The following is a 71823-nucleotide window of genomic DNA, read 5'->3' on the forward strand; positions in this document are numbered from 1 at the left end:
TTTCAGTTTATCCTGCCTCAGGGCAAAAGACTGGAGTAAATTACCTTTCAAAGTCCCTTCTAGTCGTATGAGTCTCCAAAAGTAACCAGTAGCTTTTAAAGCAAAAGTGTTGTGTGCATCTATTTTAAGGTGACTGGAATTTCCAGCCCTTTTTAAATAGGAACTCTCTCTTGAGTCCATTGTTCAGCAGGAAAATTTCTTGTGTTTCACCTTAGCAAGAAGACTTAATTTCCTGTTTGATATTATAAACAGTACTGTATTCTCAAAGAATACCTTATTAGGGGGAAAAAAAAAGAACAAAACAACATAAACAAACAAACAAAAAATCCCACAGGACCATGTGGTGTGACAAAGTAAAAGGAAACTTCATAGTGTAACACTACCTTCACAGCATGTTATTTGTTCTTGCATCCTCCTACAATCTAAACCAAATTAGTCTCATGGAATAATTTAGGTACCTAGTATCTCAGTAGATGATCTAAAAACAAGTTCTCAGTGATGAGCTGCTGAGCCCCTGAGCATTAGCTGGGTTCACAGACTGGGCAATTCCTTGGTTGTCTATCCTGTGGCACAAAGTCCACTGTGATAACTAATGTTAATAACCTAATAGTTGAGGTATACCTTGAAACAGAGCAAATTAATTTCAAACTTACACAGCAATGAATATTCAATCACACAGTGGAACAGCTTCAACAGCAGTGATCAGGAAAGAAATGTCCTCAAATAGCCCAGACTCATGCTTCTGGGAGATTTGCATGCAGATTTCTGCTCTAGAGTGGAGAAATGGATTCCAGACAGGTTCCACCACATCCCATGCGAATGCTAACATCAACTGTACCAATTAGTATGGGGTTAGAATGAGAGAAGGAAGAAGAACATCTGACTTGCATTTCTGTATTTGATAGTGTGTCAAGACACCAAAAAGATAGGCATCATTGCATTCTAAGTCATGCCTTTAGATCCAAGAAGTCTGTTCTAGTAATTTTAGGTTTAAAAACACTGCTTTGCTTCATATTTCTCATGGACTCCACTATATGTACTAATGTTGTCTAAGTCTGCCCAGATTTGTTAAGTAGAAACTGATGACTGATCAGATCTTCAGGGGAAATGCTGCCTAGAAAAGAAAAATTGTTCTTGCTTTATAGTGATAAACTATTATCACTTTGATCCCAAAAGTTAACTTGAATCCAAGCAGAGGAGGATTTCACCTGAAATCCAATTTTGAACTACTTACGCACTTTCTTTTCTTTGCTGAAATTTTCTGGACCTGGCTGCTGTCCAAACATCATGTGTTGGTTTAATGTGACTGAAAATGTTTTCACATTTGGAAGAATAATTTCCTTTATTTAAGTAAGAAACGTATACATGACTGTCTTTCTTTGGGATAGGTCCACAACTGAGACAAGAAAGAAGGAAAACACTTTTTCTTTTGAAGAAATACTTTTGCATATTCCATGGATAGTTGGTTTGGACTTGGATGAGTTAAGGTGTTCTGGAGGATCTGTGCATTTTTACTGTGTTGAGTGTAGGAATTTCTTTGGAGGAGGGAGGAGAAAGCTGGTTCCTGAAAGACTGCCTCCAGCCCTTACACAGAATAGAGCTTTCATCTTGTGTCCAGCCCCCAAATTCCAGCTTATTGATTTACTCATCTGTTTTCATTTACAAATGTAAAGAGAGCCTAAAAAGTTGCTTTGATAAAGTCTTACAGTTGTAGTGGCAAAAAATGATGAGAGGACAAATAACCTTACGAATTCTCTATGCATCTTCTTGGCTCTCCCCTACATTGCATACTACCTGGGTCACCAGGTAAATTAACTCTGTCCTGAAGTCCATAGACTTTGGGCCCCAAGTACCTTGCAGTGGGGCCACAGCTGAGGAATCCTCAGAAGTCCCTGTTAGTGTACCTGTTCAACAAGCCACTTAACCTGGGCTCCCTAAAGGGTGCCTGAGAGTACCTGCCCAAGTAACCTATTGTTAAATTGAACTGAATAACCTTGTTACTACTTTGCTTATAGCATCTTTATGGGTTGATCTTTGGAATTTCCTTACACCAGCATGCCTGATATCTGGGAAAGGCTTTGGAGTGCTGTAGGGAGAGCCATCTCAGTAAAGGAGATGTGTGTCTTGCACAGCTAGTTGTTGACTTGCTGTTTGTGAAAGATAAATAGAGCTAACGAAAAGCATCTTACATGGAGTACTTTGCAAGCTCTGATGTCTCCCAGTACAGAATTACATACTTTTTAGCACATGTATTCATGCCAAGTTTTCTGATGGAAGCAACAGTCATAGATTTTGTAAGATTAAGAAAAACGTTGGAAGCAAGCTTCCTGAGGTGGTTATTCCCAGCAGTTCTGTAGTTAGAACAGAAGTCAAAACTGCATTTAATGTATAGTTATTTGAAATGATAGGCTAAATTACAAGCCTGGAAGAGAAAGAAAACAAAACCATTTACAATAGCATGTTGCATCAATTAAGAGTATTATTCATAAACCAGTTCCTCCATAAAGCCTCTGAGCTGTCACCACCCACCCCTTCTCCTCCCCCATCTTCACCAGCTGCTTTTTCACTCGATTATGATGATACAAATTCTGCCTTTCAGAGGGCCAAATTTCAGGAGAGCCATCCTGTCCTTCCCAGACTTTCTCAGCCACTACTAATGCTTACCTTTGACAGGTATCTTGGCAACTGCAAAAGTGACTGGCTAACTCTGAACTGGTGTTATTTTCTTTCTGTGAACATTTTTTAAGCCTTCACTGCAATGCACATTCATGTTGGTACAGGTAATGTTGCACGTACTTCAGTAAGAGTGCCAGTTCCAGCCTGAATGTTTTGTTATGATACAGTTTTTTCCATGTGGTATTAAACTTACAGCTAATGATGCCAAGTCATCAGCTGTGTTGCAGCAGAGTTTGGCATTGCAGTGTGGGACATTTGAGCCATAGAATCCTAGTGCTAGTTGAAAGGCATCAGGCTGTGCTCATCCTTAAATATGAGGATTGTATTTCAAAAGCTGTCACAGCATATTTTATGACACTGTAGGTGTCAGTTTAAGTCTTGTGGAGCATGCTTGGAGGGATTGGAGGTAAAACTGGAGTTGGAATTGGCTCAGCCTGATGGCAGGCTCAGCCTTACCAGGGCAAGGCTTCCTGCCCTTGCATTAGCCAGCCAGTCTCCTGCTTCCTTTGAGGGCAGGCTCAGTTATAAAACGTCCTTGCCCCAGGAGAATAATTAATCGCCCCAGCGAGTGAGCCAGCCTGATATCCAGGGAAGGCGGAGCTGGGAAGAAGTTCTTGCAGACATTGTCCTTGCCAAGCCAGGCCTGGAGCGTACAGGGTGGCTGGGAGGAAAGGGACAGGCGTGGGACTGCATGGATACAGACTGCCACCTGCTGAGCAGGGGCAGGGACAAACCCTCTGCACCACTTGGTGCCTGCCTTCTGCGAACAGTGAAGCAGGCTCTGACTGTTACCTCCCTTCTCCACCAAAACCAACCGCCACCACCCCCTCACCCAGGGTGGTTGTTTAAACAAGTTTAAAGGAATTTAAATCTGAAGAGGTTTGATTGAGAGGTGAAAAAAATACTGAGTTATGGAAAAGTGAAGGGTGACTGTCTGGCATAAAGCAGCCCAGTAGAAAAGGATGTGGGGGTGCTTGTGGATGGATGGCTAAACATGAGCCAGCAGTGTGCCCAGGTGACCAAGAAGGCCAACAGCATCCTGGCCTATATCAAAACCAGCATGTCCAGCAGGAGTAGAGAAGTGATTGTGCCCTGTACTTGGCTCTGGTGAGTCCACAGCTTGAGTACTGTGCTCAGTTCTGGGTGATAAGAAAGACACTGAGGTCCTGGAGCAAGTCCAGAGAAGAGCAATGAGGCTGGTGAAGGGGTTGGTGAGCATGGCATGCGAGGAGTGGCTGAGGGAGCTGGGGCTGTTGAGTTTGGACAAGAGAAGGCTGAGGGGAGGTCTTACTATTCTCTACAGCTACCTGAAAGGATGTTGTTGGGGGCCCAGTGTTGGTCTCTTTTCCCAAGTAACTAGTGACAGCATGACATGAAATGGGCTTAAGTTGTGCCAGGAGAGGTTTAGATTGGATATTAGGAAAAAAGTTCTTTAGTGGGGTGTTGGAACAGACTACCCAGGGAGGTGGTGGACTCACCATCCCTGGAGGAGTTCAAGAAGTGTGTAGATGTGGGGCTTCAGGATATAGTTTAGTGGTCATGGTGGTGGGGTTATGATTAAACTCTATAATCTTAAAGGTTTTTTCAAACCTTAATGATTTTATGACTCTATAGATTTAGATGTTGCCCTGGCCATTGAAGTACAGGAATGGGTGTTGTCGTCATGTTTTGGAGACAGGCCTTGAATCTTGACCCTTTGGGCTCAGCCCAGATCATGTCCCTCCTTCCCTGTGAAATGCTGTGACAACTGTGGTGCCCACCCAAGTGAGCAGGGGTGCCAGGGCAGAGCCAGCCTCAGCTGTGACAAAGGTTGGCACACCGGAGGCCTGACTATGCATCAGAGCAATTCAAGGAGTGTTGTAAAATGTCCCCTGCAGCTCCAGATATCCCAGAGATAGGTCTGGAGAGGGATCTTCATATAGTATGAAGGAAGGACTAGGAAAAGAGCAAGAAAGAGAGCATAAATCTTGGAAAAGGTATCATTCCCATTAGTGACTGTAGGATAAATATGCAGGAAATTAAACTAGATACCTTTGCCTCATCATTCCTCCTTCATATCCCAAGGACACACATGCAAATATATTTATCCCCTCCTGTGGACAGCCAGTCATACGGATGCCACTTCAGGAAGATATATGGGAGACAGGGTCTGTGACCTCTGTGAGCTGTACGCCTTTGGGACATGGAACACTGAGTGCTATTCCTCCAAGGACTGCATCTTTGGCTCTGTCCTGCCATTGCTTTCCCTCACTAAGTCCTCCCCTGTGTCCAGGATCCTCTTTTCAGCATCCCTATGATCACAGACATTTTTTTTGCTGATTCCCCACTAGGTTGCCTGCTGTGAAAATAGCACTTTGTCACAATTGCTAGCTTTTTTGGGGAGAGAGACCTCTATATAAAGCTATGGGAAAGGGTCTTCTAGCACTCTGTCTGCCTTCAAAGTCTTGCTTTCAGTTTGGAAAGGAACTTGAACGAAAAACCACCAAATAAACCCCCACAACCAAACTTATCCAGAAAACACTGACTATGTTAAATTTTGTGACTGTTCCCACATCCCTCGTAAATTTCAACCACAGCTCCATACTAGAGGCTAGTTACTCATCGTGGGCATTTCTCCTCTTGCCAGCAGTGGGATAGCAGGAATGTGAGCTTCCCTTTCAAGTCCAGCATCAAAGTATTTGCAAACAGTAAGAGAGGAATGTGAGTTTTGTAGTATCTTCCTTCAAAACAAGAAAACTGCTTAACTCCAAGGCTTTTCCCAATACAATAACATTCCTCTTGCAAATTTGTATTGGTTTTCCTTTCTCTCCTCCGTACTGGAAGTAAGCCTACAGCTCTCTCACACTGTAATATGCTTGTCATGTGATCTGTGCAGAAACATTTCAGACTCTTTGGACTCAGCACTTCATTTCTCAGCCATGTTTTTGCAAGTACTGGCAGCCTGCAGGGTAACTTTAAGAATAATTTCATTCATAGTGCAGCAACCCTGTATGCTGCATCTGTCTTGAGCCTCTTCTGCTTTCTTCTGGCCACACATTGTAACAGTGATCTTGTTTCTGCCTTCTCACAGGTGTTTGGTTTGCTTGTAGGGCAGCAGGATCTATTCTATAGTCTGCAGCATGGGTGTACACATCAAAACAACCCCTGGAATTTCTGAACAGACCCCTTGCTCGTGGGGTCACTTCTGGTTTGCAAGGGACTGAAGTGAGAACATCTTTCTGGCTTTTTATTTCCATGTTCTTGTTCTTTTATTGTTATTTTTAAATAGCAATTGGTCTGGTTTTGTTATTTAAATAACAAATGTGAGTGTTTTGCAAAGTTTTGGCTTCTGGAAGAGGGAGCTTCCGCTTTGTAAACTGCTTTTCAAAATGTGGCAAGTCATTCCCTGAGTGAGTTTCTATTTCAGTTTCTACTTGCATTTCTGATCCTTTGTTTCTATAACCATTACTGTTCCGGTTTTCAAAGTAATTTCTGTTGCTTTCATTTCTTTTTTCCCCTAGCTAGAGCTGAGGAAAGAGCCATTTTCTACTGCCTATGACACAGCCTTATCATTTGTGAGAAAGACACTAGCCATGGCAAAAGTGTAAAGTGCAGAGCAGACTGGAATCGTATTCCAATGAGCAGCTAAGGCAGTGGCAGTTGTCTTATCAGCATGAAACTGTGCGTGGACTTTCCTTCTGAGAATGAAAAGTGAGAGCAAAAGGTGAAATAGTGCTTCTACAGCCTGGTATGGTTTGCCTGTGCAGTCTTAGTTTGAAAATGAGATCAGAACCAGGAGGCAATGGAAATCTATATTACTGTGGGTTGGCAGAACTAAATTACTTAGGGTCCAAATACTTTAAGCTTGATCAGACAGCTCTGTGCTGCATTGCTGATTGCAATGTAGACACAAATACCCATCTTTGAAAACCAACTGCACAATATAATCAGTCTTCCTCTTTGATGCACAGTGTTCCAGTTAAGAAAAAAGAATAATGTTAACCACTACTGTTATTGGCAGTTTGGGTTCAGCTTTGCAGACATCTCCTAAGGAGAATATGACTCATTGCTCAGGGACTTTTCTTTTTTAACCATCTTCATTATACTGAGGTAGGGGAATTCCAGTGTGATAAAAGCAAAATTTCTCATCATAGTTGGCTGCCGCAAATTTATGAGGTTTGGTGTCTCCATTTTAAGATCTGCATAGTTCAGATCAGTTATAGTAACTGACCCAAAGAAGCCCTTAGAGGTGGACAACCTTAGTTTATGGTAGCTGGATGCTTCATTCTACTAGATACTGCCAGAAACCAAGAAAAGCCAAAGTTCAAATCAAGTACCTGCCAACATACCTTTAAGCTACCTTTATGCCTTCCTGGGTGGAATGTGGTACAAGGAACAGCCTGTCCACCAGAACTTGTGAGAGCATGGAGCTTTCCTTCATTTCTGTCTTGCCTGTACTTCTATGTAACTATAGCCTAGGAGAGATGGCACAACCTACACTGCTGTTTTGCTGCTTTTCTGAAAGGTGGACGCTTCATTCTCCTACAGATGGAGCCTGGCCAAAACAGGGCAATGAAAAATATTGCCATAGTATGTCAGATCTGTACACAGGTAGCACAGATGCACCTCATTTACACAATGCCTTTTCTCAATCATTCCATAGGTGCATGTCTGGTGCATGGCTATTAAGCTCTCCAGCTACAGCAGCTTGAGAGGTTTCCTTTGAAAAGCAGCGAAGTGTCAGGATTTTGGCAGTAGTAGTGGCAAGCTGACTGATTAGACACTGGAAAATACAGAAAGGTTAGAGGCAAGAGGCTCCAGAGCAGAGTGGTTTTTCTGAGTGTTCATCATTTATTTAGTGTTTGAGACCTTGGAAAGAGCTGTAGAACCTATACCAGGTCTGGGCCTTGCAAAAAAAACCCAGGTTCTCTGTCCTTCAGACCTCTGATGGGTCAAGTCCGTGAAAGGTTTAAAGTTTGTGAAGCTAATCCAAGTTTTGCCTCCCCTTTCACATTTCTGCTTAGTGTCCTGCAGAGACTTCTGTTTTCAAGGGCCACATATTATCCTCCTGTTACTTCTAGCAATGTGATCTTTTGGAGGAATGCCATGCAACTGTGGGCACCTGGCATTGCCTGTGGTTTGATTGCCAGTACCTGGCACCTTGCTGCCAGGTCTGTCCTGCCCTGTTCATACCCCTGGGGTTAGGTGGCAGCAATTAGGCTGCACACCCTGGCCAGCAGGTGGGAGCAAGTCCAGGCAGGTCTCCACATGTCTTGGCTGAACCTCCATAACTTCTGGAGATTCTCTCTACAGAACTGATGGCAGAGTCAAAGAAAAAAATGATCCTGCTTTTACTGCATATCGAGGAAAAATCAAGCCTTTCCCTCCAAGGTCAACCCTTCTGCTGAAATATGCTGCATGGTAAGAAAGAAAAACAAAAGTCATGTGCTATGTAGACTGCTTTTTAATGACAATGGTGTTTTCATTGTATCAGTTTCTGCATTAGAAAAGCCAATGTAGCACACATGTTTATGTAGACTTCATCGCTTCTGCAGGCTGCCCTCCAACTATCATGGTTCTGCTGTGCTGTTTCAGCTCCTGCTTCTTCTGAAGGGTTCTAGCACTAAAAAAGCTTGCAATCATTTCAGAGATCAAAGGAAATAATAATTTTTACTTAGTAGTGGGAGCTTTTCCATAGAAAACTTCCACATATGTACACATGTAAATACACACACATATAAAAAATTCTGCATACACACAGAGGTGCTTTTATACAAGGCAGAAATCTCATTTACAAAAGAATAGAACTTAATTACACAGAAACCTTTATTTAAAATTAGTCAGGTGGATATTACACAATTACTTTAGTCAAGTATTCTTCTTGATACACTTCCTAGACTCTGCACACCAGAATTTTCATTTTGAAAAAGCAATATCCCACAATTTTAATGTAAGCAAAGCATTACATTAAGCAATGCAGGAACATACACATTGAGAGTAAACATTTTCTTCAAAATGACTATTTCTTTCTTTTTGTAAATGAATCCTACAGCTGTACTCCTATATTTTACCTTTTAGTAAATAAGCCATAAAACTTCACTCAGTTCTTAACCAAAAAAAGCTAAAACATTTTTGAAGGCTATTGTTATAAAACACAATTATTCCTTGCTTACAGTATAACTTCCTTGAATCAGAACTGATAATGAAAACGGTGTTTGAAACCTTTATTTAGATTACTAGAAAAATATTAATTCAGTCAGAAATACTTTGCAAATGACTGTGCTATGTCTCTTCCAAACTACTAGAACAGGTTTTGCTTAGCTTAGCACTATCATTGCAGGAGTTTCTGTCTTCCTGAGTGCAGGTTTTGCTTTGCTTAATGTCATCATTATAAGACTGTCTTCTCTCCTGACAGCTAGAAACAGCTGCCTTCAGCTTTTGCTCAATCTTATCAGCTGCAGTACGCATTTTCAACTTTCTCAAGCTGCTTATTAGGGTTCCATAGGCTCCCTTTAACCCATGTCTTTGATACCAGGTTTGAAATAGCTTAATCTTCTGTTCATTACAATCATTACAATAATCCCGAATATGCTGATCTATGACAGATTCTGATACTTGGTGGTAACGAACAAATGTCTTGACATCTTGGAGCGTCATCTCCTCCACAATACCAGCAATATGGTTGCTCAGGTCAATATCTAGAAGCATAAAAAGAAATCAATGGTCTTGGCACTTCTATCTTACTGGTTTTTTACCATCTGCACTCAGAGTCATACTTTTCCTATTCAATACAGATTAACTTTCACATGTTCAAGACTCAGCATGTTTTATATGTGATTTTTTTACAATATATTGCAGGTCTGTTCCTACTAAATGCTAGGTAAGTCAAATGTTTAGGACTGTATCCACTTGAAACAGAATCTCAGTTCCCTCTGTAACTTATTCAGTCCTTCTCTACCATTAAAATGCCCTTGTACCTGTTTTGCTCAGAATAGTATTGGGAAAGGTCCTGGAAATAGGATAGGTATTCTGCTGTGATTTGGCCTTGGAGCGTATGTTGTTTTCCAACTGTGTGTTACTGGTGTAGATTTACCCTTGAACATAAATTAGGCTTGTGTTTCTGTGATCCCACTGCTGGGTGTAGGACTATACATTGTCATCATTATCTGTGATACTAGAAATCCAGATGCTGCCTCCTAGTGTCTGTACTGCACGCAGAACAGAAATCCACCCGTTGTCAATTAGTAATTGCTTCCTATGCAACAGAAATTCCTCCTGAGGCAAACCTTTAATGATACCAGTAAATGCCTTAATAAGCACAATATGAACTGGCATTTCTTTAATAAGTGTTCATGGTGTGCTACAATAACAGCTCTAGGCAGTGGCGAAGTCTGCACAAAAACATCCTTTTCTTAGCATAGGATTTACACTGCCTGTTTAGGTTTTTATCTTCTGCTGAACTTTAAGAAATTACTTGTCTCTTACCTGTGCTTATAAGGGGTATGTCCTCCTGAAAAAAAGAAGTAATGAGAGATTTTAGGGTGACAGGTTGGACTCTATGATCTTTGAGGTCTCTTCCAGCCTTCTTGATTCTATGATTCTATGATTAGTTGAAAAAAGTTTTGTAAAACAACCACCTTGTATAAGGAGGATAAATGCATTTCATGACAGTTGACTTCTGTAATTCTCATTTAGCTTTCTCCACGATTCCCCTGATTGGATGGACAGGCCTCTTTTGACTTGAGGGAGCTTGAGGCATCACCTTACTATGGCTATTGTTTAAAAGTGTGCATGAGGACAAGTGCTCTGTGGTCAGGGAAGGCCTGATGACTTACGAAGTTTTGATCTTCAACATTGTAACTTAGGAAGCATATCAACAAATCCTGAAGAAATAATGCAAGCTTTCCCTTACTTCTCCCAAAAGAGTCAGAGTGAAATTTACTTCATTACTGTCATAGATGAGAGGTATACACACACTTGGGAGTTCCAGTGGAATTTAAATGGAACAAAGTTCCCAGCATGAAGCTGAGGTTTTTGTTATCTATACTCACTTGTTTGAGGACTTCACCTATGTTCTCTTTGCTGGTACGACCCCTCTGTTTTCTCTTACCTGAAAAATATAGGACAGAGTATATTTCCTCCTCTGAACTCTGAGAATACAAAATTACATCTGACTAAGCAACGGAAGATCTTATTCAGAGTACAAAAGGAATAAGGAATGACTTACACAAGAATATTACTCCAGCTACTGCCAGTAGTGATAACACAATTATCAAAGCAGTGACCCACCATGCCACTCCTGTTTCTGTTGAAACATTGGAAACGTTACACCAAAGTTAAGTTAAGAAATGCAATACAGCAACACACTCTAAATTTTAAACAAGACTGCATCACAGAATCAATCATCCAGGTTGGAAAAGACCTCAGAGATCATCAAGTCCAACCTATCACCTAACAACCTATAACCTGACAACTAAACCATGATTCGAAGTGGCACATCCAATCTTTTTTTTTTTTTTTTTTTTTTAAACACCTTCAGGGACAGTGACTCCACCACCTCCCTGGGCAGCACATTCCCCTGGCCAATTACTCTTTCTTGGAAGAACTTCCTCCTCACCTCAAGCCTAAACTTCCCCTGGTGCAGCTTGAGGCTATGTCCTCTCCTTCTGCCACTGGTTGCCTGGGAGAAGAGACCAACCCTCACCTGTCTACAACCTCCTTTCAGGTAGTTGTAGAGATTATAAAAGCCTTTCTGTTACTTCACAATGGCAGAAGCTATGTCTTTGCTGAGGGCTTACCTATCATGAGTCACTTCTAAAAAGGAGTCATAGCTCCTACATCTGCACAGTGATGGGGGGGGATATAAATAGCAATCATGCTCTGCTGGTCAGCACAGGGGCCAGCAGATAAGCTGTCCTTAGCTCCCAGGAATCACTATGGGCCATTGTGTAGAACGCTACAATTTAAATAGCCTCTCAAAATACAGTGGATGCTGGACCATGCTAGGTCTTAAAAAATCATACAATCAACCAGGTTGGAAGAGATCTCCAAGATCATCCAGTCCAACCCATCACCCAGCCCTACCCAATCAACTAGACCATGGCACTAAGTGCCCCATCCAGTCTTTTCTTGAACATCTCCAGGGATGGCAACTCCCCCACCTCCCTGGACAGCCCATTCCAATGGAAAAATCGCTCTCTCTGTGAACAACTTCCTCCTAATATCCAGCCTATACCTCCCCTGTGTCCCCTCGTTCTGTTGCTGGTTGCCTGGGAGAAAAGACCAACCCACAATTGGCTACAACCTCCCTTCAGATAGTTGTAGACATAGTACCTTTCATTCTGCACACAGTGTCTGAAGTTGAAGTACATTGTTTTTCAATGGCACCACTTTCACATCTGCAGAAAACATCAACATAAATTGTTATGGGATCTGTTTTTCTCTCTATAAACTCTGTTAAGTAAGCAAATCAAAATCTTGTAACACTTTTTATCAGCTAAATATTTCATATACGAGTATGTTGGAGTTTGGAATTTAATAGTTATGGAAAAGTATGGGAGAGGAAACAAGCGCAGAAATATTTTCGACATGTAACAGCAGATCACACAAAGAACAGGAAAGCTCAGAAACTTCATTACATCTTTTTGAAAAGTATATACAGACTTGGTGGACATGCACAAGTTTTTCTACATGCCTTTAGAAAGGTTGCATGGATGCTCAGTTTACTGACTGAGCTAAGGCAGATCAACAATCTCAGTGCAAAGGAAGACTAGCATGTTTTCCTTCAGGTTATACATTACCTTATATATTGTCTGGAAAAGCATGTGTTAACTTTCAGTATTAACCATTTCATATTTAACAATGAAGGCACAAACTTACATGGTACATAGATCACAATGGCTACATGGTGCAGAAGAATTGCAAAAATGGTTCTCTGCACAGGCACATTCTGTGTTCCGTGCTTGGGTACAGTTCTTTGCCACCACGAAACCTACAACAAATACCTTAAAGTTTGTTAGTTTGAAAAAGTACACCTTAAACCTAGGCCTTTACTCACAAGCTCTTGTGCTCAACAAAGTGCTTTTAGCTCTAATACTGCTGGCACTGGTGAGGCTTAGCTGTGAGAACAGCATCGGGTTTATAAGGCACCCTGCTGGTGGGAAGATGGAGATGGCAAGGAGACCTCTGCTGGATAAGCTCAAAAAACTGATTACACAATAAACTACTCCTTAAAAGAGTAGTCACTCATTCAGCACTGCCAAATGTTGTTCTTTTTCCCATTCAGAAGTGTAAAGCTAAAAGGAAACTTGGAAGATCCCATAGCCCATCTCCCTGCTTGTTGTCTGTCAGGAGAGTAAAGAACCTGACTCTGACAACAAATTTTATCTCTTTGAGTACCTCATGAAGTGAGGAATTCCACTCTTCTCATCAAACATATTTCCTGTTTAAGCATCCAACCAAGTGAATTAATTTTCTCCTTTCCTTAGTGTATATGATGAAGCTATCTCCATGTATGAAAAAGTTATTTCTGCACTAAAAACTACACTAAGTATCTACTTACTATGAACGCTATTTTCATAGGCATGTATATAATATATATATATTATATAGGCATGTATATAAGTATATATATTATATTCATAGGCATGAATGTAAGTAAATTTTTTAGTTATCACATTCAGTTCCCTGCTGTAATGGGAGGCCATGTTATGTTTCAAAAGTTGATGAAGCTCTGCTGTGAAACCAATGCTGAAGCCATTCATGGAAATACCAAAAATGAATGATCCTAAGAAAGATGTTCATGGAACTTCAGTGGTAGCTCTTCTCCTGTCTAATGTTTTCTACTGACTTCTCCTCAACTACATTACTGGTCATGAGATAATGTGACTAGTCATGCCATCATCCTTTTTCCCCCCCTTCAGTTTAACTGATAGTTTCCTTTGTGGCACTGTAAAAAAAAAAATGTACTATATTGTTTTGCTGTACTCAACTTCATTACCAAGCCAAAGTGCTTCCTACAGTAGCTAATGACAGGACCATTTTCTAAGCATATGAAAGTGGTACAGAAAAGTTAAAGCACTGAAGATTAATATTCCAGCAGGTGATCTGAGCACAACCACACTGGGCTTCAGAGCTGCCTCTCTCCTCACTAAACTTGATTTTGGATATGAAGAATGTAGTACTATCATTCCTGAAGTCCAAGTACACTAGAACCACAGGAGACCTGGTGGAACTGTTACAAGCTCAGTCTAATGAAGGAAAAAAAGAATAAAACCCATTATGAGTATTTATTGAACAGGTACTGAATTTCTGGAACCCAGTGTCCCTTAGCATGCCCCTGCACAAAGGGCTCATAAACAGATACTAAAATGATTAGGTTAGGGATAGACTTTCTACCATTCCTTCCCACAACTGTGGATGCTGGTAGCCTTTGTAGGGAACAAGACCACAGAAAGCAGACAGGTTTGTTTGTGTTTTCTCTAAATAGCATTGCTTGCCTCCACTGCCAAGCACAGAATACTAGGGTAGGTGGACCACTGGTCTAACCCACTAGGGCATGCCTCATACTCTTGTAATTTGACCCTACACTGACAGAGCATCTTGAGCGTGTAAAAGGCGTTACTCCACCAGCTTCAGTAATTTTAAATATTATTAATTACATGAAACAGTATGAAAGACACCACTGGGAATTCTCCCATCTCTGCTTCTCACAACACCTCTCTTAAATAGAGGACAAAGAAGAGAGTGAGCTCTTCTTCCTTGACTCTAACCAGTTTGTATAGGGTCTGTTTTGCAAGGACTGCTTTGGCTGAGCATAAGGAGAAATGACTGACCAGGACAGCCTGTTCTTCTTCCTACATTGTTTGATGAAAGAGAATTGGAGAATAAATTTTTACTGTCATAAATTCCTTCATATGCTATCACTAAAACATTTTGATCTGCATGCTACCCACTATTCATGGACTGATGACACATTTTAGTCAAATCCTGTAACAAAATTAAGTAATTGCTGGAGTTGTTAGTTCTATAGACATACCGAATATGCTGTCACACAAAGAGCATCTCAAACACTTGTCCACATGATTGGCATGATCCATGTACTCCTTTCCATTTTTACAGGGAACACAGTGTTTGCTAACATCTTTTGGGCAGCTGGTATTTTTAACGAAACCTGTAAAGACAGAAACCCAAGAATTAAGATTTACAATACCTTTGGACAGAAGCCATCGTCTCTAAAACCTAGGTCAGACTTTCTTTTTAGTCTCTAATATTTTTTTTATTTACAAATGTCTGCAGAATCTTTGTTCTTTAGGTTTACATATGTGCTTATCAGGAAAGTAGCATATATATAAGATTTTGTAGGCAAAAGTCTGTGCTTGCATTTTTTTAACCTCTTTCTAAGATGTGCAATGTAATTCTTGGCTCTTTTGCGACAAGCACGCTATGTAAGAGCTACTACTGTCTGTAGTGAAAAGATATTGGCACACTGAGCACAAGAAATACTTTTGAGTGTTTGATGTTCTGTAACAGAAAGATGGAGATAAAATGAAGCAGTCCATCCATGAAACCAAAGCATGCTTCTTGGCTATCCTGCCAGAAAGCAACTGACCATGTTGTGATTTTCACTCTCAATGACTTTCCAACACAGTGTTATAATGATACTCACCAGGTGTACATTTCTTGCAACACTCAGCACCTAAATTGTATTCATCCTGGTTACACGCAACTTCTCTCTTGGCAATGATCCTCCTGATAGTTGATTTTTTGTATACTCTGGGTATGGGAGCTTCAGTGTTATTTTTACACTGTATTTCAGCAATTAAGATAACCACCTAGGAGAGAGGAACAGAACGTTATTAAAACAAAAACAAAACAACAAAACAAACCCACAAAAAATCTGCCAAGGGCTGTAGGTGTGTTTTACTGCTAACACAGAGTTACAAGTACTGTTCTGCTATTGCTAAACATTGATATTCATCCCTTTATTAAAGTTGTTCACCACTTCAGAAGAGCTAATGGACAGTGATTACACAGATTTAATGCTACCAACCCTGCCACTACAGGTACTGACCATTTGAACATTGATGCATCTGTGTTGTAACAGATGTCTTCATATGCCTAATTATAGTGCAAAGCAAAGGAAATCCCAGTATTTCTGGAAGACCTTTCTCTGCCCTAGATCACTGTGTCTTTCTTAGCCAGAATAATTAATATTCCATACAGAACTTCCTTAATTCTTTAATTCAAATGACATCTATCTTAATTTCTTGCCAGCCTACTGCAAATGGAATGGTGTTACTGTATCTTTGAAGGGGGAAAAAAAAAAAAAAAAGGAATGTAAGGAATGTTTTACACTCAGCCAAAAATACCTGATCATAGAATCATCATAGAATCAACAACGTTGGAAAAGACCTCAGAGATCATCAAGTCCAACCTATCACCCAGCACCTCATGACTAACTAAACCATCCTCATGACTAACTAAACCATGGCTTCAAGTGCCACATCCAATCCTTTTTTGAACACCGCCAGGGACGATGCCTCCCTGGGCAGCACATTCCAATGGCAGATCATTCTTTCTGTGAAGAACTTTCTCCTCACCTCCAGCCTAGACTTCTCCTGGCACAGCTTGAGACTGTGTCCTCTTGTTCTGGTGCTGGTTGCTGGTTTTCCAATTATTCTTCTGTTTAGTAGATGATGCCTATATATTCCTCAAAGAAGGAACCCTTACAAATTATTTTACACCCTGATCTTTTTTTTGAATGCACTGTTAGGTTAAATTGCATAGTGCTTTATTTATTTATTTTCCTGTTATTAGTCAGCAGTAGCTTTATTAGTTATCACTGTCCTGCCTCTTCTCATCGTAATAAAGCACTGAGGACCAGAAGCCAAACCATTCTTTTTTTCCTATTTTGGGAGGAAGGTGGGAAAAAGAGGATAGATCTGTTATAATTTGTATTCCTGTTGGCAATAATTTGTAGGGAACTCTGTATATACTTTACATGCATTAAGTATGAGATGTCTATAAAATGGAATTATGTAATGTTTGTTTGCTGGGTAGCTAGACTTCTTCCTAGAAATACTATGTAAGACAGCCTGAAGAAATTCTGCCTTTACTTAACCCAGTTTCTGATAATAATCTGGAGTGATCTGAACATTTTCATAATTTATTTTAATTGTTGTGTGTTGCTAACTATCTGTGTGGAGCTGTAACAGGAAAAAAAAAAAAAGACAGTTCTTATCTTTAAGAGTTTGAAGTCTTAACATCTCAGGTGAGCTCTACATCCATTGCTCTTGCTCTGATTTAAAAAAATACTGGTTTGCATCTTACAACACACTGGGGAATACACTGTGAACGATACTGAGGATGGGGATAATGATGCCTGGGAAGAAACGGAGAATGCTGTTGTCCTTGGCAAAACAAAACAACCAGCCAAGCTGTGAAGGAGAGGGATGGCAGAGTACCTTTTCTGGAAAGGAGATTAGGGGGGAATGAAGTATAATACAATGAAACTGCCAAATCTTCATATTGATGGTACACTGCATCCAGTCCTACCAATTACAGATTCACTTACATTTTAAATCAGTGTGCAAGACACCTTAACTACAATAATTTATTTTTAATTTTGTCTTGGATACTTTAAAGATGTTAATTCTGAATGATTGGTTATCTTTGAACGCTTTTGAATTGCAGCTTAATATAAATTTGACTGTATCTGTTATTGCTACCAAGGAGGTACATACATATTTAAAGAATTCTCTAATAATTTAAGAATTGGATATTTTTATTGTTATACCTTTTTTTTCCTTGCCAGAGGATGATGTTTAATGGCTGATTAAGTCAGTTTTCTGGTGTGAAATCATTTGGATTCTGACTTCAACTTTAGCCAAAAGCAGAAAACTCTTCAACTACCTTAAATATTAACTTACTGAAAAAATGGGTTTGACTCTCAAGTGAAGGAAGTGCTATCTGTTGCTAATTAATTGAAGTAATGGATATGACCACTGTCTGCTGACTTCTACAAGTAGCCACTTCTTTTGATCCTCTAGTCTATTCAGAGATAAGAAAATGAAAAGCATTTTCCTTCCTTAGCAGCCATCTGCTTTAAAATTTATATAATATTAGTTGCTAAATTGGAATTAAGAAGGCCTTTTTTTGTACCTGAAGGAAAAGCTTCAACTGCTAAAAAAGCAGTATAGCACTTAAGAAACTGTGGGTATCAATACTCAACCCATCACTTCCTCTTTTCGAGTGCTCTGACTCTTCCTTTGCTGCTGAAGTTTTGAGAGTGCTCTTCTCCAAATCTCAGTATAATGATATTAAAAGGTTAGAGTTAATATAAAGCTTAAACAGAAGCTGTCAAATGGATGTGCCAAATTATCATGATTTGTTTTCCTTTTGTCTTGGAGAACTGTCTTACTGAAAACTGGCATCTGGTTAAAAAATCATAACATCTGATTAAAAAAACAATTACTAAGATGTAGTCAGGGATATATATATATATATTCAACCTGGTTTGGCTTTATGTGAAGGAGGGTGAAGCCTTGCCACTTCTATCACTTGCTCCTCTGCCACATGTCAGACTGGGACAAGGGAGAAGATGGTCACAGGACAACACTGGGGGGACGTGCATTGCCCTGCTGAAACCAAACAGCACTGGCAAAGCATGGAGCAGACAAAAAAACCCAAAACATCCACAGTCATGCAAAAATGGGATCTAATGAAGGAGGGAAACATCTTTCTAAATGACTAGTATCAGTAAACCTTGGCAGCATATTTATTTATTTATTTTACAATGTGTGTGTTTAGTAAATGCCTGCAATTACAGTATGTGCACAGACACAGCTTTCCCTCGAGGAAACAAATCTCTTTGACTCCTGTTCAATGCTTTTATACAGACGAGCTATGCTGATATTGTGAGGGTGTATAGAAATACTACAGTTTTTGATGACAGCCCTTGCAGAGATGAACTTGCAGAGATGAACTTCCTGGTAAACTTACAAGAAGTGGGGATCTCTTCTCAGAACTTGATGTTTAAGCAGCACTGGACACCTACATGAGCTCTGCTTACAAAGACATCTTATGCTGCCTCCCCATACAAGGAACTATGAAAAAACCGTGGAGATTTTTCATACCAATGCTTTCATACCATACTTAAAACCAATTGCTATGTAAAGATTTTGGTGTCTTATAGTTAAAAAGAAGTCAATAGTCATTTAGCTTCTTACACATACCTTAAACTGCTTTCCTTGTTGTCACAGGGCAGTGAGTGCTAATAATGGAAAGGAAGCACTTTAGGGGCTTTTAGACAGCCAAGGGTGATAGGTACTTTTTAATGATGTGTACATTCAAACAGCTGTACGTTTTCAGCCTAAAATGACTCATGGATGCCCTCTTCTACTTTTGTCCTATTTAAAGTGAAGACTTAGATTGAACTAGGCAGTCAATGAGTGGAAAAAAAACTAAAATATATCAGGGATAGCTAATCTTAGCAGAATGGATCCAAATTATCACAAGAGCCCAAATTTTTTTTGTTTCTCTCCTTTTGCATTGCCCAGGCATTTAAGAGAGCTTCCTGCTGCCTCCCTCTCCTTCACTCCTACAGAGTCCTCCAAAATGCTTTCACCGACAGGCATCTGCTAAGGAGACTTATAAAACCTATTTTCCCCTCTGTGTTCCCAGGGCAGAGTGACATGAACTTTAGTTTCTTTGAAAATTTGTGTCATTTTGGGATTCTCAGGCCTCTAAATCTTCCTGTATCACAGTATTGATAATGCTGTGGTTTGGTTTGTTTGTTATTTTTTTTTCCACAAGGCCCAAGTGGATAGTTAACACCAAGATAACCATGAAAGTAGCATGTGGTATTCTAAAATCTTTTATGAGAAGAATTAAAACAATCCAGTTCCATTTTCTGAAGTCCATAGGAGTTGGTATTTCCCCACAACTAGAAGCATCCTGACCTTCTTAAATTTCAAGTGGGATGCACATGTTTGATGTCTGAGAGAGCTAGAAGCCTCATTTACTGTGCAGTGTCTTAAAACAGCCACTGTCCAAATTCAGTCCATTACTGTTTCACATCTTAAACCAACTCTCATGCAAATTACAGCAAGATGTTGGGGGGTGGGTGCATCATTTTGTTTGTGTTTTTTTTTTAGGCATACAGTACTAGTGAATGCCTCATAAGTACTATACAATTATGGAGAGTGGGAATGATATTAACAGCTCCCACCTCACTTTAATGTTGTAGCTAAGGTTGAGTAAGAGCTTGACAGCACAGAAATTTAGCAACTCTTCCCCATTTTCCTTTTGTAACACAATCTGGTTTTCCTGTCGGCACTTTGTTCAGTGAGTTGCTTCAAAGGTAAAAGCAGATCACTGAAAAGGTGAGCAGACAAATGTTTCCAGAATTGGGGCCCTTACCCTTTTCACTTGCATCTTGGGTCATCCCATGACTTTAGGACTCTTACATATACATTGAAATGCATGCAGTAGTTGTCTGGAGAAGAAAGGCCAGCACAGCAGCGTAGGAGTCCTTTTTAAAGGATGTATCTTTGAAATTTACAGAAAAGTGTCTGCTCTGTAGTCATATCAAATAATTACAAACTATTTAGATAGTACTTCATTCTGTAGAGATGGCCTATTCCTATACAGCATGTCTCTGAGCGGTATGTGGTCTTGTGGCTTGTTTTACAGGGTAAAGAGAGATCTTTTCTAACTATGTAGAACACTGCAGGTTTGCATGACTATCTGTGCAGCTGCTTCTACTTTAGTGCAACATAGAGTTCATTGCAAAACTGAGGACACATTCAACAAACTACTTTCATGTGCTGGTTTAATCAAGTTAGTATGTCAAATGGTCCTCAGGTTTAGTGATTTATAAGCACTGGAACAACATGCTAATAAAAAAACAACAACAATATAATTATAAAAAAAGAGTATGTGAGAGTGCTGCAGTCTTTATAAGTGGTACTGAAGTTTGGAAACAAGTGGAAAATAAGACGAGAAATTACATTTATTCTCTGGAAGAAGTGAGATAATGAAGTATTTCTTAATTTAAGTTTAATTTTTTTTTTTTTTAATATATTTTGGATAGTTCCAAGATCCTGAGTTAGACTGACATTTCTGCCAGCTGTTTGCCACAGCTGCCTAGGAATAAACTGATACACGGTTCTGTCAGCAGATGAAAAGCCTCCTTTGCTCTGGCACTTTGTGCAGGAGCACAGATATAATCCCCTGCATCAGTTAAAATATTTTCCTCCCTGTTATATAGTGAATCAAATCAGAATCTGAGAAACTTAACACTTGGTTTTAACCTGCCAAACCCCAAGAGCAAGCCACATTCACTAGCAACGTAACAGCACAGTAAAGATTTTGAACTGACTCAAGTCAGTTCTCTCTGAAACAGATGAGAATTGGGGTTGGGGAAGCAATGTATATTGCATCCACGCTTCCAGGCATGTCTTAGCCCTGCTGTGCAGCAGGGCTGGCTGCCACCTGCCTGAGCCCTGCTATCCCACCTCTGGGCTCTCTCAGCAGGGCTGCTGGGGTTCAGGCACATGCCTGTCCCTAGGTCTCCTACCCAGGAACTTGCTGCCACAACAGCCATTTGGCATAACGCACCGGTACCAGTGGGGATCCCTGTGCTGCCAACACTGCTGAGTTACCTTCCTTGTTGAGAGTTCTTCAAAATGAGTGTTTGCAAATGCAACTTTACTGTTGACAGACAGACACGTGACGTAACCTCTCAAGCTGCAGAGACTCATGCTCTGTGTTGGGATCATCAAGGCAAGAAAGGAAGGCCCTGCCCCATCACTTCCAGTAAATGCTGCACTTCATTCCAGTGGACTGAACCTGTTCCACTAGCTTTTCCTGCGGCACTGTCACTAGACGTTCAAACCTCCTCTGCCAAAAGTATTCCCAGATCACTTTGCTACGGATCCCGGAGGTGTGGTGCAAGTCAGCTTTCACTACCGTGGTCTTTGCCCGGGCAGCTCTCTACCACAGCTCCAACAGTACTCTCTGCATGAATGCTCAACCTGCCTTGCCAGCGTCCCAGGCCAGCTCTGGATGGTTGTGGGCTGAGGCCACCGCCAGCTGTCCCTGGGTACCCCGCAGCTAGGGCACACAAGCCAGTGTGGCTGACAGCCACCTGCATCCATTCCCCTTTTCTTTCTTTCCTTCTGCTTTTCCATAACGCGTCCTCCCCTTCACCAGGCACTCTAAGAAGTGACTGTAAAATCATAAAGTACCTGAACGTAAAGGTGTCGATTTTTATAAAGGAGTGAAAAACCAAAACTCGCCTAAATGAATTAGCCGAAATCTCGAAGGAGAAGTTAATTACGGCCGGAGGCGACCACAAGCTAAGCAGCGCCTCCCGACTGCCTGCCGCACCACCTCGCGTTCCCGCATGGCCGGGAATGGCCCCGCCGCCTGCACCACCCGGCTCCCGGGAGCCCGTCCCGCTCAGCACTTACGAGGAGCAAGGGAAGCAGTTCTCGGGCCATGCCGCCAGTATCCAGCGATATCCCGCACCTTCGCTAAGCCGGAAGCAGCGCAGCCCGGACGGCTCCTCCCATGTTAGTAAACACGGCCGGGGCCAGCCCCGCCCCGGCCCAGAGCCGCGGGGTTGCGAGGAGCCGGCGGTAGGTGGGTAGAGAGAGCTGCACCTTGCTCGCAGGTGCTCTGCGGCGTCGGGAACCAGCTCCGGGCAGGGGCTTCCACCCCGAACGACTCTGCAAGAATGGGACGGGCAGTCCCTGCTTCCTGCACTGACTCCCCCCTTCTACGGAACGGAGGCAAGGGGACGCCGACTCCTTTCGAGTGTCTTCAGCACCACACTCTCCATGGGGATCTTAATCGTTTGGGCTATATGGCGTCGGGTGTACCCACCTGGCAGTCAGCGAATATCAGGCATGGCCCTGAGACCATGAAGCAAACTGCCAACAGGCTTTGGGCTGGGCATGCGGCATTTGCTTTATGTCTTTTGACTGCTGAGTTGAGGAATCAGCTCCCAGGCAAGGGCAAATTGTCCAGATTAGCAATATTGGTAAGAACAGGCTTGAGGCAGGGAGTCCTGAATCTGTAGGAGTGGAGCAGCCCTTAAGAGTGGGCAATATTCAGTGCACCAGGAGATACTGCCCCTTGCCATCCTCTCAAAAGGATTGCTCAAGCCTGTGACTGCTGTTTTGTAGCTATTTCCAGTCGCTCCCTCAGTTTTTCCTACACACTTTCTGTGGTTTTGAACTGCTGCTATGTCTGGCCTCCTTCATAGCATTAGAAGTAACATGATGGTGTCAGGTACTGATATGTGTTTTGATTTTCAGGTTTTGACATGATGTTGTTGCCTTGGGAAGACCATGGTTGTAACTGAGCTGACATCTACACTTTAAACACCATTTTTCAGTGGTTTATGACTCAGATTTGCAGAAACCTTCGTATTTGCTGCTAGTCTGGCTTTTAGCTGCCATACAAATATGCTAGGTTCATATCATCATCACCAAAAAAAGAGCTGCTGTCTTAAATACCTCAGGCTTTTTAACCACTTCCGGCCAAAATGAAACATACTGTTGACACGTTTTTAGAGATGCTGCCTCTGGACTATCATTTAACAGTCAGTTCTCTGCTTCTTCATTGGAAGTACAAAGTATGAGGAGTGAGAGGCACCAGTCGTGGGTGCAGTGCCTGTGTTACACGTCTGCAGTTCCTACTGGCCAAACCCAAACCAAGGCTGCTAATTTTAGCGGAAATTTGCGTGTGGGTAGGTGTGGAGTAGGGACTGCAAGCAGTGTTGTCTGGATCTGGATGCCTGCTGCAGCAGAAAGCTCAGTAGAGTTGTTTGCAAATTCATCACTTTGGGGATTGTGGTTTGTCCTAAACCTAAAACCTAGCCATGACTGGGTCCTCAGCAGGCATCGCTTAGTGTTCAGTAACTCCTTGTTCTGCCTCTTGGCCTAATTCTCTGCTATCTTCTGCTGATGTAGCCTATTAGGTGTGTGCAGTTTACACTCCTCCCTGCCCCCCGCTGGAGGTGTGAAGAGTGCATGTATATACCTGTTTTGCGTAGGAGTATTTTTGTTTTGGTAGGGAGCTTTGAGAGACATTTGAGAAGGCACCTGGTTGTTATCTAAACAATGGTGTCTGCGTTTGACTTGGAGTCATACCTTATGTAGTTAAATAACTGTAGCTGTTCAGGTTTATATATATTTATATCACATGCCAAACAAGAGACAGCAATGTTTTTGGAGGATTTTTTTTGTTGCTTGACTATCCTGAGTTGGTATCAGCAAGCACTGTAATGCCAGGGTTTTCATCTTTGCACTGTTCCTTTGGGTTGCAGCAACTCTTTCAGGCTGGTGAAAGTGGCAGCCTTGACTATGTTCTTTACTTGCCCTTCATCTAAAGCTCAATTTGGGTGTCAGTTGAGTTCTGATCAGGACTACAAGGCGCAGCACTGTTTTTCCTGCCAGCAGATGGCCTTGCACATTTCCTAACATGCTAAGAGTGTCTAACTCTGGTGGGGTCAGACTCCAGGCACACTTAATAAACAGGAGTCTGACTTTTTTAGTTCCTTTGCAATTCCACCCTTAAAAATGTAAGATTTTGTAATTAAAGTGAAGCTTTTATTTATTTACTCTGCTGTTTTGGTTTTTGTGTTTTGGTTTGTTTGTGGGTTTGTTGGGGTTTGATTTGTTTTGTTTCACTTGTTCTGTGTCCACATATATGCACTGTTCATAGGAAGTTCTGTTCAAGATAGCTGCAAAAACACCTGAGGAGCAATTTTGGATACACATAATCACAGTGTTCTGGCTCTGAGAGTTGCTGAGTTGGAATCTGTATTCATGCTTTAGCTGGCGTCAAACCTTTTCTTCCCTCTCCAGAAGCCTGCTTACCCCCAGAGAAACTGACTCCATAAGGATATTATAACCTTATGAATTGCTAAGATTTTTGAGAAGGCTAACTTAACTAGTCTCTCCAGGTGAAGAAAAAAAAAATTGTCAAGGTGAAATAAAACATGATTAAGAGCCCAGAGGCTTGTATATTTTATTTGGCTCATCTCAAAATACTGAATCCATATTTGTATTCCATAGAGAAAATAACAGGGAAGGGGAAAGCATAAGATCTGACTTGCTTTCTACTACTTTTTTTCTTTGTTAAAGTTCTAAATTTTTTTTTTCATATAAATATATTTTAAATGGCTGGTTTAGATTTGTTTTGACATACTGGTAATGATTTAGGAGTTCTTTTGTACTAAGACTGGGCAATTAGATTAATGCAGTGTAACTTAACCAAAGCGGTTCCATCTCCTTTGACTTACAATACACTTTAGAAAAAAAATAGATGCACAAAAGACTTACACTGGGATACCTTATTATAACAGATATAGGAGCTGTTGATTTTGAATTATGAATTAAAAGAATTATGAACTCCTCACTACAACTGCTTTCCCATGAATTTTGTCTTGTATATGTTGACTTAATTTGTCTTTTAATAGATAAGTAAGTTTGCCTTGAAATGTGAATTAAGGAACACAAATATTCTATTTGGACAACTTGATTTGGCTTTGAAGGGAAGAAAATAGCAGAGAATACAGAATATATGTTTTGGAGATATTTTAACTGAAACATTTTATGTGATTCATGTTTTGTAAATAACCTGAAGTTTGAAGGGAAGAGTGGTAAAGTTCAAACACTCAATACTATCAGGCCGAAGTAGAGTAATTTTGTTTCACTTTCTGTCTACATTTTGGTTTATTTTACTTTTCTGTTGTTCCTCTCCCTTCTCTCAATGTAGGTTTCAAACAAAACCTAATTTTGACTTTTAGTTCAAGTGTTCAACTGAGTAACACATTATTTGTGCAGCTCTGTTGCATCTTGGTTCAAATCTATTCTGTGGCTCTTTTAACAAGTATCGGATAATGTTATTGGGAAATTATTACGGTGGTATCAGTCCTTAAGTCATCAGCTCTTACTGAGTACAGTTTTGTAGTTGAATGCTTTGGCTTTTGTTTTCCAAATCGTCTGTAATACATCAAAATAATGATCCTGCTCCACCAACCATCTGCACCCTTTGCCTTAGGTTTTGAGGACCAGAAATGGGCTGTAATCACAGTAAATAATGGCTATTTTATTGCAGTGTGATATGGCCAGGTTCTGACAACTTGAGGTTACCCTTCCCCTTTTCTAAGATACTACTTATAATCACCTCAGTCCTATAGCAAAAGATCTTGGATAAGTTACCTGTTAGCAAAATGCAGTATTGGCCCAAACACCCCATTCTGTGAGTGGAGAAGCTGTTGGGACCTCACAGAAGTGGGAAAGCAGTGCATGATTGGAAAAGTTTATGAACAGGCTGTGAGTTGTTTCATTTTGGTGTTTTGTTTTTGTTTTTTTTTTTTTTGTTTTTTTTTTTTTTAATAAGAGTGTTGCATGGTGTGACATCAAATCAAAATCAAATCAGGGGGTTCTGGCATGTAACACGTTCCTATTGGAACTAATAGTGATCTTGTACGCAGGCCCGTGGAGCCATAGATGCTACTGCTTTTGTAAAAGAATCTCACTAGTAACAAAACAGAGTGGAAACCTGACAAAAGAGAGTGGAATAAAACAGAGTGGAAATTGAAACTCATAGCAAATCACTTTGTCCCCTCTAACAATTTTCTGGAAGAGGTGCTAAAGGAGAATTGAGAATAGCTCCTGTCACTCTAAAAGAAAGCTGAAACAGATGTGTGTCCTTCCCCTTGTAATTCAACTTCTTGACACAACCCTGGATTTGTGATTTTGTTCAACAGACCCAGTTTGATGACGTCAATGCATTCTTCACAGCAGGGAAAAAAAAATAGTCATTTTTCAAACAAACCGAGCATTTCCTTAGACTGGAAAAGCAAGTTGGCTGGATGCCTGGTGGCTCCTACAGCCAATCACTATAACCTTACCATAAATGTAGATGTATTTCTATCTTAGGGCTGATCATTAACTTTATTTTAGCCATGGGACCATCCTGTCCCCGTCCTCTGTGTGTGCACTCTACCAGTGAGTTCTGAGATCCTGAATGCTGCATTATTTAGCAAATATTTTGCACGTGACACGGGCCCACTTAAAATATGACTTTTGGACTTGATATATTGTAAATGCATCTCTTTTAAATGTTTTGGTGAAATGTCTCTCCATGCAGAACTTGCAGCAGGCAACTTAACTTCAGAGGTTGGCTGGTGCACTTTTTTTCCTTTTTTTCTGACTATCTGCTTTTAGTTGGTTTTGTTTTGTATTTTTTTTTTTTTAAGATAGTATTAAACTTGGACTGTCAGATGTGTAACAGATGAACTGTAAAAGCTTTTGCAATAACATGCTAGGGAGGCTAGTGTTAGTATTCTCCAGAGGCGAGGAAGCGTTTGACCCTTTTTGCTTCAGGCACTGCCTGGACAGACCATGACTGATTTAGTCTGTGAGTAGTATTAGTTTCCTGCATTTGTCAGTTATATCCATGGCTGAATCCTCATCCTGAAGATGAGAGAGGAGAGTTCTGTAGAGAAATATCTGGATTTAGAAAGAAAATGTGAGTAAAAGGAAGTCTTTAGTTCTGCTTTTAGCCTTTGAGCTGAAGATGGCAGTAACAGGCAGACCAGATGGCTTTATTTTTGCTATTGAGTAAGTAGTACTCAGCCACTCTTCAAGGAGAAAAGTTTTTATGATAATTTTAAAGTTAACTAAGACAATTTTATTGAAGGTGGGGGTGAAGAGGAGAAGCTAAAGGAAATGTTTTAAAAGACCTTAGCATACTATAGTTGATCAGAATTTTTGAAACTGTGAGAAACATTATGTCTTTTGGGACTTAATTCCACCGGTTTGCTTTGCTCTGTCATGCTTCTCTTTCTAGGATACCATCCAACAAATGAGTCTGGCATGCTTAGATAAAGCTTTGCCTTCTGATTGAGACTACAAAGTCTCTTGGTGTTTTTGGGTATCACTTAAGCTTTGAAATACTTGTGGTGGGGGAAGGGCAGAGTGACAGTGATGTGAAAGGTTTTATTCCTCCCACTAGCATCTGAGATGCAGTTGGGCATCCTCTGCAACATCAAATGTTCTTCAGAGTGAGAACAGGATGCAGTGATCTCACTCTGTTTGTCTATAGAGCATTGCTGTGTGCTTTTAACCAGGGCTTTTGTTCCATGCAGGTGATCAAGAGCTAAATTCTGGCAGAGGGGGGCTGTTGTGGTAGGAGATGGTGGGGCTTTCACTTTCCTTGCCTTCTACTCACCCACTTCTACCACACATCTGCACAAACAGACAAAACCAAGCGGCCTGTGTAGCTCAAACAGCTACAGGAGTGAGTCATATCTTCTCTATTCAGCTACACAGCCTGCTGCAGAGTCAAGCTTGTATGAGCATGAAGGAAATAAGTATATAGTACAGAGTAATTTCTATTGGTATCAAAATGCTGTTGTTTTTTTTTCTGTAGGTGGCTCTCATCAGCAATTAAATGATGGGCTTAGAATGCTGTGTGTCTCCAGGGGTGGTCATAACAAGAAGGGATACACTGATCTTTGCTGCCTGGAGCAGTCTGTTAAGTTCCTAGATAAGATGCTAGTGATATTTTTCCACTGCATCATTTCTGAAATACTTCTTGGAAGCCAAGCATTTCAGAAGAAGCATGCTTTCCACACTGCACAGTGGCTGCCTCTCCTGCTGTCAGCCAACTCACACAGAAACGGGAAACTGCAGAGGGAGAACAGCATAATGTGTGTTTCTGGTTCCCTGGGGTAGGCAGGAAAGTCCTAGTGCCAGTGCAGGCCATGGCATTATCAGCCATTATCATGCATTTCTCCCAGCTCATGGAGTGCTCAGAAACCCTCTGTCTGGAGGTAGCCTGCTGAGACAAGCGCAATTTCTCAGTTTCATGTGAGAAGTGTGGAGGGAATCACATCCCTTTGCTGTAATAGTGTAAGGAAATTGTCTTACCTTCTTGAAAAAGAGGTTTCGGACCAGCTCTCATTAAATCGTTTCAGTGAGCTGTGGTTTTACTGGAAATCAGTGGGAGCTTTGATACTGCTTTTAAATGAGGCTAAGATTTCATTACACATGCATAAAGCAGATGTAAAGAGATGTTAGTATCTAGGGACTTCCCTCTCTCTGGGAGGCAGGGTTTGGTGCTAGCCACTTTTCCATCAGCCCCCTGGTCTGCCCTGTTATATGGCAGAGCCTGGAGCATCTCTGCTTGGTGCAGTGAAGGGCTGTTGCTAACAGAGCTTGTTCATTGCTCTCCCAGCTACTGTTCCGTTATTCCTGAATGACCTGGGAAAAACCTCACATGTTCTCTTTTCAGAGGGCCTACCTGGTCTGACAAAATCAAGCCTACAGATGAATAACTGTAAATCATTCAAGTAAAGGTAATAGAGAAGGCTTAGCCCTCATGAAAACAGCAGCTTGAATTGTGTGAGAAGACAAAAAAGGAAACAGAGGTTAGCCTTTTTTTCCAAGTGTGGCTGTAGCCTGCCTGCTCCAGCCCATTTTGCTGAGAAGGCCTGGCCATTTGCAGTGCAAGTGGCACTGAGATTTTGATACCATAAAATACTATAGGAACACGGTTTTATTTAAATACCATTCGGAAAGGAGGACATATTTATGCTGAAGACCTGCTAATTACATAATTTAATCCTTTTATTAAACAATGTGTTCATGCTGTGTAACACAGACTAATTATAGTGCAGATGAATGATTTGTATTATGCTGAAGAGGTCTGAACATTTGACCTTATAAATGAATTCTCAGAGACAGCTAAATACAATGCAGTAACAGGCTCTAATTAGGAAGCTGAAAGATTCGCATGCGGTTCCAGCATCCTGATGTGGAAACTATCCAGGCATTTTCAAGATCCTTGGGCAAAAGTGTTTTGCAGCAGTAAAAGGAGTGACTATGTCTATTCAAGCAGTTACTGGCAAGGAACTGAAAGAACGGGAAAGTAAGGAAGTGTGTACAGGACTGACAACATGGTAGAAACTGTAATTCTAAGAGATGTACAAAACCTTTTATTATATTTAGATCTCTTACTGACTGGCAAGAAGAACAGAACAGGAATCTGTAGGATTTAGCATTTTTTGCCTGTAGGTATGTAGGATATTTTTAAAGTCCTAAAAACTGCAGTGAAGCCAGGCAGATGTTAGCCTTCTGTGGAATGGAGAGCTTGTGTGCAGTGAGAGTTGTATCTGTACAGGCCCCTATGAGCACTCTATGTGTGTGTGCAATGTGGGACAGTCAGTATCTGTGATCTTATCCTGGTTAAGAAATGGATCAAAAAGCAGTTGAGGTTGGAGAAAACTTCAGCTGGGCTGTAGATAGGTTAGACCACAAGGACAGTGATACAAAAAATGGTCTTGAAATGGGCTGGAATGAGAAAAAGCTTTGCAGAATTTCCTGGTTTTCCTTATTTCTGAAGGATGGTTATGTTTGTTCCAGAAATGTATCAAAGTTTCTCTTGCAGTCATGAAAGTTAAAAACCAAAAAAGTGTCCTTTGATCTGATGTGGAATTTGAACAAACACTTAAAGGCAGGCGTGTAAAAGACATTTAGTGGAAGAGGGAAAACCCTGCATTTGACTAGAAAATGCTGATACACTTTCTGAAAACAAATCAAATTATTAAACAAGAATTAGCTTGCTATCAGTACTTTCCTATAGTTCTTAGGACTGTAAGAAAGAGGAAGAATAAACTACCTTATATAACTAAGATGCATCTGCAAGGCGAAGGTGAAAAACCTGCCTGCTTCAATCTTCTTGTGAGACCTGAGGATCATTTAGGGAGAGATTTATAAACCGAATATGCTAGAGCATGAGTAAAAGCTGTGTGCAAAGTTCTTTTCCACAGTAGATAGTGGGAGGGCTGTTCCAGGCCCAAGCAACAGCCAGGATGTGTGCAGAAAGCTGTGACAGAGGCACATTGATGCACACAGGGCAGAGAAGAGCACTGGTGGAGTCCCGTCCTTCCTGCAACCTGCAACGAGTTAGGCACCACTTTGCCAGCTGTGTTTGTCTGCATCTTGATTTCATCAACCAAAATGGCATTCAGCAAAAGTGCAGTGGATGGGGAGTTTTGTAAAGGTTGGAGATGCAGACTTTTCTCAAGGCTTCATATTACAAACAGGATTCTGCTGGGCAGGACTTTGTTTTATCCTAGGTCTGTAATGTAGATCGTGGCAAGTACTAAAAGAACACACAAGTCTATATGGGACTGTAGCATTGTTCAGATCACTGATAAAGGCATTAAGGTGCATAGACAGTGGTGGGTAGAGAAGGTCCCACAGACCACACCCACTCAGCAGTGACTGCCCTGCTCTGCTGTGCTGTGAGACTTAGCTAGCCAGTTCTCCTGCTAAGGTGCATTTGCATTCTGTGTTCACCTTATTTTTAACCATTTGACGTTTCAAAAATTAAAACAATTTAGAAAACTTTTGCAACTACATTTGTAAAATTTATCAAAAACAGTTTGGCAAGAAGTATTTTAATAAAGCCTTATTTGTTAGCATGTATTATATGATTTTTATTTTTCATTATTTGGATTCTATATTGGCTGCTTTCATAGATTGCTTTAGAGTGGTGTGTTCATCTGGCAAGTTTGTAATTAGCTACTTCTTGCCATTATGTGCTTGAATTTTTTTGTTAAACTGCCTTTCTGTTTCAGGAAAACCCCTTAGGCATTTTTAAGGACTAATGAAACACTTTGGCTTGTTCTCTGGAACACCTGGCTGGATGCAGGCTATCCAGACCCGCTGTGCTGTGCATGCCCAATTTTACTGCTGGCTCTTTTAGCACCCTTCTGCAATGGAGGTTTTGCAGTCCTTTGAATTGACATCTGACCTTTTTCCTGGTACAGAAAATGCATGTGTACTAAATGCATTTGCATTAGCCAGGTGATTGTGACAATTTCTTATAAGTGTGTATCTTTCCATATAATGGCATGCCAATTCCCAAAGCATGTTTCCTTTTTATCCTCAGGTATTTTTAAATGGTTGTGTTCACTTTAGTCACACAGGTTGTAGATTTCCCCTTGTGGTTTTTGTGTGTTCTTCAGGTTGTTGCCACGTAATTCTCATTCCTTCACAGTGGTTCTTATGTAAATTGGAAAAAAAAAAAAAAGAGTTCAGCTGTGCTCACAGAAGTTTTTTTTTTTATAGGTTATGCTGAGTGGCTCATACGGAAGACAAGGAAATTGCAACCGGGCCATGTCCCCTTGTCCTGCACAGCAGCGACACCTAACTGCTCCGAGTGCACCGAGCCCAGGAGCCAGGAGAAAGGGGATGAAGACCAGGGCTGGGAAATCTGGAGCAGCAGGTACCTGCTTGTAGGCATTTGTAATGAGAGGGTCTTCTGAGTTTGTCATCATCCAGAGCCCATGGAGCAAAGAAGCTGTCTCTCTCACTGTTTGCTGCAGAGCCAGGCAATTTGGTCGATACAGGCTCTTGAGCTTGTGTAGCTGTGAGATACAAATGGGCATGCAGAGTCCACAGGATTAATCCCTAAGTGATAGCATTGTGAAACCTGCTTCCATCAAATGTCTCTGATAGAAATGATCTTATTTATTGTCACTTGCAGGCTTACCCTGAAATCTTTATTTTGATGAGATAATAACGTGACAACCACCTCCAAAACTGTGATGGGAAGTTGGTCTCCTTGTTGCTGTCAGTCTGGAAATGCATTGGCTGTGGAGAACAGAAGTTATTGTGGAGGAAGGACCCCTGTGCTCTGACTTCTCCATGCTAATGCTGTGTAAGTCTGACTTCCTTAGGAGAACAGAGCTGCTTGTTTACAGTGACATGGTGGGAAGATTTTATTTACATGCTGACAAATTTAGATATCATGATACTGGAAAGGTTGTGATAATCATCTGGGGGTATTTGTTCTCTCTTAACTCTTAGGAGATGTGCCAATGTAACATTATTGTGAAGCCTTGCCTACAATATTATTTAGGACAGGTCTGCACGAACTGCGAACAAGCTGCTGAGGTCTGGTTTACACATAGTGGAACAGAGCTCAGACTTGGCCAGTGTCCTGAAGGCTTATCCAGGTTCTCTGGTGGATTTGCAGATCTTAGTCAAAGGAACACTGTTTTTTATACCATGATTCTGATATATTTAATGTTTTCTTTCTAACATTAGGCATGTCCACACCAGCTCGAGTGTGAGCTATGTGTGCTGCCCTGCAGATAACGTGTAGAGCTTATTTCCACCAAAAATCATGGAAGGCACTCTATCTCCAAAATTATGTTTAAATTAGGGAAATTTATGCAGGGAAAAAAACTGTCTGCATCTGTTACACTTGAAGACATAGGTGCAAATGCCTGTCTCTCTAAATCCTTATGCATATAAGGAAGCAGAAAGGATATAGGTAAAAAAATGTCACTTTAGGCGTCCCACTTCTTTCCTAAGTGTCCACTGGCAGGAAATCTCAGAGACAGGATACTGAGCTAGATGGATATCAGCCTGACCCACCAGGGCACATTCTTATGTTCTGTTTGTTTATCTAAGAAGGATGAGGAGGGAACCATTAGTTCATTTTTACGTTGGATATCTTCCTTTAATTTTGAAAGAGGAAGAACTTTACCATATTACCATGGAGGAAGATACTTTGTAGGAAGATGAAGGAAGGTTGTGAATCAACATGCTTCATTGCCCTGCTCAGGAAGCCCAGGAGACAAACATTGTATCCTCTAGTTGTTGAACAGCACTGGCAAAACTATCTTCCAAGCTTTGTAGGTTGAAAATTGTCATATTTGAAAATGATTTGAGCCATTTTGTCTTAGTTGTTAGAGAGAGACACCAGTGCAAGAGCCTGACAGAGAAAGCTGTCAGACTCATAGACTAGCTTATGGTTGATTTGACACTTTACAGATGCATGCTATGTGACAGCTGCAATGAATCAGGTTCTTAGAGGCACTTTTCTGCTCCCTAAAGCTTATTTGTTCCTGTCTTTCTCAAAACAGGGGGTGGGGAAGTGTAAAGCCTATCAATGAGATAGAGGAGAGAGACTGAAGCCAGATAAACCAAAACATTTAGAGATTCTGCTAATGCTATGAAGATGAAAGGAATCCCCAAATAAAAAGGATCCAGAGACATATTTAGCAAAGCCTCATTCCTGAAGAACCAATTGGATGCAGGCAGGAAGGTCTCCATGCAAGCCTCAGAAGTTGTTTTCCCTTATAAAGTAATAGCTTGTAATGTTACCAGCAAAGGGGTTACTTTATTCCCAGTTTTCTACAGCAGCTGGGATAGGACTGTAGCTTCTGCACTCCTTTACCAAAAAAGTATGGCATCTATTAATTGCTGTGTGGCCTCTGAGCTGGCATTCTTCAGGCCAGCTGAAGCCCATTTTCTAGACCTGGTGGCTTTATAGCTCCTGCTGCTGTGGAGTCCCAGCCACATTTTCTGTCCATATGGCCATCTGCACAAGTTACTGAAAACCAAAGAATGTATGGAATATACAGATAGGAGTTCCCACTGATACCTTTCTTGAAAGATAACTGAAGTCAATAGGGAAGTTCCAAATGTGCATATGAGCTTCACTAGTATCACTATATAGAGATCAGGGAAAGGGGTATGAAAGAAAGAGACAAAATTACTTCTGCTTATTTTCCTTTCTCTGATCATACTCTGGACACACTTCTGTGGTGGAGACAAGCAGAGACATTCTCAGGGAAAGCCAGATAAACCCCATAGGTTTTGGCTATGGAGACAATGAGAGCTCACACATGGGAGAATTGCACTGTGGTGGATTCTATCCACATGAGTGGGACGAGTACTGAAAGATAGGCAGCAGAAAGTGGTGATGGAAGTGGCCTCCAGAGAGGAAGCTAACCTACTTTCAGGAATGGTTCAGGAGGGTTCAGAGATTTAATCCCCATCTTTTAGGCTTGATTCTCAGAGGACTTGCTCTTTGCAGTTCTTTTTAGTTTCTTACTCCTGACTCATGCCAAATACACTTTCCCCTTCCCCCTGCCCTTCTGTCAATGACCTATGTTGCTGAGAATAAAGGTGAAAGCTACCAAGGTAATTTTTTTCTCACGTGTTTTTATCTATAGTAATATCTGTGTGCTGAAACCAGGACAGATCATAACTCAGGCATGGAATCACTAAAAAGAAAAGAAATACCTATATTCTATAAGGTCACTCGAGCCAGACTGACCTAATTTCCTTGCATAGTTCACCTGTTTGTCTGCCTTCCTTCCTGCTGCCCTAGGACCTTCCATAACGGAACACCCCAGAGACAAGCTGGCTGCTTAGTACTGGCTTTCCATTGTGTGCTGGAGGCATGGTTCTGCAACATCTCTACATTTCTCTTGTGCTGTTCCTGTGTATCCATCACTGCTGCTCAGTCAGTCTCTGGCCTTACTTCTTCTTTCTAGTCTGCATAGTCCTGTCTCTGTCTCTGACAGCTATCCTTCATATTGAAGCTTCCTCCAAACATCTGGTGTCTCTTACTTATCAGTGAATCAACAGCTGCCTGTTCTGAATGAGATTGTCCAATGTATCTTTCTCTTGAACACCCTGAAAGCTAGGATTCCCACATCTTTGGTGATCTCCACCAAATAATCATTCCTTATCACAGCCCCTTGCTATCAATGCCACCACTGGTAATCGTGGTATGCACCAGGCTAAGTTTATAGCAATTGTGATGAAGCTGAATAGAGATGTGAAGGTGTCTGTATGGTCACCACCTGATATAATATCCATAGAGGACTCTTCATAGAAAACTGTTGCCTGTATTACTAGCTATCTAGCTATGCTGAGGTGCAGTGTGAATGATACTCCAGTTCTACAGAAGCACTGTTTATTTGCTCAGCAATCTCATATGTAACTGCCTATAGCATCATCATCAGTAAGCCTTTTTGTGAGTATGAACCTCATTTTGTTAAGGTGAAGAGCGTGGATTCTTTTGGATCTTTGTCCCAGTCTTGATATTTCTAAGGAGTAGTATTACATTAAAAACCTTGTATTGTTTCCTCCAGTCTAGGAGGTAATTGGTGTTTGTATCAAAATCAGGTATGATACTGCAGTGAGGGGTCCTGCTGTGTGAAATACTCCTTCACCCTTTCACCTGAATTCCCTGATCTGATGCCATACATTCTTTAGAGGTACATAATTTTCCTCAGCTATGTATTTGGGTGTTGTTTGAAAACAAAAAAAAATTGTTTTGGCTGTCCTTTGAGTGTCAGTGGGAGAAATGCAGAAAAAGGATCTGTTTGTATTGTTTCTATCCTCTGTTTTAGCTTGCTTACCTTGGTGGATTTTTATGTTGTTTTGGTTTTGTTTGTTTGTGGGTTTTGTTTGTTGTTGATTGTTGTTTTGTTTTGGTGGGTTTTTTGTTTGGTTTGGTTTGGGGTTTTTTCCTTCAAAATACCTCTTCTCTTTTTCCCTGGTTCTGGAAGACAAATAAATAGCTTTTGCATGGCTCGTGTTCCAGCACTTGTTAGCTTCTGTATCTGACCCTCAAAGGCAGTTGCATTCCTTAAAAGTTGAATTCCTTTTGGTCTTCAGTCCATAATTCTGCCTATCTGCTATCTCTCCTAGGGGCTTAGTCCTTAAATCTCTACATAAGAAAAACTCCCACTGTGGTTTTATGGGAGATTTTCTTGCATTAAGATTACTCAATTAGGCAGCAAACACTCTGCAAGCAAAACAGTGATGCTCCTGCCTATTATAACAAGACTCACAAAGCGAGGATCTCACTTGGATTCTCACATCTTTCTTGACTTGGTGTGCATAGAGCAATTCTGCATTTATAATGGTTTGGTATTGGAGATTAGAGATATTGGTTTCTGGTCTTTAGTACAGACTTTGTGACCAAGTATTGTTGACTATGATAGGGCTGCTTTGCTAGAATCAGCCTGTCTAGAGAAAAACTGGCTACAGCTGTAAAAATCCATTCCTGTGCTGAAAATAACTTGTACAGTGAGAACCCTTGCTTACTTGCTAAAAATATGTTCAATGGAAAAGCTGGCTGGAGGTTATAAAATTCAGCAACTTTATTATGAACAGTTTGAGATGTGGGTTTGTGCCAATCCAGATTTGTGACCTTCCCTGGTGTAGCACTAGGGTGAACTTGGCCCATAGATCCTAGGGTTTTGAAAATGAGCTGACGAGAGAAGCAGAATGGATCCTAACCCTTCTCAATCTGAAAGGGATCATAGCAATATTTTCACAAAACATTTTCACAACCTTCAAACCACTTTGCTGTGAACCCTACGCAACAGCAGGGACTTTTTAAACTACCCTTGGGCCTGTGAGCAATATTTAGCAGACAAGCAAAATGCCAAGGTTTTAAAGAAACCTTGAAGAAAAATTCCACAACTGTTTAGCTTGCCAGAAATATTTTCATTGTTTTTGTAAAAAACCTTTAATGAAAGTGAAGTGCTTCTTTAAAAACACCTTCCCTGGTATGAATGACTGCTCTTCCAAGTTCTCATTCTGCCTCTTGGATGTTACTATGGAGGCCTGCAGCTTTCTTCTTTGAACACATGCTCGTTCTGCCAGAGGGTGTCTATTGTGGGCACACTGTCTCTCTGTATTTTAGCAACTCTTCTGATGTTTTAAAGTGTTTATCTTACACAGCTGAAAGTCTCCTCCTGTTTCATGAGCTCTACGCTGGAATGCAGTGGAAGAGACCCAGGGCCTGTGGCCACCCAGATTAGAGGTTTTTGTAATAAGGTCCCTATATGGTTTGGTTAGAGACTTCATCTCTATCTCTGCCTGTCTCTGCTCCTTGTTTGGGAGGCTAGTGGGAGGAGAAGAGCTGAAGGGGCTATATAACCTTCGAGCTTTCAGATACAGAGTGCACCATCCTAGAGCAGCTATCCTCAGCCAAGCGCTGTCAGGGTAAGTGGCACTGAACCAATATCATGATTTACAGATTGCTGGAGGACTTCAGTTAAATAATGTCAAATGGAAGCTATTCAGGAGGATGTACTGCTGTGCTGTAGTTTGCTTAAGCAACATTACTTATTAGAATTGAATTGATGAAACACTTGCAATATCTAAACTCGGTTGTCTTTGTTTTATAGCACTTCTGGAAGGGAAAGTTCTGTAAAGACCCTGTCTGTGTAATACCACAGCTGGAATTACAGCTATATGCATGTTTTAATGAACCTGTGTGACCTGGAGTGTTAGTGTGGGACAGAACAGAGTTCCTGAAGGGATATGTAGTAGCATCTCTCGGCAGGTTTGCTTTGGTTCTGTTAACTCAGCACAAGGTGACATAAGTGTTTTGGGGAATGTGACTGTAAGAAGAACTGTAAGTATGCAAATTAGCAGTATCTAAAAGGGTACAATGAGGATGCATGTTTATTCATCCTTATCTCTATGTATATGAAACCCCTTTTCTGTTAAATGCCCAACATTCCACTACAGAACAAGCTACACACAGTATTTCTTCTGAGGCTTGAGTTCTCTTAATAGCTTCTGGAGATTGGTGAGGTGATTTGTTACATTTAGATGTAAAGCAGGTAGAAGAAAGATTAAATACGGTATTAACTACTTGGGGAAAAAAAATCCTTTCTTCTACAGAACTGAGTGACATTTGTTGTATTAAGATGTTGCTAATGTATGCCATGGCAGTCCTGAGCTGTAACTCACTGGTTGGCAGCAGAGCACCCTGTCTGAAATCCTTCAGCTTTGATTTTTCAGCTTTTTGTCCTTTATTACTAAATATGGTTTTCATTTAGAGTCCACTAAGCTCAGAAATGTAGTCTTCCCTGCCCCTTTTTTTCCCCTCCCCCAAGTGATTTTTGGCATTTCATTAGCTGCACTGGTTTGAGTAAACCCCCTGACCTCGAACTCTGTTCCAAAAACAGATGCTTGAAAAGCCTATTTCCTAATTAGGAAATGGTTTGTCCAAACCAGTCTGTTCATTCACATTAGATAACAATTGTGCTCCATTCAGTAAGTGTTTGAATATAAAGAGCCTGTTTTCCAGAGGTTTAATAAATACAAAAATTACAACTTGCTTTCCTTTTCCAGGAATAATGGTGAGATATCTGGGGTACCTCAAATTAGGATTTCCCTATTCTTGTCTTCTCTGGGAGATATGCCCACACAGTGTGCAGGAGTAGGCTGCAGCAGTGTCTTATGGCAGCCTGGCCAGGGGGAGACAGAGGATCTCAAATTAAGGATTTGGGAGAACTGTCCATGCTTGTTCCATCTGTTGCAGAGGCTAAATGGGTGGTGGACTCCCTTGCTCATTGGCCATGGCTCTTGCTGAAGCCATTCCTATTTTGTCCTTTGTGCTTCCAGTATTCCAGTGGCAAAAGGTTTTGGAGATTGCATGCAGAGCCAGCTGGTCTGAGGATGACAGCTGTCTCCTTTAGCTGTTAACACATTGCAATTTGTTGAACTCTGCATGGAAGCCCAGGCTCAGAGCTGGCCAAATGATTCCCTACCGCACTATAAATTGTGAGCTGATAGTTCTTCTTGAGTCCTGGTATTCAGTGCTTGTTTCTGTAATTGACTTTAATAGAAAACCTTCAAAGTATTTTTATTACCCATATTATCTCCCTGTTGCCAGAGGAGAAAAGAGTTTGTTTTTACTCAGACAAAGAGCCAACATAAAGTACTCCACCACTCTACAAATGCAGTTCATTAGCTGCTTTGAAATGATAATAAGAGTATATGCTAAAGCCTGTTTCTAAAGCAGATACTGTCACTCACTGTATTTTCTGAGTGACTAGGAGAGGGCTTTTTGGGTTTGTGTGTGTGTGTTGTTTTTTTTTTTTCCTTTCTTTTCTTTCTTTCTAATTTGGGACATTTATTTTCTTTTGAAAGCTAAACTGTAAACTTAATTTGCTTTCTTCACCCAGTGGGTTAATATCTGCATCAGAAAAATCTCTGTGATACATGTATAGTGTTTGATGTGGTTAGTTTTTGGGAAGCTCAAGACTGAATGGGGAAGATGGAAGTGCTCTTACCTGTGACAGCTTTCCATGTGTCAGGACTTTGTCAGGGTGATAGAAAAGCAGGGAAAGTTCTGCTGAAACCAGTGCTTTTGCAGCTGTCAGTTCAGCATTCTTTTATCTCCCACCCACTCCCAGATATGAATTTCTGTGACCAAATTTAGATAAACTTTTACTGCTCCCTCATCTGTCTGCCCATGCCACAGGACTGGAAGTTTCCTCTGGGATCCTCTGGACAGTCTCTTGTGCATAGAGCCCTCTGGCAGATGTGATTGAAACCTCTCACTTTTTAAAAGAAGCCTGTTTCTTTCTGTATGGCCCTACAGCCTTTGTGATTGCCAAACTGGTGTCATACCTCTCTTTGCTGGTGCTGCTTATTTCCTTACAGCCATCTCTGTCTTCAGGGGTGGGCCTCTTGCCTGAGCATGTTTTTTGGTTCAGTTTTTTTCTTTAAATTCTTTCCTTCTGTTTTCATAGGGCTGTTTTCTGTTTGGAGTGCCCATAGACACTGACGTAGAAGAATGTGTGAGGAAGAGGACAGCACTGCCCTTGTTTGTGACAACGGGTCAGGGCTCTGCAAAGCTGGCTTTGCTGGGGATGATGCTCCAAGAGCAGTTTTCCCTTCCATTGTGGGTCGTCCCAGGCACCAGGTAATGAACTGCATTGGTTATTCCATACTGGGCTTCTAGAAGGCTTTTCTGCTCTGTCCCCAGCTTTCCAGCCTGGGGCCACTTTCTTCTGTGTTTGGAGCTAGCCCAGCCTTTACTCATCTGTGTATTTCCAGGTAAAATGCATCCAGCAATGGACTCACCTGAGTCAAAGCAGGTGTCTTGCTTTGTGAGAGAAATCCTTATAAAATGTTTAACTCTCTTCTGTGCACTCTTTTCCCTACCCTTTAATTTTGGAACTTGGTGAGTAAAGTTAGTTTAAAAAAAAAAAAAAAGAGGAAAGAAAAAAGCCCAACATACAAATATCTGGAAATTTTGACTCCCCTAAAAGCTGATGATAGGTGATGTGTGGAAACCTAAAGGAAGAAGAAGTGTTCAGTCAGCTTCCAATTAAACTTCTTGGTTTTATTAATTTAGCTGTATCACAGATGGACACCTGTCTAGGGTTTGAGTTTCTTTAGCATCAGGATTTACATCTCAATGTATGATGCATGTAACTTGATTCTAACAGTTTGCAAAATACATTTACTAGCTGAGCTGTTACATAAAGAGAGTTTGAGCCAGACCATCATTATCAGGAATTATAGAAGATCAGCTAGGCCACAACAAACCAATCCACCTACTCAGCAGATCCATTCAGTTGCTTCTATGCCTTCAAAAGCCCTGGTGAAGTGGAAAGAGGTAAACGTGGTGTAAAGTGTGGCATTTTATATACCCAGCAAATGCATTTTAGGTTCTTCAAAGCTGGAGAAATGCCTGCCTTTCAGTACAGAAGCTATGTTTGCAGGTCTAATTGAGGCCTCTGGGCATTACCATAATTAAAAAGAGAAGTATTCAAATGCCAGTGTCTGTAGCTAGTGTGCAAGGCACTAATCACACAAACCCAAGCTGTATAGTTACAGTGGAAACAAATACCCATTCCTAGCATCTTTCTTTCCTGACGACTTATCACAGACATCATGAGTCCCCTGAAAGAAGGCTCTTCCCATCAAAAAATACAAATTCTGGTTGCCTGTTTTTAAGACAATGTGTTAGAGATGCCAGGGTTTGGAGTCTGTAATGACTAAGAGTATTATGCACTTAAAGCATCCTATTATATACTACTTTTCCCCCAGTGTTTCTGACTTTGACATAGAGACTAGCATATATCCAGAGTAATTTCCACCTTAGTCTCCATGAACCATTTCACAGGATCTGTGAATATACCTACAAAGATTCACCAGTAGATTTAAATTGTCTGCCTCTAATGACAAGATTATAGTGTTCAAAAATGATCCAAAAATGTTGAAATTTAAGCCTTGGGGACTGAAAAATGTGTATTGCTCTGTTTTGACCCTTACATGGCACTTTCTGCTTTTATTCCACTTTATTTCAGTTTGGCAGACAGTTCATCCCCACATTATAAGAAATGTGAAATCAGCCCTGTCTTTCCACTTCATCTTGATGCATTTAACATTATACTTGTTCTGTTTATTTAAACTGTAGTGGAAACATGAACAGAGATTGAAGTGAACTAAGTGTTTAATTTTGGCAATTGAAGAGCAATGAGTAACTCTCCATTCATTAGTATTCATAAAGTATTTTGTAATTAGTATAACTGGCCACTGCATTTATTTCATGGCTAAGATTGTGTTTACTTTGTGATACCTTTCCTTGAGAGACTAACTCCATTTGTGTTATTCTACAGGGTGTGATGGTTGGTATGGGTCAAAAAGACAGCTACGTAGGTGATGAGGCTCAAAGCAAGAGAGGGATCCTAACCTTGAAATACCCCATTGAACATGGCATCATTACAAACTGGGATGACATGGAGAAGGTATTTCAGCTTTGAAAAGTTGGTAAACAGCTACTTGAACCAAAGACTTATGGAATGCCCACTAAATCTGAGATAAAAGCATCCTGCTATCAAGGCTAACTTGCTTCTAAAGCTGAAGTATCACTAGGAGTACATCAAAGTAGTTATTGGGAGTTCTTTTACTCTCTGCTCATTACTGGAGGTGGGAGGGTGGAAGGAAAGGAAAGTGAAGGAATATTCTCAATTTGCAAGTAAAGAAATGGAATTTAAGAAGGTATATCTAAAATAATGCAAAACATGTATGGAAATTTGATGGAAAGGGCACTGTTTACACACATACTTTTTAATGCTTGAAAGATTAGTAATACTGAAGTGCAATGCATCCATTTCAGAGCTTGTATTTGGATGAAAGGCTTCCAGAATCATGGTTATAGTCATAGTCTGTATGGTTGGTATAATTTCTAAGATGGTGTCTCTGTTTAGTGTTATGCTGTGGAAATAGGGCTCTTTGGAACAGTTGGGACATTGCCCCACACCCCAAATGTGTGGAGTCACACAGGAGTTACTGATTCTCATAGCATTGTAGATCATGCTTGGAAGCAAAACTTTTCAGATGCCTAACATACCAACCAGTCTCTAATCACCACCAGCTTGAAAACAAGGTTAGAAATAACTTCTTGGCCTTTAGAAAGTCTCTGGTGGGTTTACTTCTTATTAGGGTATTAACCTTCCTGTCCACTTGGCCTCTGATTTTTGTAGCTGGTAGGAATGAGTTGTGTGGAGGTGATAAATACAAGTTGACTTTTAGCCTCACAAAGTATTTGCCTTCATTTCTTTTTTATGAATTGTTGAGATGGCCCCTGCAAACCAAAAGGGACCTGTTGTCTATTGAACCTTTAAGTCTGCTTATGTTCTAGAGTTGTTCTGGAACTGCTTCACTTTTAGTCATTGTTGAAATAGCATTGCTGGAACCAAGTCTGTCCTGCTTGGTCTCTTCTACTATAAGTTACTTATGTAATTTCTATGAAGGCAATAACTGCATGAGAAACATTACTAGCCTATCTTTAGGCTTATAAGCAGAGTGCTGGAGCACAGTACCTGTCTGGAAGTGATTCTGAGCTGCTGGGTGATGGTGTTTCTTTCCTCTGGATTCTTCCATTGTCCTCAGATCTGGCATCACTCTTTCTATAATGAGCTCCGTGTTGCACCTGAAGAACACCCAACTCTGTTGACTGAAGCACCACTGAATCCCAAAGCCAACCGAGAGAAAATGACACAGGTAAGCTCACACTGAAGCTAATTCCAACTTTGTGAATCCAGCAGGATGTGAACTTCATCATTTCAATCGGTCATGCTGTCCAGTAGTCTATCCTTCTTTGTTATGGAAGATGCACGGTGACCACCTGCCATAGCCGTGTATTACTACCTTTACTTCAGAAAAACACTGTATTTGATTTGACTGTGAGTACTTCAGTCTGTTCAAGCTTCATGTCATCTTAATCCATTTTCATTATTATATCTGTTTCTACTGTTATCTGTTTTTATTATATCATAAAATTCTATCTAATGTTTGACTGTCTATATTCATATTTTAAAGATACAGGCCAGACGTAGGGAGATTTCTTATAGGACAGATATTTTTGGATTCAGATTTTGTATTTTCCTTCCTTGTTATTACCAACCATCAAGAAATATTAAAATCTTGCCTTTTCCCTTTCAGTAAATTGCTTCAGCTAAGTGACAAGCACTAGTGTTAAGGCAATTGTTTTAACTGCATTTCAGATTATGTTTGAGACTTTCAACGTGCCAGCCATGTATGTAGCTATTCAAGCTGTTCTGTCCCTCTATGCTTCTGGACGTACCACAGGTAGGCCTCTGGGGCACATGCCATAGGCTTTTGTAACGTGGGAATGTTGATGTGCACCTGGGAATGAATTGTGTGTTGTCTTCTCCAAGGGATCGTGCTAGACTCTGGGGATGGTGTCACCCACAACGTACCGATCTATGAAGGCTACGCCCTGCCGCACGCTATCATGCGTCTGGACCTGGCTGGCCGTGACCTGACAGACTACCTCATGAAAATCCTGACGGAACGTGGCTATTCCTTTGTGACCACTGGTAAGGACATGCTGCTGACTGAGAAGAGTTGTTTAATGTTCCACATTTCTAGTGGCCTTAGGACTAGCAGTGGTTCTGCAGTTGAACAGACACAGGAAGGAATCCAATGGGAAAGTTCCCTGCAAGACTAGCAGAGGATTTGTTGAAAATATGGGGAGGGTGCTGGAGGATGAAAGGGAACAAGCTGACAACATCGTCTGGGTCTTTCCTGAATGCCATTCTAAAGATTGAATCTTTTTGACAGCGGAGCGTGAAATTGTCCGTGACATCAAAGAGAAGCTGTGTTATGTGGCCCTGGACTTTGAAAATGAGATGGCCACTGCAGCCTCTTCTTCTTCTCTGGAAAAAAGCTATGAGCTTCCTGATGGTCAGGTGATCACCATTGGAAACGAACGCTTCCGCTGCCCGGAGACCCTCTTCCAGCCATCTTTCATCGGTAGGATGAATGATTGTTCTGCTTTGATAAACTGCACATAAATGCCAAACCCCTAGTACCTTTTGATTGTGTCCCATTCCCAACTCACTCAGACTCATACACAAGTGTGTCCTAGAACCCATTATACAATAACCTTTTAGAACAGCACTATTAACATGGTGGGAGGAACTTCATGTCAAACAATGAGGCAAAATGCTTTCCAAAATAAACCCTGAATGCTAGTTCCTGGATGCTGTCATTGGGCCTGTGGCATTTTGTATGTCATGCAGTTGGCTAATAGTAAAAGTGTGGCTGCAAAGTCACTTCTCTAAATAGTGTAAGGATTGTAGTTTGATCATGCTTGCAAGGGAGGGGGTCAGGAAGCATTACTTTTATTTTTCAAAAAGACTGGTCCAGATCCTGATTCTATGGTTCATAACATTTGCAGAGCAAAGCCAAGACAATGCCATATTAATCAAGAGCCGTGAAGGCAGACTGGCAATGAGGTCACACAGAAATCCAGTGTTGGCTCTGCTAATTGGCAGAATTTCAGCTCAGAAAGAAACAGTTGCATACTTAGAAGAATTAGGACATATTTTGATTGTTCTGCCTCTGAGCTGGTTAAAAAAAATAATAGAGAGAAAACAAATGATTCCAGGACCATATAAGGAATTCTTAAGACATTGGAGATTGCCTGCAAAAGCCTAGTGGAAACTTTACTATTACACACCCCCAGCTTCCTTTTTAAGGAAGAGCTGTGTATGTAAGGGGGAGAGGAGGGCTGTACACAAAGGAACTCCTAAGCAAATAATTTAGGCAGCTGCAAAGTAACCTTCCAGATTTCCATACCTCTGAAGACTGATGTCTTCCAAAGAGACATTAAAGTTCACGTTGTGAGTTTTGTCTTGACAATTTTAAGTCTTCGTATGGAGTTGCTTCCTCAGTGTTCCTGTAACTTCCCCAGGTATGGAGTCTGCTGGCATTCATGAAACCACTTACAACAGCATCATGAAGTGTGACATAGACATTAGAAAGGATCTTTATGCCAACAATGTGCTGTCTGGAGGCACTACAATGTACCCAGGTATTGCAGACAGGATGCAGAAGGAAATAACTGCTCTGGCTCCCAGCACAATGAAGATCAAGGTACAGTGCAATCATTTGTAGAGTATTTGAGTTGGCATGTACTAAGTCCTCAAAAACCTAGTGAAACATAACTCTTAAAGTGCTTTGTACATATTTTGAATCATGTCTGTACCTTCTAGCAAATAATCACCACTTGTGGCTGGAAGAATGAGCCTTTTCTTATCTTATTTCTGTGTTCAGGGTGAATTCTACTAATTACCCTAACATGGCCAAAGAAGAATAGCAGACTACATTTTCATCCAGGGCTACATGTGGGCTTCTTCAGCCCTTTTGGCTAATTGAGATGAGAGGGAAGAAATGCTGGTTTTGTCCTCTGTCTACAAATTCATAAAAGAAAGAGCCTCTGACAAGCCACTCTTCCTTCTGCTGCTTCAAATCTTTGATCCTTGCTTTACAAACATTTTATCAACTCTGCCAATAAGAGTACTCCATAGTTCACTTATTTTTCTAAGCCTCCCCAGGCTATCATTATGTGTCTCCAGAGTAATTATCTCCCCTTTTCTTATGTGCAGCTGTGAATACACAAATGCACTACTCTTACTGAGCAGGCCGACTGGGGCAGAGAAACTGAGAATTTGAACTCAGACTTCAATAACAACCTTTTAACTTTACTGCTTGCAGCAGGGGCTAACTGTAATGCCGGGGCTGACACTAGCACATAGATACAGTGGGGTTTTTAATGTTTATGTATAACAAATGTATTTTACTCACAGTTGACAGTTATACTTAATGCCTTTATTTCTTAAACAGATCATTGCTCCTCCTGAACGTAAGTATTCTGTCTGGATTGGAGGCTCCATCCTTGCCTCCCTGTCTACTTTCCAGCAGATGTGGATCAGCAAACAGGAATACGATGAAGCTGGCCCATCCATCGTTCATCGCAAATGCTTTTAAATTGCTTTATCTTTATAGTCTCCTTAGTGTAGTACTGTGAATGTATTCAGGAAAATACATTCTCATAATTTTGTTCCATAAATCCTTCATCATAATTACTCTAATTAATTGGATATTGTGTATTTTTTTTAAATAAATGTTTAAATATGCTATGAAATTGCTGCTCCTATTTAAAACCCCCCACAATCCACACATTTGTGGAGGTACAATTACAGCTGGTTTGAAGCTCCATCTTGTGACATGAATTTGTGACTACATCATATCGAGCTTAATAGGAAACAGACTTTTTGCTCAATGATAGAAGTGCTAGAAAAAGCTCAGTTTATCAGGCTGCACGTTGTCACAGTTTAGCCTCAGAAAACATTTCAGTCTGCAAACAGAACCAGTCTGAATATTTCCAAAGTTCTGGGCAGTGCTAAAGGAGCATAGCATCTTCTCGCTACCAGGACAAGCACTCTACTTTGCAGCTGCCCTATCCAGAAATGTCATCTAGCAATATCATAGCATTACTTCCCATCTGTCATCTTGGCAAAGCTGATTTCTGACAGCGTGTGGCCCAGAGGTGTACAATGCCTACTACTACAGTTCTGTGCATTTTCTTTAAAGAAATGAAACCTGTTCCTTTGGGAGCATATCTAAACACTGATACTAGATTGATCAGACGACGATCTTCCTAGCATGTGCTCATCAGCCTACTATTTTTGTGATTTATGGCAAGGTCTAAAGGGTAATTAAGCTGGCTTAATACACTTTCTCTTCAGAACTATTTGGTTTTTGGAGTGATGTAATGCAATCAAATAGATAATTTAGACAATTTTCTTTTTCTGATTCCATTTATAGTCACAAATATATCAAAACTGATATTCAAGTAGAAGTATATGCATAGAAGCTGAAGTCTTAAAAATATATATATGAACATAGAATTTATTGAGACAGACCTGGAAAAGGTCAGTTCTAAGGAACTCATTGCAAGCTGTATTCAAGTTCAGGATAAAGGATCCTATTTATTTTTGTTACCCATTTTCCTCAATAGTTTACCTCACTTGCCTGTTACTCATCATCTTTCCAACTGTAAGCTTTTTGCAACAGCACCTTGTATTTACCATGTCTGCCTAACCCCTGGGTTCCAGATCTTGTTCAGCTCTGACTGTTTGCACGCTCTGAACTTTTTTGTACTACCCTTATTATTTAAGGTATCGGTCCATCTAGCTTCTTGGAACAGATACTAAATAAACTCCTGTAAGAGCAAATAACTTTGTATGGTTCTTCCTTCTAACTCTATCTAGATCTTTTTATCTAACTCTAGATAGATCCAGAGAATCCTTTTCAGGATATGAACTTGATTTTAAATAAAAGTTTCTCCTGGAGGGTTGCTGGAGAAGACACATTTCTCCAAGGGACTCTGATGCACTTCTGCTATTCCAAGATGTGATGAGGGGCAACTCTCAGGTAAAGGACTTGTATTTTCCCAAATTTTATCTACCATTACTTATTTTGAGGCAGGTACTGTTGTTTGAAGTTCATTTTATTGTTGTTTTATGGGTGATATCTGTTTACAGATTCAGGGGTAATGCCACTGAACTCCATCTTGACAGAGCAACAAAATAACTACAAAACAGGCTAGAGCAATAAATATCAAACCATTCAATTTAAAATGTATAAATATAAAAGTCATTTCTGAAAATGTAGGAAAACCAGGAATCCATTGTTCTGTTTTGGCTGTTGGTATAGTAACATTGTCGACCCATATCACCTCAGGTCCAGCACAATTATCTTTATGTCCTTCCCGACCACATGGGTACATGGCTGCAGAAGAAGTCAGAGAAATCAGTTTCAGTAAAACATCAAATGAGGGTTATAGTTTCCTTTTAATTTTCTGAGCCTGTTTTATACTATGCCCATCTATCCAACTTTGATTGTATCTGTTACTGTGCCTTATTCACAGGCAAACCTGACACAAGTATAGACTGCTGAATAAAGCAAGGACTACAACATCTGACCAGAAATAAATTTCTAAAGAGGATATTCTTTAGTGCTTAGCCTGTGAAACAGATCCTAGTTCTGTGCCATCCTTGATGTATCACAGCATAGACACCTGAAATAAAAATGGAAGGTGATGGGTGCTGCATTAGAACAGGTGCATGGGGGACAGCAGCAAGGAAAGTGTGAACCCTGTTCTCTATCTGCAGTGGCTTCAGATGTGTGTCTGCCAACACAACTGATTTTTAAAAAGTATTAAGGACTGGATTGTGTCCATACTCATGACTGTGTTTAAGTAACAACTTGTACTGGGCCTGTGGAAAATAGTTTTCACCTGAGAACAGATGCAGATTAGGATTGGCTTAGTCAAGTTTAATAAAGCTTCCTGTGTTATCATCCCAGATATTTTTTCTACAGCAAATGCAGCTGTGATCTTACTGCTTGGAAGATCAATGTGTTTTGGGGATTGTACTTGAAAAGATATGTGTTTGATATGTGATACCAGCAGCATGTCTAATGATTACAAATGAGCTCAAGTGGCCAGTAACATCATCAAACTAAGTCGGCAAAAGACCACTGAAAAGAGCTCACCTGGAACAAAAGTCTTAAATTTTTTTCAGAGTTTCCTACCTTCTCATTACCCCTACAGTCCATGATGAAAGACTGAAACAGAACAAAACAATCCCAACCCTTCTTCCTATTGAGGAATAATACTGACATTGAGTAGAAATAATTTCCAGTCTCTCCTGTCATTACTTCTCTGCATTTAATCATTTTATTTTGAGCTATGTGAGATGCTCTGTATTTGCAGTGAGCTCCATTTTTTTAAAAAAAATTAAATATTCAAAGATAAAAATTGTTGTCTTCCAGGTAGCAGTGACACTTCTGATAATTCTGATTGTTCAGTCATACTATGCTATTAAAACATCTAAAAGATATGGTAGTGACTGAGAAAGGCTTATGAAAAAGCCGGGGGAAAATTATGGGCAGTGAAGGAAACGGGGGCCAATCTACTCCTTGCTGCAAGTTTTAGTAACTGAGGTGTTCTGTTGGGGACAATACAGTTGGGGAGGTGAACTGAATTCCTTGTTTAAAAACTGAAGAGCTCAGGAATTATCTCCCTGTTGAAACAGCAGCTTTTGCTTCTTCTAAAAGCAGGTAACTGCCTCTGGTTAGCCCCTGTTTGAATTATGAATAGTAGTGTAACAGTCAGCTTGTGTGCTTATGCTATTGACTGCATAGGTAGACTCTTGATGTCTGCCTTGGTAAGGACAATGAATTAAAATGGGGGAAAATGATAAAGACATCTAATCTGAAGCACGTATAACTTCTGTTTGCAGCAGAACCATGGGCAACAATTTGAATAGTCAAAACCATGATGGATTATATACTTACGTTAAATAACCTAGGGTCCTTTGTATGTGGATGGAATCCCTTCTTTTTACAAGCAGAAACTTCTAGCATGCCAGCATTAGTAAGTCTGAAGATGCCAGTGCTGGAAAGCAGAAGATGAAATTCCTGTTACATACTCCTCCCATAATACGTGTCCAAGATTTCTCATACAAATTGCTTAACAGGACGACAGAATGGTAATCAGTGACCTCCTATACACAGGAGCCAAGGCTGAGTTTGATTCTTACAGGTATTTGAAACCAAGGGGAGTTATATTTTTATGAAGGAAGAGATAATGAGGGGAAGGGGGTGGAAAAAAATATCACAGTACCAGTGCTTTTCCCATTATGCAGGTTAGTCTATTAAAGGCTAAGGCTAATTCATACGGGAATAGATGCAACCCAGAAACTTAGGTGTATTTCACTCACTGAACTCTAGAGGGGCAACTTAAAAGAGAACAGCCTTAAAGCTAGCTGTGTAAATGATTACTGAGAATACACATCCTCCCTTTTTAGAAATCCCCACACTTCTATAAAGAACATTAAGAGCTAATAAACTACAGGGCAGCATCACCCGATTAACACATATATGATAGATAGGAGTAACAGGTTAGAGGTGGTTACAAGGTACCAACATAAACCATGAAAGAAGTTCAGAAGGCCAGATCTGAAAGAGGTCTCTAGACATGTTCTAGTTTTCAAAGTTTACTGCTTGCGCACTTGTATTTACAGTTCTGCTACCTGAACGGTCCATAAAGGACGTTAGGCAACCAGAATGGGATTCACAGAAGTCATCTATGGCAATAGAGGCAGAAGGCCAGAATGAAAGGCAGTCTAAACAATGGCCTTGACATGCCAAGCACATCAAAATAGAATCACAAAATTGTTGAGGCTGGAAGAAAACTCTGAAGATTGTCTAGTCCAACCCCTGCCCTGTTTCAGCAGAAATCACCTTGAATGCATTGACCAGGACCACGTCCAGTCAGGTTTTGAATACCTCCAAGGAGGTAGACTTCACACCCTCTCTGAACAACTTGCTCCATTACAAAACTTCACATTAATACTTACACAGTTCCATTTTTTTCCAAATACTTTTCTTTGCGTTTTTTGAAGTACAAAAATAGGACCTTATTATGAGAAAAAAAGAAGTGATATCCCTCTACTCCCCAAAATGCAATTTACATGTCATCCTGGAGAAATACATTGAATGCCTCCATTTCCTTCATCAGCTAGAATGAAGATAGATCTCTGGTAGAGCACTGACAATGAGGTCTCCACAAGAAGAATTCCTGTCATTACTACTCAGTTGAACAGAGTATAAAACACTGAATCAAATTTAAAATTTTGGGCTAGGGAGGGAGGAGAAAGAAGCAATAAAAAGTACTGTGCATAGAGACTGACTGGAATGCAAGTCTAAGCACCTTAAAAGCTCCCAATAAAATATTCCTTCCTTACATCCCAGCTGACATGTGCTGTTTGCATATCATCAAATTGCATGATAAGGAGGAGGAGAAAGGATCTAAACATTACTTAGAAAAATCAGAACTCACTCATTATGCTTTGGTGAACAGACAATTGCAATGGCTTCTGGCAACATTAGCTGGTAAGAACAATGAGTATGAAGATCAACACTGGATAAGAATGCAGTTTGTGTTGGATGTGTCTACAAAAAGAAAAGGAAAACTCAACATCATGAAATATTTCTTACAAACCAAGGCTGACATACATTCAAGAACAACAATTTGTAACAAGTGGAAGTGTCAACTTCCCCGGGTTGTTTTCTAAGTTCCTACTAAGTTCTAGATTCTACACTGTTAGGGTGGCTTTTCAGCACAAGTTTTATGGATGCACATTCACAACCAGATGTACAGCAGTTTTCTGATTGTGGGGGAATGAAGAAGCACAAGACAAGGGGAAATGACTTGATCGTCCAAAAATCTCTATAAGTAAAGTTTAAACAACACAACGCCCTCCCCCTCCCTGAGTTTTGATTACAGTAGAAAAATAAGTGGCTTTAGAATTAAAAATACCCCTACATCAAAATAAACAAACTTTGCACTGGCAAATTGTGTAGGCCCATTGTGTCAAGAGAATGCTTCAACTGCATTAAGAAATACTCATCTGTAGAGAACCTTAGTGCACATTTACATCACCACAGTTAGAACTGAGCAAATTATTTTGGATTATTCCAGTTACTCCTTTTTTTTTGTTTCAAGGTTTTTTTCATATAGTGTGAAGATCTGATATAGGAAAGTCAGTATCTATGAGTCATACATACATGTATCCATCCCAAAGTGAGAAGATCATACTGATCCTGAATACCAAATAATTCTTCCACGTTCTCCATGTCGCAGTAGTCTGGTCCTGCAGTTTGCTTTGGCACTATTACATGGGTAATAGTAAATTCATTATGTGTCTGCAAAACAAACATTGACTGGAAGTGGAACAAATGAACTGATGAATGAATGTCAAATCAGAATCTGATAGCTTCACTGATTTCACAGTTGCTAGACTGACTTACACTGAAAATATGGATTAGTATTTTATCATGAAAACATGCAGGTTAGTATTAGTTACAACATGAGATTGCTGTATTGAAAGACTCTCAGGGATCGCTGTGAAAAGGATGTCCCTTTAAAACAAAAATGTGGAGAAAGAGGTTGAGAATAGTCTAAATATTTCCTGTCAGACTTGGAACCCTACTCTTGCTATTCTTTTTTTTATACAATTTAAATCCACTTGAACATCATCTTGCAAAATCTTTGTATGCCAGCATCAGCCATGATATCTTTCACTGCTCTGAAAGGATATTGCTATTTAGATCAAAGGAGAAAAAAACCCAACCAAACAGAAAACTTCAGCCTGAAAATCAGATGTTCTATTCTCGATGGATTTTCTTCTTTTTTTTTTTGTTGTGCTACCGCAAATCTGATGACTCCAGTAGATTCAGTCTTTATCTTTCATTGTTCTGCAACTAAACCTCACTTACCTTACATGAATGCCAGAGAATGTACTCGAAAAAGCCTGTATTGTACAGCATGCTGAAAAACCTGCTACATTTTGTAATGACAGCAGTATACTTTCATTACAGGTTTCCCCAATAAGGCAAGTCCACATTGCTGAAGTGATCACTCAGGTTATAATAGCAAGTTAATTACATTAAAGAGTAATAGTTTAGATCTGCTTTTGCTCTGAAATCGACACTTTACAGGAAATTACACCACTTATCAAATTAGTCTTCCCATACAAATGTAAGGATTAAACGGTACCAGTTTTCCACAGAGAATTCCACATGTCTCTATTCCTCTCACAGTATTTGCCTCTGCTAGCAGCAGAAATTTGTGACAGAGATCTCTGGGCAAAATGACACCTCTGAGTGCTTCAGCCAGTTGAGCTAATGGAAAACAAACAAACAAACAAACGAACAGGAGAGATAAAAAGACATTTGCAGCTTACACAGTGAAGTTCCCTAAAATAAAGAAATACACACAGTTGCAGAAAATTAAATTGAAATAATTATACTTACCACATCACAGATTTCTAATGAGAATAAATCTACAGCACAAGCAAGCACTCACTAGCATGCCCCCGAGATGACAGTGAGCTGATACCATTTCCCAGAGGCCACGGCTTTCCAGGGTGAACCACTGCAGATTCTGCCTCTCTTCCCTTGAAGTCCATAGTAAGATTCAGACCTCATTTGATAGGCTCAGTTTCTAGATCACTTATTAGTACTCAGCTGGAAAATGTGAAACTGTGCAACCAGTCTCCTCTCTTAAAATAACAAAACTTTGTGGAACTGTTGTGTGTGCATAAACCTGTTCATGCTTATTTCACCATGGACACCATCACAGTGAATACATACACATGCATATGCAATATGTGGACTGCTATAAGCAGCAAATAGGTAGATAAAATAACAACAACAAAAAATAAAATTAAAAATATTTCTGCACTTACTCTGAACAGCACTTAAAGTAGCTGCTGGCTTTAAGACCCGGTTTACTGGAGATGAACGTCCAGTGCAGCCAGATGTGCCACTCCTCTCTGTTTTCTCAAGGAGTGCAGTAGATAAGGAATTATTCTCCGGTATAGAAATACAAGATAGCATACTTCCATCTATCTGTTCAGACATAACCATGCTCTCTTTGATTTTCTGATCTCGAGCTAGTTCTTGCTTCTTAAGCTGATCCTCAAAGAACTGAAACTGCTCTGATTCAATCTGCTGTTGCCGCATATGTGCGATTCGTTTCTTCTCTGCCTCTATTAGCTTTTGATGCTCCAGCTTCTTCAGAAATTCAGTTTTACATTTGTTCTGAAACATATGCAAAACAGTGACATTCTCAGAACACTAAAAAAAAGTGACAAAAAATTAAGGGAAAGAAGGAATCTAATTGTTTAATAAACCCATTGAATCCTGTTAACAAAAATTACATTTTGGAAACTATTTGCTGAACTGTCAAATACACCTATATCCCCAAATGGAAGAATATGGAAGAAGATAGAGTAAATAAACAATTCCCAACACAAAGCTTCCAATCTGCAAACCTGTGGTGCTCTGTGTTTTTACTTCAGGAGTGATAGCACTGGCCTCATTTACCCCTTTACAATAAAGTCATTAGAAAAAGACTTTTCACGAGACTAGACAGAAGTGCAAGCCCTTACAATTTTCAATGCAACATGAGATCTATGAGCACAAGGTTTTTCTGGGTAGATTTCATAACCCATGTTCTTATCTGGTTTTGTTGCTGCTGTTTGGATAGGTTGGTCGACTTTATCCTGCTACTTTCTTTGCTCAGCTTCCCCTGGATTGCTTAACCCAGGCTTAGTGTATAGCCTCCCCAGCTTCTGATATATTAGGTGCCTTCTCCACTCTGGTCTATGCCCTCTTGCTACCATGCCACCTGCTGTTTCATGAACTGCAAGGAAGCCTTCAAGTTTCAACAGCCCTTCCTACCCTCTGGTAAAGGAGAGCATTGCCCATCTTCAAAAGCAAATCAAAACAGAGCAAAATAATTTCTTCCACATTATGAACAAAATAGATCAGGAAAGAAAGCCTCATGCCAATTGGTGACAGAAATACGGGGTGTGGGGAGTTTTGTTTTTTGGTGTTCTTTTGGTTTAGGGTTGTTTTCTTGTATTGGGTTTTGTTGTTGTAGTTTTTGTTGTTCCTTTTGTAATTCCCTAGGTCAATTTTAAGAGAGATTTTTTTCAGTGACTTCAGCACACGAGATGCAAATATTTACAGTTAATTAAAGCCTCAAAGAGGATCAATTCAGACTTGAGCATATTTGGAGCCAAGAGACTTTGTACACATACTCATGTCTCTGAACAGTATCCTCTTTATAAAACAAAATCAGAGTGTATCCAAGACTATTCAGATATTCATAGACTATTATGTAACTATCACAGCACATTTATTTCCAAATACACACTTGCATGACTTATTTAAAATGACCAACTGATTAGATTCTGAGAAAAGTCATTCCAGCAGCCTGTGACATGATTACATTTTTACAGAACTCTCAGAACTGTCATTTTACTGCTTAATTTTCAAGATTTATATGACAGAAAAAATACGCATACTGAAGATTTAATAACCATATAAAACTTACTTTGTTTTGCATGTATTCTTGATATTCTAAGTTATACTTTTTTAAAAGATCTCTCTTCAATTCATCTGTCCTTGGAAATGCAACCTCCTTCAATTTCTTTGGGGTGGGGGAGAAAGACAGATAGGTTTATTTTTCACTTTTTAAAAGAACCACCTGGAAATTAAGCTCAGCTACAATATAGACTTCAAAAAATACAAAGGAATAAAAAAATAAATACTACTCTTCTCCCAGGAAAGAAAGGAATATACACTAAATCATCAGCTTCAGAAACTTCTATAGTATGCTGATTTCAATAAAGCTGTATTATTTTTTGTCAGTGAAAGCTGTGACATGACTACTACTCTCAACGAAAAAGCTGTCCTTTTTCTAGTACTCTGCTACCTCAGTTTTAATACGTGTGTGATGATTAATGTTTTTGCTAGGTCAAACTTTCAGTGTTTCAGGTAGGACCATCACATTTTTCTCTGTGATGCCCTGGACAGACACTGAATATGCCCATTTCTAGGTGGAAAAAAAAAAAAACATTAAAAACGTATTTGCAGAGACAGCTACACACACAGCTTCCTGTGACAGCCCTGGCAGATAAAATGATTTTGTTTTGTAAACCAAAAACAATGCCCAGTGTAATCTTCTGATGCAGAGGCTACTACAAAAATCATTCAGAGGCTGTAGGCAAGGGAGGGAAAGAGACAACATGCATAATCCTACTGAGCGCCACAGGAGGGAGCATAATGTTAGATGCACTTTGTCAGCAGGGATATTTTCCTGGATTGTAGGGCACTGTCGAAAATTCTGCATGAAGCATTTAAGCTTTGAATATAACATTATTCAGCTTGAACAATAAAGCAAGCATGAAAATATGGCAGCATGAAGCAAGAAACACATGATTATTCTTATAATTCTCATTGGGCAATAGCAGATGCTTTAAGCTCAATATGAATGACGTATTTGAAATTTCCTTTGCATACAAATGGGGGGAAATAATTGACAAAATATGAAGTAAATACATATTTAATAATAAACAAAAATTCCTCTGGGTAAACAAATACTGCACAGATGCCAGTAATGCCACACATATCTCTTTCCCTGTGTTTGCAAGAGTCAGTTCAGACCACTATCCACTCATGTAACTGGGATAAGAATCAACTCCAAGTACAGTTAAATTACTGTATTTTTAATATGCAATCATTCAGAAGCAGATGTACTTGGGCTTCAATCTACTGATTTAATCAGAGATCATTGTTGTCTGCCTTTTAGAACAATAATCTAATTTCTAGCAACGATCAAGCAATTGAGCCAAAATAAAACATGAATGACTCGTGGAGAAAGGTACCTGAAATTCAAGCCATGGTGGCTACTGCGGGCTACGTGTGAACTCAGGCGAAAAAGACTGCTAGGAAACAATGGACAGATTCTGAGAGAAACACTTTTTAAAGGCCAGGAAACCATCATCCTACCTTAATAATAACCTGTTTTTCTGGTACTGCACATTGGTGATAGTCTCGATGATTGGGCAGCTTTTCTACAAACAACCTAGAAAATAAAACATGCATGTGTTCACCTCAGTAGCCAGAGTCATATCCACAGGAGCTTTTATGTTGCAGAAAAATCAGTTTCACATAACTGTTAAACACTGAATTCCAGATGACTTGGAGCAGGTTTCTAAGCATTTGTTTAAACTAACACTTAAATTCTTGTATAGACTTGTACAGGACAGGTAGGGTAATAATAGATAATTTTCTACATCCAAATATGTTTTAGTTTTCATTAGTAGTGGGTTGGGTTACTAAAAAAGGAGTAACTAGAAGCAGTAATTGGCTAGGGTAGCATTCTCTACCCTACCTAGTGTTAAATAAATACTGTTCCTGCTGTCCATGGATGAAATGCTGAATCTGGATGCTGTCCATAATACAGCACTGACTACCATTAAAGCAGTTATATTTACTAGATCAAGCTGCAGAGCTAACTGCAGTATTATTAACCTACCCAAACATCTAAATTACTGTGACACTCAGCTGTACAATGTTCACTTCCAAACCTTCTTTTTAGAGATACATACATTTAAAATTAAGTAAAAAAAGGAAGATTTGGTCTGATTTTTAGAGTACAAGGAAAATAAGGGAGGAGGAAGGAGGTCTCCTGTTATAAAAATTGTAAAACACACATATGAAAAAAAAAAAAAACAAACCACAAAACCAACCCTTTCAGAAATAAGAAAACAAACCAATCAACCCTGCAGCAAAACTAGGTACTTAAAAAGTTTAAATCTGCCACTGATATATTTTTTCAGCTGGTGCTTTTGAGAGCTGTAACGAAGGCTGCCCAGATTTGGGGATTTGGAGTGGGGAGATTAATCATACAATGAACACAGACTGTAGATTTTGTGTTTACTCCTGTAAGAAGCAGTAACTTACACTTACTTGCCTTGGGAAGGAAAATTACTAGGAGGCAAAAGACCAGTAGAAGCGCACAGACTATAAATAATAAAAGGCTCAGAAATCTTATCTAAGCATTGCTTTTTAAGCCATGTGCTGTATTTAACCAACAGATTGACAAAAAATAATCTCTGTGAAACAGTGCTCATAGTATAGCTTGGCACAGTAAATTTAAACCTCTCTATAGTAGGTTAGTTCACACCCGGCAGTTAATAGATGGATAGGACTCCCATACTAACAGTTGAGATGAAAACATAACAAAGCCTGTGGTTAGAACAAAGACCTCCAGAGAACAAAGCTTGCTGCAAGAACACGCCGAGCAGTTCTCTTCTAATCTAAAGGGGTGTCCTCTTTTCACTGCAAGTTTTCATTGTAGTTTACTCAGAATTATAAGCTGTAATAACCACAAATGGTTTCTCACATTATGAACTTATTATAAAACACGAAAGCATTCTCCAGGTTTCCCTCCTCCATATAGACTGATGCCATTCGCTCCATTTCTATTCCAGATCTGAAGTAACGACGCGGAGTGATATCTTCATTGATTGTGATACTGCTGCCCAGCTTGCTTAAGGCACGTACTCTCTCTTCTGGGGTCACAGAGATGTCTGTATGGTCAGGAATAGCTACTAGCTTTTTCTGTAAAAGAACAGAGAGGTTAGCAAAGAGAACCAAATTACTAAGTTTCAATTTCAGTAAGTGATCTCATTCAAGAAACCCGTATTTTTTCTCAGAATCACATTGGTTTTCCCACTGCTAGCCACAGCTGAAACAATCCAACATGTTTCTCAATTGTGAATAAACTGTGACTGCAATTACAAATAAGATCCTACCCGCTCCCCCAAACTTCAAACAAGAATCAAGATAAAGTTAGGCAAATACCTGCTGAAATGATCAAAAGAAACAAAATTTTTCTTCTTTAGAATCACCCACACATGAAATTCTACAAGGTTCTGCTTTAATTTTTTGAAATAATTTGATGGCAGGCCTGAATACTCAGACTTCTATTACATTATGAGGTATGACTGCTGGGTATAGTTAGCTAACAAAGAGCAGAAAGTTCTGCTGGTCAGTCAACCGTTGACTTCAAATGTTCATTTCCAGTTTCAAACAAGGCAGTTAAAGCCTACGAATCTAGAACTAACGGTACTGAAGAAACAGTAGAGCTGCTTATTATCATCTCTACCTTCCTGTTAAGTTGCTAAACAATCGGTTATTCCAAGTGTTTCCTCTGATGAAAATGTTTACTCTTTCTATTCAAAATGTTCAGTTCAACTTGTTAAAAACCTGATCGCTGAAACAAGCTAAAACCCCATAAACCATGTATGTAGAAATAAAATAAATTCCCACAAATTTGTCAGGCAGAACATGAGAGGAACTGGCAGCATGCAGCAGAAGACCCTTGTAGCAGACCACCAATACTGCAGAAGAGCTTTCTGGATGTGTTTGCTATTTGAAAGAGAGGGTGCTCAGCCAGTAAAGCATTTCTTTCTCAGACATACCAAGGAGCTGACAGTGAATGGTTGTTCCATGTTGTTGTCTGTCTGTGAACCAAGAAGATCACTCTTTTCCTCCAAAGTCTCCATCGGACTGCATAGGGCAGAATCAATCCAGTGCTCACTATTTGCAGGCAGGTGTCTCAGGGCTTATTAGCCCAAGGGAAACTTGAACATAGATATGTTGACTGTGGTCATGGGCTGGAAAATGTGTGACAAGTCATTCAGATTAGAAATACATTCAAATGTCATGTAAATGCACCCACGCATTTCTTTGGTATCTCAGTACTTACATATTTAATAATCTAACATTCACCAGGCATCCAGAATTTAAAAGGGGTATGCATGGGGTTTGACCCAACAGTTGTGGACTAGCTGACTGGTTCTAATGTTATTACAGTGAATTAGAACAGAATATAACAAATTACTTTTACTAGAATTTCAAAAACCCCAACTCAAGCACTGAGTCAAAAACTCAGAGGTCCAAGACTAATCACAGGATCTTTGTTTCCTTGAACATATGTTTTGACAAACAGATTTATAAACAGTGTGAATCTGGCATCTTTTTTCCTACTAAACCTGTAGTTAAAAATAAAACTTAGCACACAAACTCATACTAGTAATTTAAAGCAGAGAAAATATTTCAAGCACCATCTGTTCCACCTGCACAGCTTGCTAATTTCTACAACAGTCAGAATACAATAAACTCAATAAATCAACTGATAGTAATTGCTTCTTGCACAGCTCTGAGCAAGACAAATATTTAGACACGCTGTGGCCATTAGTGAAAAAAACCCAACCAACCCCTGAAAGGGAAATTAATTATTTAAATTGCACTGGAAGAAGCTCCTAATGTGGTTTTTCACTTCTGTGCACTCAATCTAAACAGATTTAATCCTGAATGTCAAAGGCACTTCATATATTGCAATAAATATGCTTTATGCTTTTGTAAAAGTGTAAAGAACACATTCAGCAAAGATATTTTCTTAGCACATCTCTCTCTCTAGAGGCAAGAGGACTCTAGGTTGGAGAAAACAGCCCTAATGTGTTTTTAGCTGGCTGCATTTCTCAAGTATTGATTTCTGTATTTCAGTTTTCCACATTTTTTCCTAACAGTATCTGTTAGATCTGTCTTTAATTTTAACCATTAGTGTAACTATTACAGGAAGTACTAAATTAATTTAAGCAATATACTTTCTTTAAAATAATCAGAATCATCCTATTTCACTTGTAAAAGCCCTTACTGGTATACTCATTCCACCTTATTAAATCAATTTTACTCCACTTTGATGTACAACCTCCCAGTCTCAATAATACATTCTTGCTGGACTTCATACCCATGTTTGCCATTTTCTAGATTTTTATTGTGATCATCAGGTATGCCACAGGTCTGAGAATTCAAATGCAAGAATTTAAATTAAGCTATTCAAAATGCTTGCATAATTTGTGTGAGTGTGTGTAGAGAACCATTGTGTGTGTAGAAAGCCATCAACATTGTGGTTGCAGTGCCATTGGAAATAGTTCTCTAACTAATTTAATTTTACATACATAGAGATCAGCTAGGCAGCACAGTCTATTCACTGCTTATTTACAGACTGTAGAAAGCCCCCAGTGAGACTAGAGTAATTAAATATTTTTCTTTTAGCCTGCACTAAGAAGCACACTGCTTCATGGCTAGTTCCACCTGAAACCCTTCTTCAGCTGGGCCAGTGTGGATGCAGAAAGGACAGACCTAAAAGCTTGGCCAGTACAGAGCTCACGTTAGTCTTCTGCCCTTGCAGCTCAGATGTTAAACTGAAAAAAAACTCAGAAGTAAAAATTTTAAAATATTTTGAGAGCCAAAAAGTGTATTTTTATACCATTTACTCATTCATCTTTTTTTTATTCATTTTTTTATTTCCCCTAGAAGCAACTGGCTGATTGATGATAGCTGAACGGAAGGCTGGTTTTAATCTAAAGTATGCATCCAAACATGACAAATTGCTGAATATTTTAGTCATTCCATTTACAAAAAAAAAAAAATGTTCAAAAGTAAAGGGTGCAGAAATGTCTCTGATTCTCTACTTCAATTAGCAGCTCTTGAGCAAGACAACTGCTCTTCAAGCATTTTCCCCTTAAAAACTTTCTTTAAAATCTAGTGAGAAAATTGACACTTAAGAGAACGCTCTTGAATGCTTCCCTATGGAGGACATGGGATATGGATTGTATGCTTCTTTCAACTGTTACCACACTGTGATTACTCTTCAGCCTAGCTGGCAGGCAAGTGGAAAAATGGTAGTGCAGCAAGCTGGAAATAAAAAAGGCACTAATTGACATTTTTTTTGTTTTTTTCAAGGGTCAGTATTCCCAAAGAGGTCTCTGTTAAAGAAGTCTATGGTATGCCCAAGGCGAAATCTCTTTACAGCTGGCACAGGAAGACATCAAGCATTTCTGATCTTGGTTGCTTCTAAGAATATGAAAGTTATAAGTTATTTCAATGATTTATTTTTTTTTTTTTTAGTTTACCCAAAATAGAATTAAAATTAAGGAGAAGAAAAACCCCAGAGTGTAATGCTAGGTATTTTAAAGAGGAGCCATCTGGTGACAGCAGAAACTCACACTTCCTCAAAATTGTGTCAGAGCTTTGAAAGGATGAAGCCCTGTAGAGACCACAATTCAAGCCACAGAGCAAAAGCTTAGCAAATAAAAGAGGAAACTGAGTTTTCAAAATTTACTTTAGGAGCACATTAAAAAAGAGACACTGTAAATAAAGAAGGAGGACTGAGATGAATTTGTATAACTTTTACAAAAATGTCAACAAAGACTCAAATATACTGGCTAATACAGGAGGCAGTTTAATAATAATAATAAAAATCCTAAAAAGAATATGGGTTGTCTCATGACTGCACTTGAATATATTATCCTTAACACATGGACACACTGGCCAGAATTATAAATGATTAAAATACAGGAAGCTGAGCTTCACTAAAAACACCACCACAGGTATCTCTCCCAGTTCTCTGGAATGCCTTTGTGCATCATGTTCCACATGGTTCAGCTTCACAATCACCTTTAGCTGGTTTTACTGCCAAAGAGCTACCCTCACCATACTTCTTTGTATTTACATTTTGTTGACACCAGTGACTTCAAGGCAAGTTAAAGTCACATGGAATTTTAAAATTAATTAGTTCCTCCTCAAATTCAGAATGCAAGAGAGGTGGCAGAAATACAAAGCCAGCAAAACAGACAGATTCACTGCTTTCTAAGGCAGTGCTGTCCCAGATTGATATGTGCTGGCTTTGAAAACGCACCCTACAAGCTTGCTCAGTCCTGATAAGTGGCTCTTTGTCTTCTGGAAGTATATTCATATTTCACTCTACAAGAGCAAAGATAAATTCTCTCTGTGTAGCTGTAACTAATTATATTCAAATATACAAAAAATTATGTGAATATAGAGAACTATGCTCCAACAACCACCACAGGGGAAAAGTAGCAATGCTAGCTTGGAGCTGTCTTACTTAGGCTATCAGAGTGCAAAGTGCTCTAAACTCTAGGAATAAAAAATGTATTTTTCTGCTTTACAATTTCAGGCACTCTAACTAGCTTAGATGGACTTTGATAATGTTTGAGTAAGGAGAAACGTCTAGACATTTAGCATGCATTTCAAGCTATTTCTAATAAATGTTTTGAAAGTCATTATCAGAATGTAAGAATTCAACCATTCAACAGTTAAGAAGCTGTTCTTGATTAACTTGGTAACAGCATACCTCCAAAACCAGTTGTTTTCCTCTATGATCCAGCTTATTATAATATGCATTAATCCTTTGTAAAATCCAGCCTTATTAAATCAAAGGCTTTCAGTCACAGAATGAGAAAAATCAGCATTTTAAATGGCTTTGAAATGAATTCTTTCTGTTCAGGCTAACAAGCGTGCTACCAACTACCAGGGAACTGCAAAGCATAGAGAGCAATTTTAATTTGAAATTATATGTAAACAGTAGTACACATGAAGATAGAGGAAGCATAAAGACATATCAAACACTCTCATGGCTTTCTGAGAGGTGTAACATCATAACTCATTACAAATTCTCCAATGCCCTCAAAGGTCATTGCATGTTGGTGCATTTCAAATAAATGCCAGGACAGATGAATGAGGGCAAGCAAGAGGCCCTCTGCCTGTGCTCAAAGCCTGAGGTGCATGACCCAGCTAAGTCTGCAAGCTACATAACTGTGCCTTGTGCTAATGAAAGGTGGCACACATGGCTGCACAGTAAGGCTTATTAGCTCAAGTGCAGAGGGAACTATTCAAGTTGCAGTTTGTTTGCAATGCCTTGTATGTATGCAATGCCAGCTCACAGTCTGGGCACAAAGAGATTGTATCAGTCTTCCTGCATTCCTATGACAGGCTCTGAAATGTCTATGTAGTGTGATATGTCCTTTGCCAATATAACCTGATTATGTGACATAACTGTACTAGCAAAGACAATGAATCCAAGCAGGACCACACTTTGCCAAAGGATGTACACAGTGACTGGCAGTACCCCAGCAGCAATTGCATGCTCAAACTTTCTGGAGAGGACACAAATAGGAGCTCAGGGTACCTTTACCCCCCAGAAACTAGCTGATTGCAGAGCATGAAACCTGAATTTCAACTCCTTATCATCATCTTAAGGCTGTTTTTCCCTCTTCAGAAGAAGTTGCTAAAATTAAATGACCTTTTTAGTTTTACAAACAAGAAACTTCAGTATTAATCATTACCTTCCACTTTGCAAGGAGTAACTTTGAAACATTGTTATTAGTTACTTCCAAACATTAGTTTACCCATTGTAACATCTTTTTACATTTCAAGGGATTTAGTCCTAACAGGCTGACTTCACTACTGTCAGCAACATTTGTCATGAATATGTTGCATGAAAGAGATCATTGGTAAAATTTTCCAAAGAGTTTTTTTCATTCAAACTTCAGGTTCTGTTATGAGTAACAGGGACTTGGGGCACTAGCAGTGATTTATTCTTTGCATTTTTTTTACATACTGGACTATTTTACAACTACTGATTCTTTTGTTTAATATTTTGGTAGGGCAAAGCCCAGATGTGGTTCCCATCAAAATAATTCACTTCATTGGGATCAAGACTCTCACAGTATATCTAGAAAGATTTGCTAATACAGGAGCTAAAATGTATTATAGTTCCACCTTTTGCAAAGTCCTGTGGAAAGCACCGTTCTGCATTCATTCCACAATATGGGGGAAAAAAATCATATTAATATTGTCACGAGAAGCTCAAGAAGTTAAGACTCTGTTTTACTGTATTAAAAAGTGTGATGATGGCAGAATCCCAGCATAAGGATGTCTCAAACCATAAAAGGGGTCAGTTCTCATTAAAACCGTTAAATTAGCAAGCGCATAAACCACCCTTTCATTGCACATAACCGAATTAAATCATCTCAGCAAACTTGAAATAGGGCACATCCACTGACTGACAGATGATGATAAAAGGATTGTTATGTGCCAGTAAGCTACCCATGATGCAGATACTTCTGTACTTTGAAGTGGATTTTCAAATTAGTTTAGTGAAAAATAGGTTAGAGAGATACAGGCAAATAATCCTTGAGCTCTTTTTGAAACACCAGAGCACATATTGACACAACACGTAATAACTTATACACACAGTTGGTTTTGATATAAAATGAGATAAAAAAGAGTCTAAACAGCAAACTGCCTTCTGTTGGTTCTCTCCAAAATGAAACAGCACATTTGTCTGTCAACATGTTTTCTGAAACAACATTCAGCATTACATCAAGTGATTCTGCTAGTATAGTAAGTAATCTCTTTTGGAAAAAAAACAACCAAACAAACAAAAACCAAATCCCCCCAAATCAACCAACCAACAAACAACAACAAAAAAACCAAAACAACCAATCAAACCAAACCAAAACCATACAATGAAGCACTGAATGTCACGACAAGATAATTTTCTTGTGCAGAGGAAAAACCTCAATCAATCAAAACCAACAGAATGGCATTTCAATGAAAAGAAGTAATGCAAGGAGCCCCTTGCTGAGAATCCCATGTCTTTCAATGGAGAAGCTTCTCTTCCTAGTAAGCGTTACTAAGGTTAGCTCCAGAAAAGCCTTTCTCAGTTAACACACTACCCCTTAGCACCATGGATTCATTTAAACAGCATGGCCAAGACCTCCTCCCAAACTTCACTAGGTTCCAGAGGCAGTTGCTGAGCTATACAATCATGTTTCCAAGAAAGTGGGTCAAGGTTATATCTCACCCACTGTGAAAGAACAGTCCTATCCACCTCCCATCACACTCCCTAGAGGCCTCTCAGCAGACTCTGTCAGTGTTGTAAGCACAAAACAGTGGAAAAGAAAAAACCAAAATTATAAACTCATAGTGACCGAGGCAGGTGCAGGGACTGGGTGGAGATCCTATGGTCTGTGCAGCCATGTCACTAGAGAGGAATGTAGAATAGGTAGAGACCTATTCTTGCACTGAACGGGCGTGGGGTCTCCTTCCTCCACTGATCATCTGTGAAATCACTTAAGTGCTTATGGAACTGATAAAGGAACAATGGATTAACCACAGTCACACCCTCTGCATTCTATATGATTGTAGATATGAGGTATAAATGTTGCCCTGGTTTTGTATCTACAGAAGGGGCAGGAATTTCAATAGCAAACAGCAGGGAGAGATTGACCGTTTTGTCCCCTGCAGAAGGGACGCCTTTTGGGTAAGAGCTGTGACCTCAACCATGGCCAAGTTATTTCCCAGGAGATTTTATGCCTGTAATTACAATCATATTTTAGAGCTATATAGCTAGTCTGCAGTTTAGTGTACTTATCTCTGGCAATTGTAAAGAATCTGCATATGCTGCATGTAAATAAACTGTACTATTTATGCACCCTACTACTTACTTTCAACGCAGCCAGACCTACAGCAGACAGGCAGTTTATGCATCTGGTGCTGGGCCTATAGTCATGGTATTATATATTGAATTGGCATATCTATTCAGAGAAAAGTCCAGCCACCCCTAGTCCCTCTAGTCTCTGAGAGCTGGCTAGAATACAAGGAGATTCATTTCTCACTAAATGTATCCTTTGCTAAATGCAACAGTCAGTTGTGTGCAGACAAGTAGGATCTTCACTTGCTTTCAATACTGAAAGGGAGAAATCACATGCGGATTCTCCTTGCACAGATCTCCCAAATGCAGGTTTTGCCTATGTGGTTACATTGCTCAGTGCTGCATCTTACATCACAAAACTGAGCTTTCTTTTTATCTAAAGAAAAATGTATGTGACACAAGGGTCTGTTTTCCCACGGTGAAAAAAGTTAGAATGACTAAAGACTTTTAAAGTTGTTCTGCAAATATTTGGATGACTGCAGTTAGTTAATGCATCTACTTGAATATCATTGACTGGCTGTTTTCTAGGAACAGTTTTCCTTTTGGAACAGATACAAACATTACTGAATTAAGAAGCTAAATCAATAACATTAGATTGCTACTGTCTGCTAAGGCTCTGATAAATCACCACAATATGCAGATAATAATGTCCAACATAATACACACAAAAACCTGAGTCTTACTACCTACAGAGAATAGGACTGTAGAGCCTAGAAGCTTTTCACATTGATTCAGAGCACAGGCATGAACTCTCACCTTCACCTATTTTCTCATTCATTTTTATGCAGACTATTTTAATGTCAAGATTTAGCATGTCCATGCTACTATAACATAACCCTACACATTTGAGCTGTATAACATAGGGGGTGTCTCACTGACAGATTTATTATGGTCTACAGAGATATTAGCCGCTTTAAAGAGCATGTGCTAAAAACCTGACTGGAAACACTGAACATTGAAACAGGCATCTGTGAACTGACAATTCTTTCTCCTGTGCTATCTTGTGTCAAAACAAAACACAATGCCTCCTTCTCTCTTTTTTGGTAACACCATTCAGTTTCAGCAGAAAAGTATTTTTAACATAATGAATAAAGTATCACCAGTGTTATAATGTCTTAGAATACAAACAATAACCTTCTTAGGCAGTCACTGAAATATACTTATGCAACACGGAACAACATCTTTCCAGTGACCCACTAAAAGGATGTTTGAGACATGGTGTAGAAAAACAGTGCCATTGCCTTCGTTTGGGAAATCCACAACAATCTTCTGTTGAAATTAGCATGTCAGGGCAGGCTAAGCCAGAAGAGGGCAGAAATAAGTATCTTTTGTAGTATAATTTGTTCTCTGATTATTCACCTGAAATACTGAAAAACAAACAAACAAACAATCACCCCCCCAAACATATACCTGCTATACATAACATCACTGATAAAACTAACTTTTACCACAAAGACAAGAAGCTGTGTTGCTAAGGGAAACGAATGAGAGGCTAAAATCAGCACAGGGGTCTGCAACGCTTCATAGACTTCCAAGAAACAAAAAAGTATGATTCCTTGTAAATCCTCAGGTTTCACAGATTTTTCTTCATGTAGCCCTATTTCTCTTAGGGGTAAAGTCCCACTAGGATAGAAGGGTTAAGAACCTTCCTGTTTTCCCTATAAAAGGTAATGATTTTTCTGGCATTATTTGCTACTTAATTTCATAACACTTTCAGACTCCACAACTGCTGAGATGGACACGTGTTAACTGGGTGAATAACTGGTTGCAACAATCAATTTCTGTTCCCATCTGATAACAAATTCCTTTTTTTTTTTGCCTTAATTTTTATGATTCATAATGCAGGTGACCAGAAAACAGAGAATTAAATGTAATTGACATTTCTGGGGTACAAATTCACAGTTCATCTGAAGTCTCCTAAATTGCCTGCAAGGAATGAAGCTTGCTTTGTGGCCTCAAATCTACAAAAAATAATTTGAAGTATTAGTTCTACTATTCTGACTATTTTGTACACTGATGTTTAAGTAAGCAAAGTGCAGGTAAAAGACTGATAGTGGTATCACTATAAATATTACATTAATGACAGGATAGAGAGTGGTCAATCAGTACAAATAATTACCGGTTAATCTGGCATGTTTCTGCAGTACAATGCTTATACTAAGATAACACAGTTAATTTAATAATGAAGTCTTTGACCTCTTGCCCTGTCCTAGATGAATCATTCAAGATGTCTCCTTCTATGAGCAGATTGGAAAAAGCACAGGAATATATGGCTCTACAAGAAGAAATCAGCATGCTTTAGAAAATGTTATTAATATATTTAATTTCTCTTTTCTAAATTTGCTAAGATCAACAATGGTAAACACAGGGTTTATAGCATCACTGACTGTAATACAGCTTACAGAACTGCTTGAATGTCAGCTGAACTATCCAGAACATCAAAGCTGAGCACAGTGATTTGTGGCTAACATCTTATAAACTTGCAGGCCAGCAGTCTGTTCATCCCAGTGAAGCTATGCACAGAGTACTTTTGAGCCTATTTCCAAATTATTTGCTTTTCCCTTCAGGATGAGTCCTGATGAGTCAGGATGAATCTATGTAGCCTATCCATGCTCCTTTCCATATCGATAGAAGAGCCTGACATCTTGGAAGGCCTTCTGACAACAGTTAAGAGATGCTAAAGGAGGAAGAGACTTGCCACATCGATTATGTAGTGAGCTCACAGCTTCTCTATGCAATTTCATACGCTGCATGCTGAACTGTGAGTCATTTAAAGCTGCCAGTAGGAAGTGGTAGGCAATGGGTTGTGTCTGAGCAGATGCCTGACTCACAGCATTAGCATAAGTTATCATCATCCATGTAAGACCCAAAACGCTGCATTTTGTTAAAAGGGATGCCTATGCAACAGCAGTACTAAGCCACTACAGAGAGATCATTCATCAATTGTATAAGCAAGATTTTATTTTCATGGACTGATACTTCTATTTATAATGGAAACTATGACTGCCATGCAGGAAAACATATTTTCCAATCTAAATGTTAGCGCTTTATTAAAATTATATAGACAAAGATTTTAACTACATGGCAAACTAAATTTCAGAACACTGAAACTGAACATGGAACCTTTGATACAGAAGCAAAACCTCAGGAGTCAGATAAGAACAGGAAAAAAAAAAACCCTGCTATGCATACAATTCTAGCACACAGAGACCAAATATTTATATTTTATACAGCATTTGTTTAGTGTCCTCATGCATGTCACCTTTCCACTGCCTCAGCAGCTGCCAATTTCATGACACCCCTCACCCTGAGCTACACTCTTCCTCAGCTTTGGTGATTAACTTCCAGGATGTGCTCTAAGGCCTGACCTGGAGCATACTTTACACATGTAAAGAAAATCACACAAGAAATGCCTTCTCAGCAATATCAATAAAATAGATTGCTGCAGGACTGACCAAGACACTGAACCCTATTTTTAAATATAGTACTACAAAATAACTCCCCCATACTTAGAACCATTTAAAATCCTATTTAAAAAAAAACTATGATTGTTTGGGAGGAACATTTCCTGCACTCTCCTGTGATCTATGAAATACTTGACTTGTCAACACTGGCCTTTGGTTTAGTTATTAGAACTTAGAACTTAGACAGACAATATATCAAGCAGAAATGCATTTAGCAAGGCAGAAAATCCAGCTGTCACTTGGGAACACAATATATTGCTGCAGCAACACCCACAACAACAAATCCGTACTCCATTTTCCTAGGAATACTTAATGAAGTTCTGAGTCTGTATCCTTAGGACCTAATGGTCTAAGGCAATTAATCAAACATATGGTAACTACAGCTTTGGACAGTCAACCACTATAGCCTGCAACAAGGAGAAAACTCACTTGAATTAAGACAGAACTGTCTTAAAGCTGGTCTTTGCCTGAGGAATGAATTCCCTGGGAACTACAGTCCATCCAAGACCTCATGATCTCACTGTTTTCCATTCTCAGCAAAAGATGTTTTTTTTTTTTCCTTCCCACAACTTCTCAGACAAGCATTCAGAACCACGTGCATATTAAATAAAAAGAATTCCAAACCAAGACGAATTCCTCCAGAAGACAGTTTTTGCCACCCTTCTGAAAGAGGACAGTGCATCCCTGTGTGAAAGAAGTGAATTACGTTTCTCTGTGCACTTCAAGAGGACACCTTAGATGTCAGAATGAGCTGGATACAAAATGAGGTACATGAGCAGAAATGGCTGAAGAGAGAGTTACAGCTGCCCAGCGAATACCATTTCTTCTTTTTAAAGGACTTTTTTCCCCCCACACTTTCTGTTCCAATGATAATCTTTCACGTGTATATAGAAATTATTTTAAAATAGCTTTTGATTTCTCTCTGAAACACCATAACGTTCTGAACTCTGCTCTCCACCATACTTTAATCACCTACTTCTGTAGGCGCAGTGAAATCAGCAGCTTTACTCAGCCTAGGCTCGCTGCTCCCCACCGACCAGTGGCAAGCCCATGGCCACGCTGCACCCACGCATCAAGAGCCGTTGCCTCTCTCCTCCTTGCACCAAAGCGCAAGCTGCCTGGGGCCGTTCATACGTCAAGTTCCGCCGTGCCTGGCAGAGGGCGATTTCCGACAGGCCTCCTGGGACCGCGGCACCTGACACCCGGGGCGGGGACGGGCGAGACCCGTCGCTCTCCGGGGGACACACGCCAGGGCAACGGAGCTGATGGAGCTCGTACCGCTCCCCGGCCCCCAAAGGGCAGCGCACCGCACAGCACAGCACGGTGCCGGTCCTTTCTCCCTCTTGCCCGCAGGGACCATTGGCGCAAAGGCGGAGATGCAGTGCCCCGCCAGCATTCTGCCCCGCGCTCCCCAGACCGGAGGCGGCAACGGCTGCTTACCAGATCTCGCAACCGTGTGAGCGGCCCAGCGGCCGGTGCTCCTGGAGACAAAGCGAGGGACGCCCGCCTTGCGGCGGGGGCGGCCTGGGCCCTCCGCCACCCAGCCTCGCCCCGCCGGGATTCGGTGCCCCGGGCGCCCCGCGCAGGAGCGCGGGCGGGGCAAATGGCAGGTGCTGGCGGCGCCGCGGTGAGGCGAGCCGCCGAACCGAGCGCCTTACGCCGCCGCAGCCGAGCCAGCTTACGGTGCGGGGCGAAGGGAGGAGCCTGCGCACGCCGGGGAGAGCGGCGTGGCACCGGCCCTAGCCCCGGCCCTCTCTGCGTGCGCCGTGGGGTCCGCTGCCTCTGCAGCCTAACGGCCGCGGGCGCCGCCGCGCGCTCGGGGCCGCCGCTGCAACCCAAGGGCTGCCCGGGAGCACGAGAGAAGGCGGTGGTGTGACCGCCTGGGCGAGGGGGCCAAGGAGGGCTTTGCGGCGTGGCCGCGCTCCTCTGGCGCGTG

The 71823-nt window shown here is 40.2% G+C and overlaps 3 protein-coding genes across 3 annotated transcripts; 1 reads left to right on the plus strand and 2 right to left on the minus strand.

Annotated features, from left to right (window-relative positions):
* Positions 1 to 8937: 8937 nt before the first annotated feature.
* On the minus strand, positions 8938 to 22501 carry FAS (Fas cell surface death receptor). Its single transcript, XM_054382688.1, has 10 exons — positions 22448 to 22501; positions 22131 to 22193; positions 15323 to 15488; positions 14693 to 14827; positions 12535 to 12646; positions 11989 to 12053; positions 10883 to 10960; positions 10707 to 10765; positions 10141 to 10165; positions 8938 to 9353 (listed from the first exon to the last, which is right to left on the minus strand). The coding sequence occupies exons 1-10, from the start codon at positions 22499 to 22501 to the stop codon at positions 8938 to 8940; spliced, it is 1173 nt and encodes a 390-aa protein (XP_054238663.1).
* Positions 22502 to 37481: 14980 nt separating this feature from the next.
* Positions 37482 to 47857, plus strand: ACTA2 (actin alpha 2, smooth muscle). The gene is made up of 9 exons (XM_054382123.1): positions 37482 to 37511; positions 40058 to 40230; positions 41936 to 42064; positions 43212 to 43322; positions 43826 to 43910; positions 44000 to 44161; positions 44406 to 44597; positions 45541 to 45722; positions 46473 to 47857. The coding sequence occupies exons 2-9, from the start codon at positions 40102 to 40104 to the stop codon at positions 46614 to 46616; spliced, it is 1134 nt and encodes a 377-aa protein (XP_054238098.1). The 5' UTR covers positions 37482 to 37511; positions 40058 to 40101; the 3' UTR covers positions 46617 to 47857.
* A 508-nt stretch (positions 47858 to 48365) lies between these two features.
* STAMBPL1 (STAM binding protein like 1) lies at positions 48366 to 59623 on the minus strand. The gene is made up of 10 exons (XM_054382277.1): positions 59540 to 59623; positions 58459 to 58676; positions 57060 to 57135; positions 55603 to 55698; positions 53948 to 54302; positions 53257 to 53381; positions 52266 to 52403; positions 51538 to 51650; positions 49992 to 50091; positions 48366 to 48422 (listed from the first exon to the last, which is right to left on the minus strand). Exons 1-10 carry the CDS (start codon positions 59621 to 59623, stop codon positions 48366 to 48368), a joined length of 1362 nt encoding a protein of 453 aa, XP_054238252.1.
* Positions 59624 to 71823: the final 12200 nt, after the last annotated feature.

This window comes from Indicator indicator, chromosome 7 (genome assembly GCF_027791375.1).
Source record: "Indicator indicator isolate 239-I01 chromosome 7, UM_Iind_1.1, whole genome shotgun sequence".
NCBI lineage: Eukaryota > Metazoa > Chordata > Aves > Piciformes > Indicatoridae > Indicator > Indicator indicator.

Bases quoted from the DNA above. Each gene is read 5' to 3' on its own strand.
- STAMBPL1 (XM_054382277.1), bottom strand. From the start codon at position 59,623: ATGGAGACTTTGGAGGAAAAGAGTGATCTTCTTGGTTCACAGACAGAC. The intron at 55,699-57,059 runs GTAGGATGATGG...CCCACCCCAAAG, and splicing joins AAAAACAGGTTATTATTAAG to AAATTGAAGGAGGTTGCATT. The intron at 52,404-53,256 runs GTACCGTTTAAT...TTTGTTTTGCAG, and splicing joins GAATTCTCTGTGGAAAACTG to ACACATAATGAATTTACTAT.
- FAS (XM_054382688.1), bottom strand. From the start codon at position 22,501: ATGGAGAGTGTGGTGCTGAAGACACTCGAAAGGAGTCGGCGTCCCCTT. The intron at 14,828-15,322 runs GTGAGTATCATT...CTGTCTTTACAG, and splicing joins TTGCAAGAAATGTACACCTG to GTTTCGTTAAAAATACCAGC. The intron at 10,166-10,706 runs GTGAGTATAGAT...TCTTTTTTTCAG, and splicing joins TAGGTGAAGTCCTCAAACAA to GAGGACATACCCCTTATAAG.
- ACTA2 (XM_054382123.1), top strand. From the start codon at position 40,102: ATGTGTGAGGAAGAGGACAGCACTGCCCTTGTTTGTGACAACGGGTCA. The intron at 43,323-43,825 runs GTAAGCTCACAC...ACTGCATTTCAG, and splicing joins ACCGAGAGAAAATGACACAG to ATTATGTTTGAGACTTTCAA. The intron at 45,723-46,472 runs GTACAGTGCAAT...TTTCTTAAACAG, and splicing joins CCAGCACAATGAAGATCAAG to ATCATTGCTCCTCCTGAACG.